Source organism: Cibotium barometz, chromosome 40 (genome assembly GCF_041138505.1).
Source record: "Cibotium barometz isolate CiBa-2024 chromosome 40, ASM4113850v1, whole genome shotgun sequence".
Lineage (NCBI taxonomy): Eukaryota > Viridiplantae > Streptophyta > Polypodiopsida > Cyatheales > Cibotiaceae > Cibotium > Cibotium barometz.
The window spans coordinates 43373102-43445190 of record NC_141085.1 but is presented as its reverse complement, the minus strand read 5'-3'; the positions used below and the strand labels follow the sequence as shown (position 1 = coordinate 43445190).

The following is a 72089-nucleotide window of genomic DNA, read 5'->3' as shown; positions in this document are numbered from 1 at the left end:
TAGTAAATGAAAATGTTAATAGTAAATGGATGGGATCCCATTGGGCTGGGGTCCGCCGCCGCCATTGCATGTGATTGCTCTTTCTCTCTCTCTCTTTTCTTTTTTTCTTTCCTTTTTCTTTTGGAAAAATTGCATGCAAGGTTACAATGTTTGTTGAGGTTTAGTGGGGATTTTATGGAGGTTAGCAATGGGGGGGAGGTAAAGGTGTAGAGGAGCATTAACAAGCAGTGTCTATGAGCACATCTTTTTAGTTTAATATGTCCCTTTGCAGATTGTTAGAGGATTTTATAGTAACTTAACTTGCTTTACTTCCCATGTGCTTTTTTTTAATCTATTAAGAATAATCAGGTGCTATTTGATCATTGGTCAAATTGATATACCATGAAGTACAAAAGGGTGAGTCCTTGAATTGTTATTGGATTTATTACAATCGAAACATTTGGAGAAGATTGAAAGGATTTGGTTGACTTGCGAGGTTGTGGAGCCATTTGTTGTAAAGAGTCATAGGCTATTTAGATGAGATCATTGGCTACTATTGCTGAGGGCTAAGCTTTAAGCAATTCAAGGTGATGGGTCATACCGTGGGTCAACCATACACCCACCATGGTCTCCCCCCATCATCCAGAGATGTATCTGGAAGGTGTCAATAATGAGGATATGATATTGTATCCACCAAGGGATGAGTTATTGTGGGTACTCATCACCAAAAGCAACTTCTGCTTTGGCTAGTGATTATGTTGGCATGCTTATATAAATCACGGTGATGATAATGCATGGATGGCTCTATGGGCATAAGGGTGATGAGAAAATGTCAGCATATCATACATTTATGCATTTGGAAGAAGATTGGTTGACATGATATTCCAATCACGGTGTGATTTTTTGGAAAATAACAGTGATGGAGATCAATGCAACACATGAAATGATTATAGAATATGCATGTGGAGTGCATTTGGCAAGCCTTGATCATGATTTGAGTGCATTTGGACATGTCCTTGAAAACCATGATTTTACAAGTAAAGCAAGGCATGATTCTTGAGGAATCATGGCAATGAAAACTTATTGAAATACAATGATATTACTTTGGTAATCATTGTGGAGATCATTGTGAGACATCTTGCACCTTTTCCTTGTTCAATGAATCCTTTTGACCGTGATTTTTGGAATCACAAGCATTAAATTTTAGAAAATCATAGTAAATGGTGTGATGTTTTTCTTTAATCTAATGATCGATTAAGCATAGGTAACATTTTTATGAAGGCAAATGATCCATTGTGATGATGTTCTTGAGGTATGATTGGGGCCATTGTGATGACGTTCTTGAGGTATGATTGGGGATCATGGCCATTATTGGCATGACTATAAAATCACAACAACCAAACTATTGAGATTATATGCTCACATTTGAGATAAGGGGCGTGCTTGTTGAGATAAGGTTTGTGTATACCAAACCCTAGCCTAGAGGCTATAAAGGGATCAACTCTCTCTTATATTGTGTGAGAGGAGAAAGGTTATCTTGTAAGCCTTGCTTTTAGCTAAAACATATTCATAATTTTTTTGGTACATTCTCTCTCTCTCTCTCTCTCTCTCCATGTTTTTTAAGTTAGTATTAGAGCCAAGTTGGTAGGTCATCCCATTTATAGTATTTTTTTGACTCTTTCTCCACAAAGCTCCAAGATGCCATCCAGATCTAGAGCTGATGGAGGATTGAATGCTCCCAGCTCAAGGCTTCATTGCTTATGAAACTTCATGGGAATCTTCCCCACCTCTGGGTGCTCCAAGGTGTTAGATTAATCTACCCGATTAGGTCACAGATGACGCGGCATTGGCTGTTTCCCCCAAAAACTCTAAGAGGGCTTAGCCAATAGCCCCCTCAACTTCTACGAGGACCAAGGCATTCAACACGGTTGTGTTTTTCACAGCCATAGCCACAAAATTATATTATCTTTTTCACAGCCATAGCCACAAAACTTATATTATCATGATTAGTGATTAAATATCACTAATTACCTAGTTTTTTTTGGCTAATTAGGTGTTCTCTCTCAACTTTATTGCTTGCTTCATCTCAATGTTAGTCTTGGCTTCTCTTTCAAGGCCCAACAAGGTTCTTAACATCTCAAGGTAGCAAACAACTCCAAGGCACCGTACTCAAGCAAGGGCTTTTGTGTCTTCATCATCAACAAGGTGAACAAGTCAACCATTATTTAGTCTTCAAAGCATCTCAAATATGAAGTTATAATCTCTGGTTTGAACTCTTAAATTGTGTTTTTTAACACCACTTAATTGAAGGCCATATTCATATGTAAGTCTTTATAGTGTTTTGCCATAAGCATTTGCCTTTGCAAATCATTCAGCTTGTTTTTTTCCTCTCTTGTGTTGGGTCACCCAGTTTGTAAAGGAGCTGGACAACACTGCTCTTCCCATTCTATAAGTCAAGTAGTAAGAGCTCTCCTACCTCCCCATTATCATCATGTATAAAGATACATATATCATTGACAATTTCGATGGAGAAGGGTTTCACACTTGGCAAGTCCAAGTATGGTATGCTCTCATGGGCAAGGGTTTGTGGCCTTTGGTGTAGAGGAAAATCTCCTTGAAGAAGATCAATAACTACATGTGAAGAATGGAGGATCTACATTGAATTCTCCTCCTACATCTCATGAGGCATAACCTTAAATGCTCTTATTGTAACAAAAAGGGGGCGATCAATGTTTTAAAAGGTATTCTCATAAGCTCAAATGTAGTAAGTGTGGAGAGCAAGGGCACACTACTTCAAGGTGTCAACAACATGCCTCTAAACAAGAGGCAGGAAACTTTGTATCCAATACCTCTAACCCTAATGAACACCTCCTATGATAAAGGAGTGTTGTAATAAGCGCACATCATAACTCACAAGCCACTTCTTATACAATCCTATGTTATAAAGGATTTTTTCCTTGTTATTGGTGTATGAGTATGTCCAATGCCTTCCCATGTCCCATGGTTCACATTGGGGGGGGTGAGATTATATGCTCATATTTGAGATAAGGTGTGTGTGTGTGTGTATATATATATATCAAACCATCTCTTGTTGAGATAAGGTTTGTGTGTACCAAAACCTAGCCTAGAGACTATAAAGGGATCAACTCTCTCTCATATTGTGTGAGAGGAGAAAGGTTATCTTGTAAGCCTTGCTTTTAGCTAAAACATTTTCATAAGTTTTTTGCTCCATTGTCTCTCTCTCTCTCTCCACGTCTTTTAAGTCAAACCTTATGGGATTGTTGCTGATGTAGAGATTCAAGCATACTCCTTCATGCTTATGGGATCCATGTTCGTGCCATACCTTAGCTTTGTACTAATCTTTGGCAAGCGTAGTTGTGCAATCATAGGTGCTTGAGATAATCATGTGAACAAAACTTTATAGAATAGATCTTATACAGGTTCTTTTTCTATTCTAAGGTTGACCCATTAGTAATCACCACTTTACTTGTTTGTACAATGAGTTTTAGTTCACGGTGGTGAAGATTTTCACTTCTTTTTATGATGATTCACTAGATTATGTTTGTGGGAGGTTCTTGTGGCCTTTGCAGTAGGTAGTGGTTCTTGTGACTCCCTAGCATTTGCAAGTAGTGGTTCTTGTGGCTCCCTGGCATTTGTTTTACCGTTATGTGAGCAACAGGTTGTTATGTCTACCTCCATTTTTAGGAGAGTGGGTTCTTGTGTCTGCCACCACTGAGCTTCTACAACCTCAATTGCTAGTTCAAAAACTAGGTTCATGTATGTGATCTATGGGGACATATCCAATTGTATCCCTTCATCAGATGAAGAGATGGGCAAGTCATCCTAGTGTAGGCAAGTGGAGTTCTCTATGGGGTGGGTTTGTGGCTGCTTTGGTCTCCACATCATAGAAGTGTTGAGAATACAAGCTTGTTGTTGGGAACTGGTGGTGGATAGCATTAGTGTGTGGACACTAGACTAACAATGTGTGTGTGGATAATAATGGTCGTGCCCAACTTGCAAAGTGTGTGGACATTAGCATTAGGTTTATTTTCAGTGTAAACTTATCATTATGTAGATGTGTTATTTTGTGAAGGAGAATGGAAGAAAGCTATGGCACTTCTCTACTTGGTGTGAGATGATGAATTGAGAGCTATGAGTGTTTAGGTGCATCTCCTGCCTTCTCTTTCAATCTTTTTACATGGTATCAAAGCTAGAAGCTCTCAATATAGGGTTTATTGAGTGAGTGAGAGGATTCCCAAACCCTAATCTTGTAGATTGTAGGTATTTGAGAAATATTGAAGCAAAAGACAAGCTACCTGAAGCATTGCAAGAGGAATGTTTTTTTAGCTCACCATTAAAGCCATGAAAGGAAGAAGTTGATGTATTAAGTAGATCTAGAAGCAATAGCAAGAACCTAGCATTGTATGGTTACATTGGACAATGAATGAGCAAGTATATGTTGTACCTGAATAAGCCTTGAAGCATTTGTTGAAGCACTGAAGCGAGGGTTGAGCAGGCAGCAAAATTACACTAGCATAGACTGTTAGAACAGCTAGCGTGAAGTTCTTGAAGCAATGGGAGCAAGGTTAATTGGTCAAATTAGCAATTATAGACACTAATTACCATGCTTGAATATTGTATTTGATGCTTGAAGGAGTGTATAATGCACAACAATTGAAAATGAGCTACTATAGCATGACTCTCTAGATTAGCACAAACATCTAGTACGCTCTGTATTATGTAGCATTATGTTCAAATTAGCTCTTGCTATGGTGTTAAACATCAAGTATAGCCATTTAGCATGTTAGAAGCCTCAACCAAGAGCTTGGAAGCTAGACCAAACTATAGCAGTAATAAAGGTCCTAGCCCACTATAGTTATAAAATCAGTGCTACAAAGAGATTTAACTCAGTGTGTTAAAGTGGAGAGAGAAAATCCTCTTGTGTTGAATTAAGCACAAGGTCAAAACTTATTAGAGTATGGACACTAAGTCAACTAAGCTATAGTGAGCTCAACAAACACATAAGAGTAGTTACGCAGTCAAAGGAGCAGGCGGTAACTTTAGAGTAAATCAGCACAGACTATCAATAGTGCTACTATGCTAGGAATAAGCTCATTTGAGCTGAGTACATTCATCTAATTTGCTAAAATACAAGCTAATTAATGTGGAGAGATAGTTCTTAGATGTCATATAACATCTATGGCTAAAATTAAGAAGGCTCCCACATGCTAACCATAGATATCATAATTCTATGCATAGAATTATGACATCTACAATTAAGCATGTGGAGCCTTCTTAATTTTAACCATGCTATGCACATATATGACATCTATGGTTAAGAATGTGGAGCCTTCTTGTTTTAATGAGGCTATTGACAAAGAAGCATGGAACAAAGCTATGGATACTTTGGTACATAATGATACATGGGATTTGATTGAGTTACCAAAAGAAAAGAATGTGGTTAAATGTGGTTTAAGGAATGGCAAGGCGAGTTGCCAAAGACTATGCACAAACTTATGGACTTGATTATGATGAAACATTTAGCCTAGTGGCTAAAATGGCTACAGTAAGATCTATGATTTCATTAGCTATGTCTAAAGGCTGGGAATTGCATCAAATGGATGTTAAGAATGCATTCTTGAACGGAAAGTTGCAAGAAGAAGTGTGTATGGAATAGCCAGAGGGTTATCTACACCCAGATTTTCCCACACATGTATGGAGATTAAAGAAAGCATTATATGCAATGAAGCAAGCACCATGAGCATGGAGTGACAAGATTAGCGGGGGTATCTCATAGGCATTGGATTTCATGTGGGAAATTCAGATTCTTCACTATATGTGAAGAAGACAGAGAGTGGTATGGTGATGATTGTTATTTATGTGGATGACTTGATTGTCACATGTGATTGTGGGAATGACATTGCCAATGTGAAGGTATCATTAAGCAACCAGTTTGACATGAAAGATTTGGGAGAGTTGAGATTCTTTCTTGGCATTGAGGTTATTAGAACATCATATGGTATTCGATTGGTGCAAAGGCCATATGTCTTTAATATGTTGGCAAAGTATGGCATGACTGGATGCAAGCCTATGGTGACACCATTGGGGCAGAACATAAAGCTAAGGGTTGATCTTGGTGATGAGTTGGATGATGTTACTATGTACAGGAAGACGGTCGGCAACGTGATTTACTTGACCATTACTAGACCGGATTTATGTTATACAATGGGACTAGTTAGTCAGTTTATTCAGAATCCCACAAAGCCACATTTGGATGTTGTCAATGAGGATCATAAGATATGTGAAGACCACTACCCATTATGGTTTATTTTATGAGCATGGAAAGGATGTGATGGCGTATGGCTACACAAATACAGATTAAGCAAGAAGTGCTTATGATAAGTGGGAGGAGAAGCTATGGCTTCATGTGAGGTGGTATGGCTGAAAAGTTATTTGGTGATTTGGGGCAGCATCATGATGCAGCTATTGTCATACACTATGACAATTTGGTGATTTAGGGCAACGTCATAATGCATCTATTGTCATACACTATGAAAATTGGCTAGTAATCCAATTCATCATCATGCGAGGGCCAAACACATAGAGGTCCATTATCATTTAATCAGGGAGAAAGTGTTGGATGGTCAAATAGATTTGACATATGTGAAGACTAAAGAAAGTGTTGGAGGGTCCATTATCAATTCATCAAGGAGAAAGTGTTGGATGTTCAGATAGATTTGATATATGTAAATACTGAAGAGCAGGTGATATCTTTACCAAACCACTTGGTAAAGAGAAGCATGAGTAATTCAGAGATAGACTTGGAGTACATGAGATGGACATGGTGAGCTTGAGGGGGGGGAGTGTTGAGAATGCAAGCTCATTGAGAATCGATGGATAGCAATAGTGTGTGGACACTAGATTAGCAGTGTGTATGTGGATAATAATGGTCATTGCCCAACTTGCCAAGTGTATGTGGATAATAATGGTCATTGCCTAACTTGCCAAGTGTGTGGACATTAGCATTAGGTTTATTTCCAGTGTGAACTTATCATTAAAATGTGTTGTTTTGTGAAGGAGAATGGAAGAAAGCTATGGTGCTTCTCTACTTGGTGTGAGATGATGAATTGAGAGCCATGAGTGTTTAGGTGTGTCTCATGCCTTCTCTTTCAATCTTTTTTTAAGAAGGATTGATCAGGGATTTGAATGTCATCACCAAGTCCACAACAATAATTGTGTACAAAGGTGCATATTGTTTACCCCTTCCCATTGGTTATGTTGATATTAGCGTCTCATCTATATGGAAACTTTTAGTTTCATATACTTTTAGCTTATTTTTGCAATAAGCCCATGACATCATTCTTCCTGTGTGTACAATACATTGAGTTCTCTCTAGTTAGCGTGTCTCAAAAATTGAGTTTCATTTAGAAAATCTGGCTTGTTTTAAAAGGGAACTTGATACTCCTTGGGGTTGGTCTCGTTCCTCTTACATAAGAATTTGAGAAGTTGATGGGGGAGGAGTCAACGAGTGACTCAGTCCACCATTCAACCTTTCCCACCATGCTCTCCCACATTTCACCCTTGAAATTATCAGTTGGAGTTAATTCTTCTTCATTTGGTTTGGAAGGGTGTGTGTACATCTAATCCCTTGTTTTTTCATGTGGTGGCATAGGACAATGTTTTGCTTTGGATTTTGTTTTGACTTGTTATTGTGTCCCTCCATGTAGAACTTACCTCCTAGTCTCTTTTGTTTGCTAGCAAAACTTGTTTTGTGCTATCAAATCAATAGTTTCACATACAAGTTTTGATGCTTCTTGTCCAACGGATGTTCTTGCATTGAGAGCTGACCTGAGTCCCTTTGGTAAGACTATTTTGATTTTCCTATCCTTATCTGAGCTTGTTTTGACCTCTACCTATTACTTATCCTTGGTTTTTTTTGGTTTCTGAGGTTCCATATTTCTTTTCTTTGATTGAGATTTTGGTTGGATCGAGGCTTGTTTGTCCTCGTTTAGTTTTTATTTCAATTTTTGGGATTCATTCTTCATCTTTAAATTCTTACTGGTCTAATAATGTCACAACATTTCTTAACCCATTTTGAAGTTTCAATATTGGCAGATTTTGTTTGGTTCGCACCTTGGCTTGCAATCATTGTTAACACATTTAATAGTACGGTAGTTAACCATTATCGTCCATTATGCACACTAAAGTTTCCTCAATTTAACCAAGTTTCTCCCTCACCGCCGACAACTTGTAACCGTTGTGGCATAGATCATTGGATTAAGGACTGCCCCAACATTGTGGTGTTACAAGTCCACAGATATGGGACCCATCGTCACAACCCTAAACATGATTAGGGTGAGTAATTAAACTCAAAGGCAGATCCTAAAAATCTAGATCACACACCTTTGAATTCTATCGCCCAGCTCTACAAGCCCAAAACCAACATGTTCTCAGCAACAATCTGTCGCATTCAGTAGCAAAGTCTAAGAAGAATAAGGGCCATAGGATAAAAAAGTTGATAAAGAGTGGAAAAATGAAGGAGACCAAAAAGATAAATCTGAGAACTCCTCAAGAGCCAGTCTTTATTAGGGACCTAGATGAGGACTCAGATTCCTTGGACATAAGGGCCGATTCTAAACTTGGCAGGGAAATACCACCCAAAACCAAGAGCACGATAAAGGAGACCCACAGGAGCTTGTAATACCTAAAATTAAATCACATGACAAAACTTGGCTCTTATCCTGACCCTCAGAAGGAGATTGAGCAAGTTCAAGAATTTAGTGATTTAGTTACAAAAACATAAGAGAAGCTTGAACCAAAGTCCAAGCATGTGAGAGTCTCAAATACTATATTCCCTAGAACCTTAACGTCTACTACTGAGACTCATAAACCCCTAAATGTGCCTAGCACCATCATGGAAGAGACTAAGGCCTCCATCACTCATAGTTTGATCCTTGATTGGTTCAAGGGACAACTACCATATGTAACCTTGAGCCCATCTCGGAGATGGATTTTCCAGTCTCACTGGCACCTTTTTATGGAAAGGAGGTTATGAGTTTGTCGCTAAACATACCAAATTTTTGGATTTTATGGCCTCACAAACAAGTACAACTATGACCACCCGATCGAGTGGAGATCCTAAATTGTTTAAAGCAATGAGAGCTCTCCTTAATTGAGAACTCAATATTGGACTACCACCATTTGTTGACATGCATAAGGCACTTCCCTAATATACAATGGAGACACCTCAAGTTGTGCCCGAATCAATAGTCCTAGTGGAAGACAAAAATACCAAATCTATGGTTGAAATTCCACTTAATAAACTAGGACAATACTTTGAAGGTGATAATTCCAACGCATTGCTACCAATAACCACCAAGGGCATCACAATAATGGGATTCATAGACAGTGGTGTAGGAGTGATCATAATCACCAGGAAATGCTAGGAGAAAATGGCCAAGCCACATCTAGAAGTATCGGGTATCTTTATCAAGATGGCTAAGAGGACTATCGCCAAGCCTATTGGGATGCTATGAGATTTAAAGATCAAGTTTCTTAAACATCGAGTTAAACATACCTTCACTGTTATGGACTTTTCTAAATAACCCAAATCGTGAGAAATGATCTTAGGATGCGTGTTCATGAGAGAGGCAAAGATTGTACACGACTAGTCTCATCTAGTAGGATTAGGCCCAGGCATAACATCAATAATCTACATTTCAAAGATGCATCTACTAGACCCAAGTATGACACCTACAATATACACAAGCTCTACATTTCATAGACACATCTAGAAAGATTAGGCATCAAAAATCTTTAGCTCCTACACTAAGCCTCAGTTGTCTAAGTACATTAAAAGTACATTCATGGATGGGGAACCATGCAGACAAAGAAAGCAATGTATTGCAATTTTCACCAAAAGGAGCTTCTACATGAGAATATCTTAGCCCATTGCTCAAGCATGGCACCTACAATATACATGGACTCTACATTTCATAGACACATCTACTAGCAAGATTTGGCATCAAAAATGTGGCTTGCACTAAGCCTCATCATCGAGACAATCATCTAGGTACGTTTATAGATGGGGGATGCAAGCTTTGCCTTCGCCCATGGTACTACACATTGCATAGATCCTCCTCAAATTAGTAAGAACCTTTTGTGGCCTCTTCCACATTAATCATTGATCAAACTAGCCTCCATCCCCAATGCTTGATAATGCCAAATTCTCGAGCAAGGGAGGCCATCCAACTCCATTACAACTTTGGGCAAAGCGGCCTTGCATCATCTCACGATCTTGACTCCCTAAGAAAAGGGATGTTAAAAGGAAAGTAACAAAGAGTTTATGAAAGCACAAAGAGAGTCAAATAAAGTAATTATTAGAGTTAGAGAAATTGGAGGAGTACACAGGGGCACACCTTTCACATCCATTACCCATGCATGTCACCTGTATATTTCACTAAGAGCATCAAAATGTTTTCTCACATCTTGCATCTCATGGCACATATGGACACATACACCCACAACTAACCTCATCAATGCCAACCCTATTACGAAATCGTCCAGGCAGTGGAGTTAGGGACTAAGGTTGCATGGGCAGAGGTTCTCTAGAACAACCTAAAGAAGGAAATAGCCAACTTGAAGAAAAGCAGTAGAGCAAAACGCATATAGGGGCTCATCTAAAAGCTCTCTTCAAAGGGACAATAGTGTCAAAGAACCAATAGATGCAACAGGAGGAAAAATAGAATATGGCCACTCCAAACCAAGAACATTAAGGACATTGGAGAGAAGGAAGCCAGATCTAGGGAGAAGAGAAGAAAGACAACCAGAAGAAAGCCAGATCTAGGGAGAAGAGAAGAAAGACAACCAGAAGAAAGCCCAACTAGAGGAGCAAGATAGCCTATAGAAAACCCAACTAGAGCCCATAATGGTGATATCTCTAGTCGCCACCACTATGGTGGGAATCCTTCCCCTACCACCCCCATAAATTCCAAGAAATATGGAGTCTACTAGATCCAAGACCTCACAAAAAAGGACATTTGACTTTGGAGACAAAAGATTGGGTTACCTAACAACAAGAAGCCACAATAGCTACTATAGCAACATTAGATATTGTGCAAGGTCTCCTGGCCCTGAGGAGGATGGGGCAAGAAGTCTAGTTTTTAAGGGCACCCCTCGTCTAGAAACAATAGCTATAGCAACATCAAATATTGTGCAAGGTCTCCTGGCCCTGGGGAGGATGGGGCAAGCCCCTCTGGTGCTGAAGAGGAGTTGTTGGATTATATCATCTCCAGAGGGTCTACATCACCTTTTTCATGCTTGTATTGGCCATTTATGAGGCCTTGCATTGACATATCTTAACATAGATTATTTAGCATTTTTTACCCTTTTTTTGGGGTATTTTAAGGCATTTTTTGTAGCATTTTATGCTACTGTCTTGCTGTCGGCAAGGACAAAATCTCAAAGAAATGGCAACACTACAAGAATGTAACCAAAGAGTTTAGCTAGCCTCAAGGTGCCTATGGTCAAGAAACATCAAGAAACCAGAATCATCAAGGAGAGCCTAGTTGATGCCACTACCAAAGCAAAATCATCAACAAAGAGGGCTTGGTTGATGCTAAAGCAAGGGAGGCCAAGCAAAGAGCAGACAACATAATGAAAGAACATCTGGAGGCGGTTTGAAGCATGTTGGAAAGAGCCAATAAGGACCAAGTCAAGCTAGCCCAAGTGGAGGCAAGATTGGTAGTTTATAAGGCAGAGACCACCCCAGTCATGTATGAGCTTAACGCTGCAAAAAAAAAAAAGGAAGAACATGCCACAAATGAGCTCAAAGTAGTGTGGGAGGAATACCTCAATAAGCTTAAAGTTGAGTTGGAAGTACCCACCCCTACATATAGAGAGCTAGTTATTTATAAGAAAGTTGAGTTGGAAGTACCCACCCCTACGTACCCACCCCTACGTATAGAGAGCTAGTTATTTATAAGAAAGATGACAAGAATCTAGGCAAGGGCCAAGGATAGGAGGACATGCCACAACATATAAATCCAGAGGTAAGGGAATGCTCTAGATAATCAAGCATTGAATCTCCAAGGAGGGTCTAATTCTAGAAATCCATATTATCTCAAAGAGCATAACAAATAGCTACAAAAGGAAGTGCAAGAATGGAAAGAAAAGTTTCAGAACCTAAAATTAGAGGCAAGAAAGCACTCATATAATAAGAAAAGACCTCCAGGAGGAAGATGGCACTTAGAATAGATAAGTAGATAGTATACCCGAGAAGGATATGAGGAAGCACATCATGGCTATTGTCAGTGGAAGAGAAGATAAATGAAGAACAAGCACTATGCATATAGAGAAGTTGTGTGGGTCACTGGGTTGATAAGGAGTTCAAAGAGTAGCAAGAAAAGGACTGAGGCAAGAAAGTAGTCATATTATAAAAAAAAGACCTCCAAGAGAGAGCTGGCACTCAGAATAGATAAGCAGATAATATATCCGAGAAGGATATGAGGGAGCACATCATGGCTATTGTCAGTGGAAGAGAAAATAAATGAAGAACAAGCACTATGCATATAGAGAAGTTGTGTGGGTCAATCAAGGAGTTCAAAGAGCAACAAGTAAAGGACACAAAGGCCATCAAAGAGAGCTAAAAAAGAAGGTGAAGGACCATTTACCTAGGCCGCTCACAGACCAATGCTTAGGAAAAGGAAGCTGCAAAGGAGTAAACTGCTAAACTCATGCATGTTTAGGTTGAGCTAGCCAAAAGAGAAGCAGAGATCCAATAGCTCAAGGATAAGCACAAAACGGAGTTAATGAGATGATGAATAAATTTCAAGATTGTTTTACCAAAGAGCATGAATTGCGGAAGAAACTCAAAGAGGATAAAAGTAGACCTCTCCTAGATTTGATTAAAAAAAGATAAAGCAAAAGAAAAATTATGAACAACATTCAAGAATTTGGCACAACATGCAATGAGAGCTAGAATGGTAGCCTCGGATGAATGGGAGGAAATCATAGAGTTTTTGGAGGAGAATGAGAGAGAACCTAGACTTAAAAAACAAGAACGGTGATGGGGTCATCCAAAGAATCGACTGGCAGCTCTAGGATAGTCTGGGGAAGCTACTTTACCTCCCAACAATTAGCCCGAGTGAGGTGGCAGAGGCTCCTCTAGAGATTAGTCCAGTGAGGTCCCCTCACCAATAGACCTTCTTGACTAACAATTGCCTTGGCCAGAATCACAAGGAGTTCCACGTACACATCTACATTGATGATGCCATCACTCATGAACCCTCGGCACCCCATACTTTCGCTCCCATACTTTCGCTGCACAAGTGGCTATGGAAACCATACACAAAGCAAGAAGCTAGTACTCAAAGGCCAAGATTGTTGAAGTGGATTTCTGGAGACCAAAGAGAAGGACTAGGGTACAACCACCTTAGAAAAAGATAAAGGGCATACGGCCCCAGATAGAGTCCAAGTAGACAAATACATTTTGTATCTACAAGCAATGATTAGGAGGACCCCAGCCACCTAGGCTGGGATAGAACATCACCAAATTTGAAAAAGCCTTCTAGCCTAGGAACAAAGAAAAGATACAAAGCAGGCTCTGTCCCTCAAGCATGCCAAGTGTTGGTGGGTGAACAAGCTCTAAGGATTCATCATCACGATGGATAAATAACAGCTCTACCAACAATGCTGTGATGTCCCATCACCACGACAAATTACCAAGTCAGCTCTAAAGGTTCATCACCGACAATACCAAATCAGCTCTACCAGTGATGTCCCATCATGATCAAGAGTTCTTGTGGGATAACAATTTTTTCTTTGTAACTATCTTAAGGGTCAATGGGTAGTATTCGTCGTTAAGTCCATGTATGAAAGTGTGTAAGTTTTGAGTCTAAATACCACAGTCTTACATTGTATTAAGCAGATAAACTTAGTTGGTTTTGAATGTAATCTAGAGACATTCCTTATCATGAGGGAGAGACAATGACTGGAAATCTAGAGAGATTGTATTAAGCAGATAAACTTAGTTGGTTTTGAATGTAATCTAGAGACATTCCTTATCATGAGGGAGAGACAATGACTGGAAATCACAAGAGAATGTGAGAGAGCATGCTTTGACACATGACACAAGTTAATTGCACAACTATATATATATTATATTATACGGTTGGTTTGAAAAACAAAAGGGGGAAGGGCTATAGCACCTGGTGGTACTGCCCCCCCTTTTTTTGAAAACTAACCATATAAGCTATGGAAAGCTTTACTTTGATACCACTGTTAGCTTAGACAAAATGGAGAGTTGGACTCACATACAAACAATGCTTAAAGACAAAAACACAAGGGTATAGAGTGTGAGAGAGATTGGCAAGCTCAAAGGAGAGAGATGAAGCTCTGAACTAATGAAGAAATTAAGAAAGTACCCCACCTTAGTGAAGGTTGTTTAGAAACCCGCAAACAAACAATTTCTATATGTAACCTGTAACACATCAATATCTTCTATGACTGCTAAGACTGCGATACTTTAGCATGGTCATGGGGTTACCCCCATATACCAACTAGCCTAATTAACCCATATTACTTGCTATGTCTCATCAAGAAAGCTAAGAGAGAGAGAGAGAGAGAGAGAGAGAGAGAGAGAGAGAGAGAGAGTCCTTGTAACAAGTCTTCAAAGATTTTTGGGACACAACAAGCACATAAGCACATCCACTAAACCAAGTTTTGTGAATTCTCATACGAGCTTACTATGTACTTAACTATCCTCTTCCTCTATTTCTCTCTCCATGTGGCACTTTTACATTCCAAAATAAGATACAAAGAGAGGGAGATATATATGTATATATGTATACACACAGTTTTGCCTTGTAGATCAAGGCAAAAATATCCAAGGCAAATCTCTGTGTATACATATATATCTCCCTCTCTTTGTATCTTATTTTAGAATGTAAAAAGTGCCACATGGTACTTTTTAAGTGAAAAGCCACATCAGAAATCAAAATCACCAAAATGATTAAGCACAATAAGGGTTACCTATGTGTTTACATGGTCTTTATCTTATAAGAAGATGTTGGCAAAATAAAAAATATGATGTATTTGGGTAATTAGGGTATAACACTTCACACTTCTAGTGAAGTTAATTGTGCATGATTTGGTCAACACAACCTTCCTTAAAGAGTGAATGACCTTGTAACTATATATGTTACCCTAACATTGTTTGACCATTTTAGCATTCTTTATTTGCAATGTAAGAAATTTAGATGAGAAATAAATCAAGGTGAAGGCATTCAAGGCTTTTTTTTCACAAAATCTATCTAAATAGAGGGTGCACCTAAGTGCCCTATCTAATCCTTTGAATAAGCAACAGTCCTTCATGCTTGTTACATATCGCTCTTAGATGCCTTATTTCTCTTATTACCTAAGGTTTGCACCACACAAAAGTAATTTTATTATATACTTTTTGTATGTCTGTATTTTTTATTATCAATTTCTTATAAAGAGAGGGAGGTTAAGGTTGAGAAATACTAGGAGTTTTGTAAACACTCGAATGAAAATTAGGCATAGTTGTGAATGAAAATTGGGCATAGTTGTGAAGGAACTTGAGCTTGCTAGATTTAATCAAAGTGTCGTAAATGGAATGAAGGGGTTGACACCTCAAGAGGTCTACTATGGTAGGAAACCTATTGTTGTCGCAATATTAGAATCTTTGGATGTGATTGTTTTTTGCATGTTCTAGACTAAGAGAGAACCTACTGGAATCTAAAAAGTTGAAGTGTATGTTTTTATTAACTCTACAATCATGAGGCAAGGAAGGGAGAGCAATGTAGTTGCATTCTTGGAGCAACTACGTTTAATGGAGGAAAGGCTTCCCTCCCCTTTATCAAGTGGTGAGGACACACTAGCCAATCAACACAACTACCACGAGCACAACAATATCTTTGTCCCTCTCTAAATCAATGAGGGCTGCGTATGCCTACTCTATAGGAGGTGGACTTTGAGGATGAAGACATGGAATGGAGCCTACACAACCACAAAGGGTTGTTGGAACAATCAAAGTCTCTGTAGTGTGAAAGGGTTATCGAGTCTTTTGGTGCGTACACATTACGTCTGAACCACCTCTATCTAAGGGTCAAAGATAAGGCCTAGGTACATATAAAAGCATGTACTTTCACACAATGAGTACCTCTCTCATACTTGAGCTCTATTGTCTCTCTCTCTCTCTCTCTCTCTCACACACACACACACACACACTCCACTATGATGATGATATTTCATCTTCTATAGTTCCATGTGTGATCCTGTGGATGCCAACATGGTATGAGAGCCTTGTTGACACATCTTTGCACCTATCGCTTTCCTCACTACCATCGTCCTGATCCCCGTCTCGGTTGTTGCTGCATGTGTTACCTTTCATCATGGCCATGTAAGGAACTTGCGTTGTCACTCTTATTTCATACTACTTGCGTTTTTTTGATGTTGCCACCAACGATAGGCGCTTACTTCTCGTACGTCCACAACACGTGCCGCCTCTCTACATCATCCAGCAGCCCAGCTCATCCATGTCGATAGCAGCATCAGCACCATCTACCACCGCCACCTCATCTACAGCCCCTCGCCAGACCTCTGCCCGCACTAGAAATGCAACCTGGCTCTTTAAAAACGATGCCTACTCTACTGGCTACCTTATCACCTGCGCTCCAACTCTCTAGTCTGGAGCAGCAGCATATTCAGCCGACCTCAACCACAGCCAGGTACACCATAGTGCCTTTGCAGCTATGGCCAATCTGGTGCTTTGCGCCTCCGCCTTGTATATCAGTTGCGCCATTGAGACGGTCGCCTGCACACTCGGCCTCTCCCATTTTTCTACACGGTAGCATTTTCTCGTCAGCCGACTTTAGATCATCGTCACCCTTTCTTAGAGGGGAGGGGATGGGCACAAAGTGGGTTTCTTTGAACAGGTTTTTTTCTTTAACAACCACTCTTTCTCTATACCCATGTCTTCTTTTTCTTCTCCTTTTCTCCCTACTCCAAACCCATCCCACCTCCTCAGCCCAGACCAACCCAACCCTTCCCCCCATCATGCTCTCTCTCCCCCTCGCAACCAACACTCTCCCTCTACACACTTTATCTCTCTCCCTCTCTTTCTCTTCCTCCTTCAACATGCACCCTCATGCTCTCTCTCCCCCTCGCAACCAACACTCTCCCTCTACACACTTTATCTCTCTCCCTCTCTTTCTCTTCCTCCTTCAACATGCACCCTCATGCTCTCTCTCCCCCTCCAACCCACTGTAATATGAAACAGATAGGAGATGGCTGCTAACACGCCCTCGCAGCTCCTGGATGTGGAACCAATCCCAGTGAGTATCTGTTGAGGTAGAGGCTTTGTGAAGAGGTCCGTCGCATTGTCCTCTGTCGAACAAAAGATCAGCAAGATGTCACCAGCTAAAATCTTCTCCCGAAGAAAGTGATATTGTATCTCTATGTGCTTGGTTTGGGCATGGAAGATCGGGTTCTAAGCAATAGCTATACAACTCTGGTAGTCACACTGGATGACCATGGGTTCCGTCTGTGGAAACCCAATCTCGCCAAGTAACCTCCATTATAGCTACACCACCTTGCAAGCAGCATCATACTTTGCAACACGCTCTCCCTCTACACACTTTATCTCTATCTCGATCTCTCTCCCTCTCTTTCGATACGTGGTTGGAGTATGACTTGAACAACCACAATAGGAAACTTATGAATTGTTCTTTTAAATGCAAGGCCAGTGGCATCAAGTGGATATGCAAAGGCCAAGTACCAATACCATGGATATTTTAGAGAAGTATAGGGCTTGACTAGGGGCGAAGGGATTCATACAAGTCCAAGGATTTGATTTTGAGGGATTGCCATTTCCATAGTTAGATTGATAATAATAAATTGCATTGTCCTTGCTTTGGTAGCATAAAAGAGAGGTGGGCAATGATAAAGATGAAAGGAACCTCAAGGACGTGGTATTTATTGAGTAGCCACCAAGGTTTATTATCTTTTCCTCGAAAGCAAAGTTTGTAAGTTGTGACAAACATATATTCAGAAAGGCTCTTGGGAGAGATCTATGCAACAACATCTTCATTAACTTGACATCACATCACAATGTAAGTTTGCCTTTGGGTGAGACCTTCTTGAACACTACATTCTTGGGATATGGGGCCCAAACATGCACTTGACATGTCTTAGTGGACCGTGAAGTTGCATCATCCTCATACATGTCTTAATGCACCATGAAGTTGAAATGGTCCATTGGGTCAAGTTGGACCCCACCTTGGGTGGGCAATCACATTTGTCCTAGACTTAGACTTGAGAAGCTTGTTATCCTCCCAAAAGCTCATGCAAAAAAAAAAATCCATTTGTTGGGTAAAGAATAAAGTGCGAGCATAGTGGCGAATCACATTTGACCTAGACTTAGACTTGAGAAGCTTGTAATCCTCCCAAAAAGAATTATTCCATTTGTTGGGTATAGAATAAATTGCAAGCTTAGTGGGGGTAAATGTGGGAGCCTCGCTCCATACAATTAATAGTTATTGAAATAATTGTGTGTGTGTGTGAGAGAGAGAGAGAGAGAGAGAGAGAGAGAGAGAGATGTTATGTACTAAAAGTTTAAGAATATAGCATCTGTAGGAACCCTTAACCTTTATAGGGGCGGAATCGGAATCACTTGAAGGATTATTAGTGTCAACTTCTGATGTATAGTGGATCAATTATTATACAACATAAATTGGAATACAAATGGAATTTACTAATATCGTTCATTCCTTTTCCTTGTCACTTACACTTCGCTTAGCTCTGTGCGACTGAGCTCATCTCCATAGCTTGGCCTGGTAAGCTCTCAGTTTGAGCTTGTATGTGCTGTGATTTTCCAAAACCAAGCATCATCATCATCATTACCATCATCATCAGCTACAGTGTGTTGAAGAAAGCTGCGAGATCACACACATTTGTTGTTTGTTTGTTTTTTGATGGTTTTGCAGGATATTCTGACGAAAGGGATGGAGACGAAAGAAGACTTGATTCTTTTCCATTCTTCTGATAGTGTCCCCCTTGCAGTCATCGCAGCAGCGGCAGTGGCAGGTTCCCCGCTCGCTTTAAACCCTTCTCTTGCAAGTGGTGCTGTGCCTTTTCTCCGTTTCTCCTCAGGGTAAGGTCCATCTACCATCCGTTTGTTTTTGTATTTAAGATCTTTCTCCATTGTGGATCAAGAAAGGGCAAGGTGGGGGTTCGGGATAGGGTAAGGATTAGTGTTTGCAGAAAATCTATGCTGGTGTATTATTGCCATGGATAGGTTAAGGTTAAGGTCAAGGCTAGGGTTGAGTTTAGGATTCTATCAAGTTAAAATTAGGCTTAGGATAAGGGTTTGCAGAAAAGATGTCACGAGAATAAGGTAAGGTTAGTTTGGTAGATGGTGCATGGCTTTTACAAGCTTTTCTTTTATTTGCTACAGGGAGAAGTTGCATGGTGCCAGCACTTTACTCAGATACTTCGGTAGAGTAGATGTGCCTGCTGGATTCTATGGCAAAGATCCAATATCTGCTGCTCAGGTTTGATCTAGTTTGCTATTTTTAAATTGCACAGGTTCTCCTGAAAACCATTTTTTGTTATGGGATGCTTGCATGTGAAGCAACTAGCACTCTATCATCAGTGGCTTGTGTTATGATCTACGTAGGTGTTGCTAGTGATAGGGCCAGGGTGCTTTTCCTGTTCATTTACAGATGGTGTAGAGGATGAATGATGATTATTGCTAAGCTTGCTAGCTACGACTATCGAGCAGGTTTTGTCTTGACTCATGGGGTTTAAGCGTGACGTTGCAGGAAACTGCTTGACACTTGCACATTCCAAGGCTAGGAAGATGGTTAATATGCTTATGTTATTGAAACATACACTAAGGGTTTGGGCTTTGTGACACGTACTCAGTATGCATAAGATGGATCCCTCAACCAGCTTTAGCTTGCAGAACTCAATGAATAGTCAGTTCAAGGAACTTTAAACCTGCTCACCACTCAGCCATAGCTGTGTACGGGAGCACCCCCAAGTGTGAGGCTAGGCCACCACTTACTCCTCAGACAAGCCACCCCAACATCCAGGTGTATGGCCTGATCTGGCCCTGATTCCTTGGGTTTCCACCCTCAGGGAGGTGGCCATGAATGTGCTTGAACCTCCCTTATATGGATGCTAGGTGACAGGTACTTATCTGTACACAAGTGGATTAGTCTAATCTCTGTTGAAGACTTGGAGGGATAGGGTTAGGCATAGCTAAACAGGCTCAAAGATATCCAAGGTGTCGGGGTGTGTGCAGAAAGAAAGAGAGAGAGAGAGAGAGAGAGAGAGAGAGAGAGAAGAGAGAGAGAGAGTGATAGAGAGAGAAACACAAGCTGTATAGAGATGATACTGCATGACTCAATAATATTTGATTGATTCATAAGCACCAAGTACAATGCCTTTTTGTAGGTTTACAACCTTTTCTTTCGACTCATGCCAAACACACACACAAATAGACACAAGACACATGGCACGCTTGCCTTATCCAGATATAAGGGGTGTTCACACCTAGGCGGGTACACATATGCATCTCCGGAGGTTTGATAGAAACTCAGGTACGAAGGGCTTTGTGTGAATATATGCTCTTGTGTGTGTGTGTGTGTGTGTGTGTGTGTGTGTAGGTGGGTGTGGAGTGCGTGTGTGAGAGCATATCTTGATACAGAGTTCTACACCCACCATTGGGCACCGATGACGTTAGTGGGGATGTCGTAGTATCTAGTCTATACTATGCATAATGGAGTTGATAGTTATATAGTCTTGTGGGTTGACTACCATGAGTATATTACATGCACGTTCCTAAAAGGTGAATTTGGGCATGTTCTTGGATTCATCTAGGTATATATATATATACATGAATAATGTTACACACACACACACACACACACACACACACACATACATTTAACCCTTTGGGGGCATCACACATACGGACATAAGTGGATACACATATGAGATAGTCACATACACGTGATTATACACACGAGAGCTCTGAAACCCCAACAAACCCCCCTTCGGAGCGAAGGTGGTGAGACCCGAATGCAAAAGAAATATACTACCTTCTGACCTTGTGTTAGAGTCGACTCATCATGCACACCTCCCATGTCATGATAGCCCTTCAATCACATAGTGCAACCGAGGTAGCAAGGCCAACACTTTAGTCACCCCTTAACTCCTAACTGGGATAATGGAAACACAAAGCTTTTTATAAAACAAGGCACACAAATTGAACATTTATCACATATCTTTTTTGGGGAACATTCCGGGCAGAGGACCCATGACTACACACACATACAAACATAATATTTAGAGAAAAAAGATGAATCTCCCAAGTTGGGAGATGCTCCTCGTATAATTGTTGCACACATGTGTGTACACTCTTGCTCTTTTGTTGATGTTGTTGAGGAAGCCTTTGGCAAGAATGTTGTCGATGTATCCCGTGGGAACAGCTGCTTAGAGCGTTTAGCCTATGACTCTCAAAACTACAGGGCTAGAGCTCTTAATTTCGACTAAAAAAGGTCAAATTGGCAAAGAAATCCCAATTTGTGGGCTATAGATGCTTCAAATTGAAGCTAATGGTTCAATTTTACAAAAAGTCTCTAATATTATGGATTATAGGAGCTTCAATTTGATAAATTTTTCCCAATTTCTAAAAACCCCCAACTTATGAGTGTTGGAGAGGCTTCAATTAGTCAATTTTTGACTAAAAATAAAAAACTCCCAAATTATTGCTCTTGCAACGGCTTCAATTTAGGCTTATTGAAATATTGGGAAAGCCCTAATTTTTGATAAATGCAGAGACTCTAATTTGATGATTTTATCATTCTCTGGCTTTTGCAGGTGATGAAATGGGCCTACAGATGTGGACGAGGTTATTGGTCAACTGATGGTGGTTTGTTGCTGATGATGCCATGGAGGCAATGGAGGGTCATCGGCAGTAGTTGTCACCGAAATCGGGGGACCCGGAACGCTAAACTAACATTTCAAATATACTAGCTAGAGCTTTGAAAACACAACGGAAGAAACACACATAAAATAATGACACCACGATGAGCCGGAACGACTGCCCTTCGGTAGGAACTTCTTTATTCATATAGAAGCTTTTACAGCACCGGATTTTCCACAAAGCAACAACAAATCTCTTTCCTAGATATCTATCTAGTGCCAAGATGAAAACATGACCAAAAGCCATCTGAAAACTGTCTCAAAACAGTCTATGAATCAACCCCAAATCTCTGTCAAAAGCCAAGATACAAACAACACCATAAACTGCCCAAAATAGTCTCAATGCAGTCCCAATATCAGCCTTCAAATACACCACCTGCTGCACGGCCAGATAAGAGCACTGGCTGAAAACCACACGTGTGGGCACTATAGGACTGTATTGATCCTGTACGGAAGCTGCTGAAAACGAGCAGTGTTGTATGGAGATGGCTATAAGAAGCTGTACAAGGCTGGCAACTAGCGGTATGGAGATGGCTATCAGAAGTTGTACAAGGCTGGCAACCAACAGCCCAAAAGTGGAGAGAGAGAAGTTGCTGTACAACCTGTGTATTACCAGTCTAGGGAGAGGATCAACCCGTTTTCACCTTGGTTTAGTTCTATGTGTGGGCTTGCCCTAAAACACTGATGAAAGCTGGTGAAGGGACCAAATGGTGACATCCCCTCCGTCTTGTAAAGCCGTTGTCCGCAATTGTATAAGTCTGATACCACTGAAATATCCTTCAAATATAGCAGATCCATTGCCAATCAGTAGTATTTCATAATTCCGGCATTAAAGCCATAAATCCAAATCCACGATCCGAAGTCAGATACGGGCACAAGAGCCAACTGTATCAAGAAAGAAACTTTATTCATATCATGAGTTAACAACTCTAATAATAACTAAACACATGCACAAGAGCCAACTTTGTCCCAAATGTTCATAAATCCATAAGTAGCTTAAGTACCTGCAAAAATAAAATAAGCAGAATACATAGCCACGAAACATCTTGCCATGCCATTGGATTGTAGAAGAGCAACACTCCTGTGACCCATACGCATGGCCAAGCTAAACATGCTTCACATGTCCCTATGGTTCAACAGGGCAGCTTGTCAAGTTGCACCACATGCGAATAGAACACCTTCCACTGCAGTCCACGCTGTAAAAACAGGAAAAACAGCTCTTTCACTGCGATCAAATGCTGTAAAACAGCACCAAGAAGCTTGCTGATGACACTTGGTATGAAGCAGCAGCAGCAAGGCAGCCCGGGGTAGTGAAAACGCAGATGAAAAAGAGGACCGAGAGCAAAAAAACGCAGCTGTGTTCAGAAAACGCAGCTACTTTTTCGATCTCCAGAAAACATAGCATTGGAAGGATAAGAAATAGTCGCCTTGAGGAACCAGCAGCCAGCAGATGAAGAAAATGGAGTCTTTCATGAGCTAGAAACGTAGCCAGCAGATGAAGAAAACACAATCGCCTTGTAGAATTCTGATGACAGACCTGGAAGGAGAGGTGGGCTCAAGTGTAGAACATAAGATAAGAACGAGTCATAGGCATAAATATCCTGGCGCTTCATAAACATTTTTGCTGCATATAGTTTTACAAGAATTACGGTTGCCAATAGTTTTACAGGCATTTCAACTGCCAGTAGGAATCCATAGAAAAATCCTCAATCCATAAGATATCCAAAAATCCACTACATCAAAAAGCTTATGCTTTGATACCATTGTCACCGAAATCGGGAGACCCGGAACGATAAACCAACACTTATTTGAAAACATAGCGGAAGAAACACAAATAAAATAATGACACCACATTGAGTCGGAATGGCTGGCTCCCCGTAGGAACTTCTTTATTCAGATAGATTCTTTTTACAAGAAACCAAGGTGCGGGTGCATAGAGTACCGGATTTTCCACAAAGCAACAAATCTCTTGCCTAGATATCTATCTAGTGCCAAGATAAAAACAGCACCAAAAGCCATCCGAAAACTGTCTCAAAACAGTCCATGAATCAACCCCAAATCTCTGTCAAAAGCCAAGATACAAACAGCACCATAAACTGCCCAAAACAGTCTCAAAACAGTCCCAAAATCAGCCTTCAAATACACTGCCTGTTGCATGGCCAGATAAGAGCACTGGCTGAAAACCGTATGTGTGGGTACTGTAGGACTGTACTGATGCTGTACCGAAGCTGCTGAAAACAAGCACTGTTGTATGGAGATGGATATAAGAAGCTGTACAAGGCTGGCAATCAGCAGCCCAAAAGTGGACAGAGAGAAGGTGCTGTACAGCATGTGTATAGCCGGTAGAGGGAGAGGATCAATTGCTGTCGGTAGTACAGCCAGCGCCCAGAAGAAAATGGACAGCTGTCTGCTGGCGGCTGCTGTGTACGACCAGCACAAGAACCATCGACTGCACCTGCTGTATGGACAGCGCTGAGGGGAAAGAGAGAGTGAGCAGCCTGCAGTCGATCCCTGCATTAATAAAATCGACCAGGTCTATGCCTTGTGCTTTTCCTTTTTTTGCATTTCCCAAACTTGTTGCCCCAGCTTGTATGTCTGTTTTAGCCCTTAGCCGTAGGCGCCTTCTTCTGTCCAGGGATCCATGCCCAGACACTCAATGTCCGGCCAAGCTTTTTAATGAAGTCTGAACACATTTGATTCATAAACCTTACAAGTGAGATGAATGATTAAAAATCCGTGACACATGTTTTATGACCCATCTTTTAGGCCTATCCATGTGTTGCAAGCGCGGAAGCCTTGCTGTACTAATCCACAGCCCTAAGCATGATTAAGAACATTGATGCTAATATTAACTTAAGATTAAGATAGAGAGGAGAGAGAAGAAGAGAGAGATTAGGTGTTTGCTTTTCTTTATTCACATGGTACAAAAATGGAACTTAAGGCTTGTACATGATGTAGGGCTTTGGTCAGCCCCAAGGGGTTGACCCTTAGCCCTTCTACATATATTCTATTAATGCTAGAGATGGATGAGATGCTGAATTATGACTTGACTTCTGCTGAAAATGACATGATGCTTATATATGTATATGGGATGCCAGTCGGCCAGCTGATATTCTATCGGCCTGATGCTTGGACAAAACCTAGCTTAAATACTGAATTAAATGCTGATTATATCTTCTGGTTTCTGCCCACACATGCTGCCCTTCCTGTAGCCCATGGCCGACTGCTTTATGGAGCATTGGCTGCCAGCCGACAACACCTTGTGAACTCCCATGAGATGTGTGATGATGCATATGATGATGTACTGCTTATGATGATGATGGTGCTGTACTGCTTATGATGATGATGTTGTAGACCATGCTGAGGGTTATACTGCTGATGATGATCATGTTGATGTGCCGTTGATGCTACGGAAGATGATGAAGATGATGCTTATACTACTGCTAATGATTCTTATGAAGATACTGTTGACTGCTAATTGATCAGGGATTAAGACTGTTCCTGCATAGGGTTAGCCATGGCATAGGCGTGCACATGACACCATGTCCGTGAATGCCTCAGCTTCCTTCCGTGGAAAATCCACGTTCTCACCTTGGTTTTGTTCTGTGCGTGGCCTTGCCCCGAAACACTAATCAAAGTTTGTGAAGGGACCAAATGGTGACAGTTGTTGCTAGCGGTAGCAAGGAGTTGTAGGTGTACGTGGGCGGCAGCTGAACGGTTCGTATAGGTGAGCGATGAAGCAGCACATAAGCAGCATTTTTAAGCCTTTAAGGTTATTGAAATGTTATGGTAAGTGAACACGTGGCAACAGTGGAGTAGAGGGTCGGCGTGAAGGTATTGGTGCATAGAGCATAGGCGGAGAGGAGTGTGGGCGAGCCTTTGGAGAGATGACGGGCTGAGATCACAGGTGAAGAGGGAGGACAACAGACTCCAGGTGGCGTTGATCATAGTGACGTTGATGCAGAACAACTATCCTTGGAGTGCTCAAATAGTTCGATATCTGAAATTGAACCAATGGTGGGTAGTCACTGCTTGGAAGGGAGCATGATAGCGGCGATAGGTTGAAGTGATGAAGAACGAAGGTATAGTTTTGATATCATGTTGAAGACCAGTAGGGTTAGGGTTAGGGTTAGCCATAGCTATGGAGGCTCAAAGATGGCCATGGTGTTGGTGTGTGTGCACAGAGAGAGAGAGAGAGAGAGAGAGAGAGAGAGAGAGAGAGAGAGAGAAATGAAATGAAATGATATATTAACGTCTCTAAGAGGCCAAAGTGGCCTATGAGACCAAAACTGAGAATACATCTGAAGTTGGTGTCTCATCAAAGAGAACAACTAAATGAGACTAAAAAGTACAATAAACTGATTGTCCTACAGTTATAAGAACAGAATTGTAAGACTCCGAGATGATACTGAGTAGAAAATGCTGGAAAATATTGCACTACTCAATAATATTTGATTGATTCATAATCACCAAGTACAATGCCTTTTTGTAGGTTTACAACCTTATCTTTTGACTCACACAAATCACACACACAAATAAACACATGACACATGGCACACTTACCTTATCCAGATATAAGGGGTGTTCACACCGAGGCAGGTGTTCACATACATATATGCGTGAATAATGTTACACACACATAGGGTGGATACTCACATACATTTAACCCTTTTGGGGCGAATTCTGGACTTGTTGACCTACCTCAGATTGGTCTATAGAGGATTTATAGCTCTGTAGGCTGGATGGTTTTTGGATAGCTTGAAGAGTGTCGGTTTTGTGAATTGAGTCATTTTTGGCATGCTACACCTTCCAAAAGTCTGGTGCTCAAAGAAACGATAGTCTTGGTTTGTCAATCACATAGCTTAGATTAGCTATGGATGAATGTCAGCGTTTAGCTTAGCTCCATTTTGTATTAACTTCCATTGTTCAATTTTTCTATGTGATTTTTGTTCAATTTCTTGTTTGTTTTGTGCTTTTGGGCAGCCTAAATCTTGTAGCTCCTGGAGCAGTATCTTCTTTTTCTTTTGAAGACCAATTGCTTCGGAAAGGTTATTTTTTTAAATGTTTGGGCAGGTGGATGAATGGGTCGATTACTCCCCAGTCCTTTCAGTTGGAGCAACTTTTGAGAAGGCGTGTGCATATGTTGACACTTTTTTGATGTCACACACTTTTCTGGTTGGCAACAGCCTCAGCGTTGCAGACATTGCCATTTTGGCATGCCTTGCAGGTACTTGGCCAACACACCTTTTCCTCGTGGGTTGATTAGAATAGTGAGCCTGTAAGCGCATATATTCGTGTGAAGGGGTTTTTGAGATCAATTGTAGGAATTGTGCCTTATGAATGTGATGTGTGTAAGTAGCACGGGTTTGTTTTTGCCTTGAATCTAATATACTGCTTTGGAGGAACATGCAGGCATTGACCTTGTATGCGCATATATTCGTGTGAAGGGGTTTTGCGATTAATTGTGCCAAATGAATGTGCAAGCGTATGGGCTTGTATCTAATATGCCAGTTCGGAGGAACATGCAGCCTTTATTTTGAGAGAGAGAAATGAAATGATATATTAACGTCTTCAAAAGGCCAAAATGACCTATGAGACCAAAAAGGTTACAACAATTGGTGGATCTGATACAATGTCTGTGTAAGCAAAGCTAAAAACAACTAAACAACTAACTGAAACTGAAACAACTATGAGGAAAAGTACGGTACTAGGAGCTCCTAATGGATAACATCTGGGAGGAAAACTCCAGCAACAAAGGTAAGCATCATACACATCACTATCCAAAGATGTCTCTCATCGGTCGATGGCGGATATCCTCAATGTCCTCCATGGTGAGTACTCTGACTGGACGTCTCCCATGCCGTGCTAGTATGGTCCTGATCCTCTGTTGTAGTCTCCGCCGGTGTCGAGATGGGCCTCTCATCTTGGGGCGCCTGGACCGCCCCAGCTCTATAGCCCGATCAATCAGTGTACCTTTGGTGCGGCTGTACTCTGGGGCTACCTGCAATGCCTGCTGACCTGACTGCTCAATCTTTGGTCGAAAGGAGTCTGTAATCTGCCTCTGTAGGTGTCTCTCCCTCTCTGATCCCCTCCCTCTCAGGAGACCCTCTCTATGTCTACGCAGCTCCAGCAAGTACAATCCGAGGCATCTCTGATCCTGGTATCTCATGACTCTAGAAAGTGGTCCAAAGCCCTCTCTGAACAGGCAGTGAAAACGGCCTCGTATCTCATAATATACTGGACAGTGACATATGTAATGTAACTCTGTCTCTGGCTCCATCTGGCACAGCTGACAAATCCTGGCCTCAGCTGGTACTCCTCTGAATCTGCCAGTCTCAATCTCTAGCTGGTGTGAGGATGTGCGCATCTGACTAATAGCACACGGTACCCCATGAGAAAGATGAGTATCCATGTAGCTGGGTCTAATCACAAACCCATCCTCTGTGAGCTGGAGAAGATGATCTCTATAGAAAGCCATCTTCGTACCAAGCTCGTGTGTCGGCTGTATCCATGTCCTCCTAGTGTCCAGCTGAGTCAAGTCTTGCCTGATAAGTCTGGTAATCTCTGCCCCTGTGAGAGAGAGGGAGGGTGCATCCAGGGAGTACTGAAATGGAGGTAGCCTGTCCATACTAAAGCCATGGAGTTGGAACCAAGCTGTCATCTGTGCATACCAACATGATCCGTCTCCCTGTGATGCCAACTGTCGTGAAGACTCCAGGGCTAAGCGAGCATATCTGTCTCTAGGGAGAGACCAAGTGCTATGTATAAAGGAGACTGATCGAGTGAGTGCCTCTACTACCAATGGGGGGCAGCCATCTCTGCACGGATAATATCATGTGGTACGGAGGCCTTGGCCCTAATCATCCGGGAAATCATAGAAACCAAGGACCTCTCCATACGTCTCCATCCATCAGTGCTACCAGCTCGGCTGTGGTGATCCACTGAGGGTCCCCATATCTCCACTCCATACAGCATGGCTGAAGTGACCAAAGTGTCAAAGAGCCAGAGCTTTGTTCGAGGTTCCTGAAACTGAACCTGCGAACACATCCTCTCTAGTCTCCCCAATGCTGCATAAGCTCTGGTCAATCTGGTCTCCGCTGCTCTCCTCAAGGAAAATAGTGGGCCACTAAAAACCACACCAAGGTAAGTATATGCATCTGTATACTCCACTGTCTCTCCTGACCATATGTAAAGGTGGGCATTGACCTCCTAACCCACTGTGCTGTGGTGTTAAACACCATCACCTTGGTTTTACCAAGGTTAACAGACAATCCACTGTCCTCTGCAAACATGTGCAATGCATCCAAATGACGCTGCATCCCCTCTGGAGAATCTGAGATCAGCACAATATCATCAGCATACAATAACAGCGGAATCCATGTCCTTGCTAGTTGTGCTCCTCTGTCACCCTCGCGCTCTACATAGTCCGAAACCTCATCCACATACATCCCAAATAAGGTGGGGGAAAGGGGGCAGCCCTGTTTCACCCCAATAGTGGATTGAACCATCTCAGATATACCCTGGGTAGTACGTACCTGTCCCACAACTGTCCTGTATAAAGCCATGATTCCCCAAATCAGCTCTGTGGGCACTCCCATCTCCTGTAGTCTGCGCATCAGTCTGGCTCTCGGTACTGTGTCAAAAGCTTTGCGGAAATCCACAAAGCAACAATAAATCCTCCTGCCATATAATCTGCCCTCCTCAATAATAGCTCTGAGTGTCAAGATATGGTCAAGAGTGGAGAAACCTCTCCTGAACCCTGCCTGTCGCCCTGATGCACGTATGCCCTCTCTCTCTACCCATCTACTCAACTCCTGCTCAAGAATAGATGCATATAATCTAGCCAATGTGTGACCAATCATGATGGTACGATAATTCCCAGGAAGCATGGGATCCCCTGACTTGAAGATAGGCACAATCGTGGACATATTCTAAGTCTCGGGAAAACCCTCACACATGGCTCGGTTAAACATCATAGCAATAAGCTCTGCAAGCATATCTCTGGCATGAATAAAGTGCTCTGCTACCAAACCATCATGATCATATGCTCTCCCAGTCCTCATCCTGTCAATAGCTTTCCTTACCATCTCAGCAGTAAAGAAAGCACACGTCTCTGGGCAAGAGAGAGAGAGAGAGAGAGAGAGAGAGAGAGAGAGAGAGAGAGAGCGTCTACCAAAGACCCAATGGGCCTACGAGACCAAAGTGATACAATAATGTCCATGGCATATCTTATAATGGAATGGAAAATAAAACAGAAACAAAACATAAACATAGCTATCTCACTGGGGTGATACAAAACTGTCCATGGAAACTCATCATGGATGATGGAATACTAGGAACATAGAAACATGAGAGCAGCTTCAGCCCACAGTAGATGGTATGCCACTCTCCAAAATATCAAGCATGGGGCTAATGAGTATGGCCGAGAGGTCTCCCTCAGCTATGTCACGTGGAAAGGTAGCTCGATGGCGATGGAGCATGTCTTGGATCTGGAGTTGGTTAGGGGATCGTGGCATAGAGAGAGTAATATGAACGTTTACAAAAGACCCCAAGGGTCTATGAGACCATGAGTGATACAATGATACCATGGGTTTACTGGTCCATGAAAGACAACTAACACTAGTGTATATACATGAAAGACAACTAATTGAAAGAAAATGAAAGACAACTAACACTAGTGTATATACATGTGATATCAGCATACGACCTGTGTATGAGGTAAACTAGCCATGATCAACTAATGATAATACCCACCTCTCAGCCAATATTGACATGATGGCCAAGAGAATATTGGGCTTATGATGCAAGCATGTCATGGTGTCGAAAAGTCACCTTGATCTGAATGTTGGGTAGAGGGGTATGATGCCCTGAATCAGGGGTGTCTGTCCCACAAAATAGATCGAGCTTTATCATTGAGGACCCCTTTGAGGTGCGGGGCTGTACCGCTAGTCATTACATCCTCGGGCATCTGTGATCGTCATATTGCATCACCTGTGCAAGTGCACCAAACCCCAAACCTCAAACATGAGGTGCCCATTGATTAGTGCCCGGGGACCGAGGCCAGGTGTGGCCAACCCTTTTGGGAAGGCACACCCTTTGTGGCCATTGGTGTGGGGGGACACCTTTGGTAAGTGAGGGGTGGCCTCTCCCATGTGGCACCAGGTAGGTGCGTGTGCCACCCATCTCTCCAGCCTTGGAAACCAACGCAAACTCTGTAGGGAAAAACTCCCATCATTTTGCTTCCTATAGGCATCTACAAGCTACCATTTGCAAATCTGAGAATACCTGGGTGATGAACGTCCTTCTCTTGCTGATGAGACGCTCCTTTGCTGTGGCGCCCCCGCCCCCAACCTCTTGTACGGAGACCTAAACTCCGCCTGTACGGATTCCGTATTACGAACCTGCACAGGCTTGTACGAATTTGTGGTATGACCCGTCAGAAAACCTAATCTGCTGACAAAAACCCTAAAATGTTGTAAAAAACCCTAAAATCTAGTTTTTGAGCGATTCCGATGCTCGAAAACTTGTAAAACAGCTTGAAATTTGAATACAGTTCCTTATCTGCAGGCCTTATCTGCAGGCCGGCCTGCCTCTGTGCTGGTTGCTAACTTCTAGTGTTGGCGGGGAAACCTAGGAGAGGTCAAGGGCTGAAATATGGGGGGAGGTGGGCTTCATACATGTGGTCTAGATAGTGATGAAAATGAATATGGGTGAAGGTAGAAACCTGGGGGACTGGTGTAGGGGTAAGGTAGGGCATGCGAGGTAAGTGTGGTTGGCTTTTATAGGTGGGGGGTGGATGGTGAAGTCCTGGACGTGGGAGACCCCGTAAGATAGTCCATTGTACTAGAACCTCCTACAAGTGGGAAGCAAGTAAGGTGGTCAGACATAGGCCAATGAGACATCCCATTGTATATAATCAGCTGGAGCATGTGTAATTCTTCCAAGTGCCCTGCAACAATCGCTTGTTGGAACACCGCAAAAAGCACATGCAATTGAAATGGAACTTGCCCGGGGGACTAGGGCCTTTGAAACACTTTAATACCGTCATTGCATAATAAACATGAAACCTTGGCCACAACGAATTAACCATATTCACAAAGCAGAAACATGAGAAAATATCCACAATGCTGAAAATGAAACATATGCGCAGGGGACACCACACTTTATTACCAAGGAATATTTCAAATGTACAAGCTTTGGGGGCTTCCTAGATTTGGGCAAGCCAGATTACCCACATACAAATGCCAACAACCCACTCCGGGCAACCATAAATTCAGCCATGTGCTTGCCAAGTTATACTTATCCAAAGCTATTACAACCCCATGGATCTCCTAAACGCAAAACATAAGTGATTAGTACAAACCCCCTAAGAGGGGTGTAGGCTAGCTCACCTCCGATCCGCAGGTTCTATACTTCAAGCCACCGAACCATGCCAGTCAGTGTAGGTATACCACCAATGCTTGCCTACTGAGGCCTTTGGCATGACCGTCCATGATACATCGAATCCAATCATGTGCTCGACGGTAATCTTGGTTCATCACAGACGAGAGAGTGAATAACTCTTTGTGACAATAATAAGTCTCACTTATATAGTGACTAGTGCTGCTATAAATAACTGTCTGGTCATAAATAGCCAATATACTTGGTATTATTAACCATGAGCCTTTGCCGCTTGTATCAGCTTGCTTCCTCTAATCACAGGGCTCTCCTAACCCTATTGGATTAGACCACTAATCCTAAAGATTAGCACCAGGTACATAACAATAGCCGTCACATAGGGCAGCCATAACTTGTAGTCAAATCAGGCCCAAATCTCCATAAAATGGGTTTCCGAAAATATAAACGCCAATATATACCAATATTTAGCCAATAATTTTCATACCATGGATATTGATTCTTCCCCAAAATGACATACCAATATTTATGCAAAATAAATGTATCTTTGCATTGATATAACCATGAGAAAAATACCAAAAACCAGTAGCCTTCATTAGTTGTCTGCACCCAAAGGTGTCACGTGCATCCGTTAATCTTGATGCTCATGGACATGCTTATCCTCATCAGCAGATATATGAGCAAGATAAGAGGCATAATATGGTCCGATTTTAGAGGTTTTGGTAGCCCAAACAATGTCCAAAGGTACCCAAGACATAACTCAATGGTTGGGGCACAAGTTGGACACATTATGAACACAAAATACGACTTTTTTGGACAAAATTTTGTGGGCTGAAAAGGCCAAACCGACTCAGTTACGAATTGCTATCTTTTTCCTATAAATAGGATCATTAGGCATTCATTAGGATCATCATTCAAAGATCAAGAGGATCCATTTGTCATAGTCTGCAAGGCAGCAAGGACACAGTGGTGGATCAATAGGAGCTTCTCTTGTTCGATTGCAAGTAGAGGGCTATAGGGATCTTTGGTATGCATCATGAAGCTGTGAATCAACAAGATCATTTGCATGAAATTGTGAATCAACAGGATCATTGTATATATAGCATGTTTTGGTAATATACAGGAGATTAGATCTATCTCTCCTTCTCTTCTGTATCTTTGCTCAACATAGGATTAGCGTTAATCTTCTTTGCTTCATGTTACAGTGCTATGCTAAGTGCTGTTGGTGTCCCAAAAGAAGTACACAGGTTCAAGGAGAGAAACGCAACATGTGTTGAGACCCGCAGAAGTTGGTTGGTGTCAGGCAAACCGAAGGAGAGAGTTTCATGAGAGTTGGTAGCCAGTTGGGGCTGCCCGAGAGGCTTTTATGGAGCACTCCAAGGGATGAAGTTCATCCAAGGGGTGGAGCCAAGGATGCCCGGACCAGTTTTCAAGAAGAAGGATTCATGTGTGTGTTTAGGGAAAGGGCAAGAAGGTAGGGGACAAAGTGGAACTGATGCGAAGATCTCTACATCAGATTTGGAGTGGATTCAGAGACCTAAGGCAAGGTTTTCAGTGAAAAGGTTGCCAAGAAGGGAAGGATGTCAGGCATGGGAGACCATATGTGGAGATAGGGGATGATGATGGTCATCCAGGGTCATGTGCATGCACATGGGCATGGCTAATCCTTGATTTGCAGCAGATAAAACATAATGCTTTGGAGTAGTAGCAGTTGTCACAAGCATGGAAGGCATGGTGAGTGGACCGGGCCCTTGTCAGCCAGTAGATTGAGCATCTATCTGATGGTGTCGGTGATAGAGTGTGCTCAGAGTGGAAGCACTAGATTGTCCTGAATTGAGAGTGCAAGAAAGAGAGATATATGAAGCCAAAAGGCTGAATATACTGTAATGAATACAATCCTGAGAAAGAGACCTTGTAGGCTCATAAGTGAAGGATACAAAAGGAGACAGGTGTGTCAACACATGAACCACACACAACAACTAATGAACATATGAATGAGAGAGGACAGCCCATCTATATTTAGGTATGGGACTGGCCGATTGGAGCCGGCCGACAAGTCATGAAGGACCTGACGTGAGAAAATGCCAGAAAAATAGGGGTGGCCAGCCCACAATCAAGGGCCATGAAAAGGGAACAAATATGGGCAGTATACAGGGATGAATCAGAGAAGTACCTCTTTGTCACGTGCATCCCGCACTTGGATGCCACGTGGACATATTTGAAAAGATATGTCGAGAAGAAGGTGCAGGACTTGGGGTAGAAATTGGTCCCATGTGAGCCCATTGGTCCCATGTGAGCCCCAGTTCGAGACGAGTCAGCTAGGGTTCCACCCTAAGCGTCCAAGTCAGGTGTACAAGTCCCGTACATGGTCTTGGTCAGGTGTGCATTGTCTTGCACATGAAGTAGTGCCAATCCGTACTGTGAGTCTCCCTTTGGAATGATGTCTGGTGTCCTGAGTGTTTGGTTTGCAACTAGATGCCAGGCATCTATCTAGAAGCATGTAGGTTGCATGTAGAAGGGGGCGAGCCTTTAGGGCTACCCCAGAAAAGGGATGAAATCCCTTGCACTTGGGCATGGGGTAGGCCTTAGGTCACCCAAGAAGGGCCAAGATGGCCCATGGCCTTGCCCACCAGCCTTAGAAGGCTGTGGCCCTGTCGGCCAGCCCATGAAAGGGCTTGGCAGGCTGTTGGAGCCCAGTAGGGCTTGGTCCAGCCAGTCGACATGCTTAGTGGCCAGCCCAGCCAGTCGGCTAGCCCATGGGGCAGGCAATACTGAAGGCAGCCAGGGCATAGGGGCTGCCCAGCAGCCAGTGCTGGCCTGGACAGCATGTGTAGTTGGCCAACAGCACAGCACAGTATGAAAGCACACTGTTTAAAGGCATTAAGATGCATGAACCTGGCCGTGGGGAATTTTTCAGCAGGCCGACCCCTGTAAGAGCCAGCTGACCAGCATCTTTTAGGGCTATAAATAGCCAAAGCCTGAATTCAGTCATTCATCTCATAATTCACAAAGGGGTTGTGTGTTCCAAGGAGGAGGATAGCCAAGGGGAGGTCTCAGCCAAGGTTAAGAGTGCAGGTCAAGAACCAGATTTTTATTTGCAGAATTTGCATGATTCTAATAAAGCAAATACACCATTCGTGGTGGGGGCCCTACATAGGGTATTCGAGACCCAATAGTGTGTCCGACTCTCTCTCTCTCTCTCTCTCTCTCTCTCTCTCTCTCTCGTGGTCAGGCAGGTTTTCGGCGAGCCTTCTCTACTATTGATCACATTTTCACACTGAGATGCCTGATTGACCAAACTCGGGCACGGCGACAAAGACTATTGCTGTTTTGTGGACTTCCGCAAAGCCTTCGACACAGTCCCGAGAGAGCGCCTCTTCCACCGCTTACAGACACTGGGCATACCCCCCGACATGATGTGGGGGATTTACAGATTATATGAGCAAGTGTTTGGACGAGTTAGATGCCCACGGGGACTATTAGATATGATTGCCAGCACCATTGGTGTGAAGCAGGGCTGCCCTCTCTCCCCGACACTCTTTAGCTTATACATCGACGAGGTAGCAGGCTACATCATACACGGAGGAGGCTCTGGGATTAACATCTCAGTGTACACATTCTATTATATGCTGATGATATCATTCTTGTGTCGGATACTCGGACAGGGCTACAAAGGCATCTACAGGCCCTGGATACTTTCTGTGCGGAGCGAAGACTCACAGTGAACCTTGGGAAAACCAAGGTTATGGTCTTTCATACATCAGCAGCAGTCAGATGCCAGACTATCCTTACACTAGCCCGGGGACAGGTAGAGGTGGTGGGCTCATATGTATACCTTGGGGTCACATTTACCAGCTCATCAGGGAGATTCTCTACGGCACAGGCAGCCGAGACAGAGTGACACGAGGGTACGCAGCACTAGCAATTTTGGAACGCCAGTGTCACTAGGCACACTTCCAGGAGCCCTGTACTAAGGGGTGGCTATTTGATACACTAGTTACTCCAGCATTGATGTATGCAGCAGCAGTATGGGCACCAGGTTTGGGTACATCCTCATGGACACAGATAGAGCGCCCTCAGATTTTGATGCTCTCAGGGATGATCCGCAGCAAACCTTCAGCACCACATGATATCATTGGAGTGGAGTTTGCTGTACCACCTATGTTAGTAGAGGCCATGTTCCAGACTATATCTTTTATACACAGGATGCGGGAGCTCCCACTAAATCGGGTATCTCGGGTTGCTTTTGAGGCATCTAGACAGCTTGCTGAGGAGGGACATACCTGGTCATGGTACTCCCAGGTGGTACAGTGGATATCATCACACAGGATTGATATTGACAGATTACCACCCTTACAGTATGACCTAGCTGCACCACACAGACGCCTCTCTCAGACAGAGAGGAAGAGAGTCATGAGACATGACATTTGGCAGGGCCACATACAGGAGACTTGGCTATCTCCTCCCAGTCAGCCACTCCCGACGAAGATGCTCTACTACAGAGAGCACTTCTTGAGCACCTCCACAGACGGCTTCATCCAGCGACCACGATACTTGGAGGTCCACTTATCACATGGAGCCAGAGTAGCCATTGGGCGACTAAGGGTCTCATCACACCAACTAGAGATCGAGACTGGGAGAGCAGCACGCATCCCTCGAGCAGAGCGCATTTGCAGATTATGCCAGACGGGGGTAGAGACAGAGGAGCATTTTGTTTGCCAGTGTGGTGCTTTGCAGGAGATCAGGGCATGCTATCCTGAGGTTTTTAGAGGGACCACATCACTTAGACAGATCTGGGAGAGATCGGACTAGAGACAGCTAGGCAGACTACTACTAGCACTACAGAGACACAGGGAGATCTTACTTCAGACACCCGCACATCATAGCGGAGGAACACAGTCCCAGTTGACTGACTTCTTCCAGAGATTGGCACCAGTAGCCCAGCCACACACATTGGGAGTGACATCTCAGCGAGCGGAGGAGATTCGAGCTAGGTGACGACCCAGACTAGCCGGCTACCAGACACCACGGCTACACCACAGAGAGATCGCAGCCATCCGGTCTCGACACCAGCAGGAGGTCCAGGAGCAGCTGGCACATTTTCGCTCTGATCCAAGACGCATGTTCCTGACATTTACGGCATCCTCAGATCGGATGTATGACATATTGTACCCAGACTATGGGACTGGATGGAGTTACGAGTAGATAACATATCATACTTGTATCACCCCTTCAGCATATAGAGATACATTAGTAGCCCTAGTACTCCATCCACACCCTCTCGTTTGTACACCACCATTAAGTCCCCTATGGTCGTGTTGTCATACTTGTACATTTTATTCTCACTCCACATTTTCCTCTTGATGACTGGAGGAACATCATTGTACTACTTGTTTGTCTCATAGGCCAATTTTGGCCTTTTGCAGACGTTAATATATCTTTCTTTCTTTCTCTCTCTCTCTCTCTCTCTCTCTCTCTCTCTCTCTCTCTCTCTCTCTCTCTCTATTTCTGCACATCTCTCTGCGAAAGATTGCTGAATTCTGAACATTGAAGTTACCGATTCTATCCACCGAGCTTCTGCATGTTACACTCTTGTCGTCGGAGGAGCGGAAGATGGGAATGGTAGTGATGGGAGAAGAATTAGGATTTCATGTGGGAGACATACACAGAGAAGAAGAGAGAGAGAGAGAGAGAGAGAGAGAGATATGTGGGGATAAGTCAACTCATCAAGTATGAGTGTGTGACTCCCCTATCACACATGTATATTTGCACTAGTACACATAGTGCACTTAGTACATTAAAAGTACTAAGTGTACTATGTACTATAAAACTCATGGGCTAGTACACACTATAAGGGTGGGCATAATGCCTTTACCCCAACAACCTCCCACTTAAAGGCAAAGTGCCCTTAAATGAAGGAAAAGAAAAATCAGCTGTACATGATAATATACAAGGCCATATCAAGGCTGAAACTGGCCTCATCCAATGCCCATCAAGTGTCTGCAATGAGCAAATCGCTCTGGAGGCAAACTCTTTGTCAACATATCAGCCGGGTTGTCATCCGTATGAATCTTGACAAGCTGAATTTGCTTGTTCTCTATCACCTCTCTGATGAAGTGATACTTCACATCCACATGCTTCGTCTTTGCATGAAAGACAGGGTTCTTTGCCAACTCGATGGCACTCTGACTGTCACAATGCAACAATGGAATATCCCCTGTATAACCCAAATCAACCACTAACCGAGATAGCCATAATGCCTCCTTGCAAGCCTCTGTGGCTGCAATATACTCGGCCTCTGTAGTAGATAAGGCAGTGCACTTCTGCATCCTGGATATCCATGACACAGCACCTCCTGTGAATGTAAACACATAACCGGTAGTAGACTCCCGGTTATCTGGATGACCGGCATAATCCGAATCCGTGTAACCATGCACTAATGCATCCTGTTTGCCAAAGCATATGCACATATCCTGTGTGCCCTTCAGGTATCTCATGACACCTTTCACTGCTTCCCAATGCTTCTTGCCAGGTTTGCATGTATCTAGAAACCACTCCCACTGCAAATGCAATGTCCGGCCTAGTAGCAACCATGGCATACATGAGACTGCCACAAGCTGAAGCATACGGAATCTTGGCCATATCAGCCCTGTCACTATCCGACTGTGGGCTGTCCATAGCACTGAGTTTCACATATGGAGGCAAAGGAGTACTAGTCTTCTTCCCCCCGTCCATATTGAACCTCTGCAAAACTTTGCCAATGTATTCCTTCTGAGACAAATACAACACATGCTGATTTCTGTCCCGAAGTATCCGCATACCCAAAATGTGATTTGCATCACCCAAATCCTTCATATCAAAGGTCTGATGCAGCCTCTTCTTCAAGGCATCCATCTCCTTACGAGATTTCCCGGTAATCAACATATCATCAACATACAAGATGAGGATCAATAGACTGCCATCCAACGCTTTCTTGGTGTATAAGCAGTGATCTATGTCACTTCTCCTGAAATCCTGGGATTTCATGAATGTATCAAATTTATGATACCATTCCCTTGGTGCCTGTTTGAGCCCATAAAGACTCTTTTTCAGCTTGCATACAAGCTTCTCCTTTCCATTCACTGCATAACCCTCTGGCTGTTGCATATATATCTCCTCATGGAGATCACCGTGAAGAAAAGCAGTCTTTACATCCATCTGAATCAAGTCCAGATCATCATGAGCAACCAAAGCTAATACAGCTCTAAGTGTGGTCATTTTGACCACTGGAGAGAAGATCTCATCAAAGTCCACACCATATTCCTGCTTGAAGCCCTTAGCCACTAACCTGGCTTTGTATCTTGGCTTTGCATCAGGTGCAACTTTGAGCCTGTAAACCCACTTGCATGGCAAAACCTTCTTGCTTGTAGGCAAATGCACCAACTTCCATGTTCCATTTTTGTGCAGAGAATCCATCTTTGACTTCATAGCACGCTCCCAAAGAGCCTTGTCTGCCCTCTGTAAAGCCTCCTTATAACATGAGGGCTCCCCACAGTCAGTGAGCATCAAGTAGTCAACCCCTGGAACAAACCTGTCAGGGGCTCTGCAGGGTCTTGTGGACCTCCGTACCCAATGACCAGCATTTGCAGGTTGCTGTCCAGCCTGCATATCACCTATTGGTGGCTCTTGTTCCATGCCATAAGGTTGAAAAATCATGCCCGGTATCTCCTCTAACTGTGGGATATCCATAGGGATATCTTCTGCCATCTCTGGCTGTCCATTTGGACCATTTTCAGCACCATTTAAGGGCTGATTTTGTTGCTGTAATGGCTGATTTACAGCCCTTGGTTGTTGTCCATGATGTCCATCATCATCAAAGATGACTCTGCCAGGCTCCTATTGCCTTGCAGGCTCCTTATACATGCATGTTTCATAAAAAATGACATCATTGCTGCGTATTATCTTTCTATTCACTGGATCCCAAAGTCTATACCCCATTTCACCTCTGTCACCATATCCTAGGAATATGCATTTGTGAGACTTAGGATCAAGTTTGGTGCGCATTTCCCTGCGTATGTGCACGTACGCAACGCAACCAAACACTCTCAAGTGCTTGTATGACGGAGGCTTCCCTGTCCATACTTCCTTTGGCACTTTCCCACCAAGCCTCGTGTTAGGTGACCTGTTTATAAGATGAACGGCTGTCATAACAGCTTCAGCCTAAAAACCATGAGGTCTGTATGCACAAGCTCTAACTGAGCATCTTTCTGTCCAAGAGCTTTCTTGTGGGGGCACTGGAGTTGCCTGCCATATATACAATGCTCACAAAATTGAAAACTTGAAAACTTTAGAGAAGGCAAGTAACCAAAACGAGACAATTGCTCCATTCCTTTGACACTCATGTGTCCCAACCGGCTATGCCACATAGAGATTTCCGGCAGCTCGGTTGCATTTACATTAACATGGTGACAAACACCAGCATGCATGAAGTAAAGAGTGTCCACCTTAGAGCCTCTGGCAACAACCAGTGAGCCCTTACTAATTTTCCACTTTCCACGACCAAATGTGGTAACATAATCAGCATCATCAAGCTGTCTAGTAGAAAGCAGGTTCTTCTTGATCTCAGGCACATGCCTAACATCATGGAGCACAAGTTGTGAGCCATCTGAAAACACAAGCCTCACATCACCTCTGCCAAGAATCTTGCATGCATGGTTGTCACCCAAATAAACTACTCCTTCATTGCCAGCAGTATACCTGACAAACAAGTCTCTGCAACCTGTGACATGAAAGGAGGCACCTGAATCAATGATCCATGAGTGCATACCATGACCATCTCCTGCAAGAAGTGAATGGGCATCAAGTGAAGACGTGAATAGAACTTCATCCTCACTGTCACCTGCATGTGACACATTGACTTCTTCAATCTTGACTCCACTTTTGCCCTTTGGCTTTACATCTTTGGCTTCATCTTTCTCTTTGTCTTTTCCTTTGCCCTTTTCCTTTTGATCATTCTTCCATTTGTAGCATTGCTTTTTGATGTGTCCCTTCTTGCCACAATAATGGCATTCCAAGTCCTTTTTGGAGCGGGACTTGCTCCTTCTCCGTTCTTGGCTTTTACCCCTTTGCTGGGATCTCCCACGCGCATTCATTGCATTGGACTTTCCAACAGAATTGTTCTTCTTGTTCATCTCTTCTTGAAGAAGAGCACCCTCCACATCTGCATATGACAGCATAGCATTTGAATTGCTAGTGGCTGTCCTGAATGTGTCCCAACTCTCTGGCAAAGTGCATAAGAGAAAGGTGGCTTTGAACTCATCGTCCATTGCCAACTTTTGATTTATAACCTGGCTGACAACACCATTAAACTCATTTAGATGGGCTGTGATAGTAGACGCCCCTTCCTTCATTTGAAGACCTATGAGTTTCTTCAACCAATACACTTTGCTTGAGGCACTTTGCTGGGCATACAAGTCCTGCAATCTTTGCCACATTCCCCAAGCTGTTTTCTCTTCACGAATGCTGAAAAGTAAAGAGTCTGACACAGACAACATGATGGTAGATCTTGCCAGCTCATCCATATCTTCCGACTCTTCAGCAGTAAGAGAAGCGGGCATTGCACCCCTTTCTTTGATGGGCTTGTGCTGCTTCTTCTGGAGCAACACATTATAGCACTGGGTTTGCCAAATGTCATAATTATTTGAGCCTTCAAGCTTCTTGATGTGAAGCAATGAAGAGCTCTCACCTGTGGTTGCCATAGCAATATGCAACCTGTCACAGTCAATGCCTGACTCCCTGCAAGATGTGCAAACTCTGCACCAAAGGCACACAAAGTGCTCACAGTTGTTCTCCCAAAGTTTATCTCCCACTGCGGAAGCACAAATGCAACTCTACTCCCACTGAATGTGATAAAATCACCAAAATCTGGCTGCTGTAGATTTAGGACAGCACCTTAAATGTGCTTTGTTCCCCTTCCAAAGTACTGTACAACAATACTAAGTGCTCACCAATGATGTACCAAACCTGTACCGGCAAGTACAACAGCTGAAAATGAGCCTTTTCCTCACTCAAATCAATGTACAGCCATGCCAAAACTTGTACAAAGTTGTACCAAATCTGTACCAGCAAGTACAGTAGCAATAAATGCTCTCCTGGCTGTCCAAATGAGTGAAAATCAGACTTTTACAGTCCCCACCACTGCATACAACAGTCCCGAACAGAAATTGGGCCCCTTGACTGCAAGTGGATTTCTGAGGATTCAAGGCATAAAAGTCTTGCTTGCTGCTTTGCCAAGCTCAACAAGCATAAAATCTTGAAAAGCCCCTTGATTCAAGATCAATTTCTGATCATACATGGTACATTAGCGCACATGAAGGCATCCAGAGTCTTCGCAATGCTTCCCTCTGGCCACATATACATCCAATACATAAAAGCCCTTTGATTTACAGGCACATTGAGTGCTTGACAGGCATCAACACATTGCCCAAAGCATCAATTGCTAGTGCCTGCATGCAAATCAATCCAATTGGCACAAAAGCCCTTTGATTTGCACTCCAATTTCTTGCAATTTTGGCCCAAATGTGAGATTGCTCACATCATACAGCATGTATGAATGCCCAATGGCACAATTACATCAAAAGCCCCAAATTTTGACATCCAATTTCTTGCAAATTGACTCTGATTGTGACCAATGTCACCCAATTTTGCCAATTTTGCTCAAAATTTGAGCAATTTGGCACCTGTATCTGCTCAATTAATGATTGTACCTGCTCAATTGCAAATCCCAAAAAAAATTGAAGCAAATACCTCTGAAATTTCTGCTGCAGGAAAGAGAGGGGGTCGTGCTGATGCTGCTGCAGTCTGAAATACTGATTGGCCTTTGAAGGTCGTAGGGGAGGGGCACACACTGGTTCAACGCAGGGACACACAGTGTTGCCCAACGCTTCTTCTCCAGGTTGAACAGGTGTGCAACGCAGTAGACGGCGGGAAGCTGTGAAATGTCCCTTCGGTCCAGTTGTGACATGCGCACCTCCCTGCAATCCGACTCTGAGGGGCAAGCGAACTAATCGACGTGAGCGTGGTGAATACACGGCAGGTGACTTTTTCGAAGCTTCGTGGGGGACTGAGTTGTGCTATCGAGTCGGCGTCTCACGGTTGTTGACGCTGCCCCACGGCTGTTCCGGCTGCTACTCCCGGCTGATGGTCGACGGCGATGACTTTTGTGCCGGCTGCGTTGGAGTCAAACCTGTAAGCGCACACACGCGCACGATTTCCAGCTCATGCGCTTTCAAGCGCTTCACAGCTCTGCCGGCTTGTGTGACGTAAAACCCTTCGCTTCACCCACAGCTGTACGACAGCAAGCTCTCCCAGGTTGTCCGGCCCACTGTGCAGCGACATGCAACATTTCACAAGAAAACACAAGCAAGTCCGTCCAGAGCAGCTTTCGAAGGTGAACACAGGTCCATCCACAGTAGCTCGAAGGCGGGCAGGTCCAGGCAGTCTAGCAGGCTCTGATACCAGTTGATGGGAGAAGAATTAGGGTTTCATGTGGGAGACATACACAGAGAAGAAGAGAGAGAGAGACATATGTGGGGATAAGTCAACTCATCAAGTATGAGTGTGTGACTCCCCTATCACACGTGTATTTGCACTAGTACACATAGTGCACTTAGTACATTAAAAGTACTAAGTGTACTATGTACTATAAAACTCATGGGCTAGTACACATTGTAAGGGTGGGCATAATGCCTTTACCCCAACAGGTAGTGTGGCCATGAACTGGCATGGAAGAAGGATCACCCAAGGTAATAGTGCCTGACATGATAGTAAAGTCCTCGAACCAATCCTGATAAGGTGTCATGTGAGTAATAGCACTACTATCCACAATCCAATACCGTCCTCAGAAGCCACAAGTACCAGTGCACGAGAAGTACCGGCTAATAGGATAATACCATCATCCTTCTTGGTCTGGGACACCGCTGTAGAGGTAGAGTCCTTTCCTTCTTCATCCCGCTTCTTCTTGTACCATTGGGGCTGTTTATGACCCTTCTTGCCACTCTACATTCTTGTTTTTAGAAGATTTGTCTTTGTCATTGTCATTGTCCTTGGAGTTCTTTCAGAGCCCCCTTTCCCTTTCTTCTATTGATTTCAACTCTTCAAGCAGCCAAAGCTCCAATAGAACCACGAGAGGTGCCGGTCTGCTCAAAGCGTGACTCAATTTGCATAATGGAGGGAAGCACTTCCTCCCAAGTAACTGGAACAGGCCGAGGAGAAGAAACAAGAGACTAAAAATAAACATCAAAAACCTCTTTGGAAGCTTGGAGAAAAGCCGGCTAGCCATATCCCGAGTAGAGATATTCTTGCCACATACAACAAGCTTGTCCTAGAGATCTTTCATCTTCGTGATGGAAGCAGATAATGAAGGAAAGGCAGCCACCGAAAGGTTCATAAGTTGCTTATCCAAAGCCAAAATCCGTCCCGCTCTTGTAGAGATCTGCAAGGGCATTCCAAACTTCATGTGCCGCATGTGTTGTATGCACATGGGAGAGTACAAAATCCTGACAATTCAGCATTAGAAAGGAGAAAACACGATGACCATTTGCCTCCCAAGCATCAACTTGTGACTGAGTCACACCAATTGTAGAGAGGGGGGGATGTAATTGGCAGTTGTGACTAGCCATTCCCAGAGATCCACTCCATGCAAGGTCGACTTCATCTTCACCTTCCACAAGGTATAATCAATTGTCTAAATGAGCAGCGGAAATGAGACAAAGTATTGAAAGCAGAAAGTAGAGAAATGCAAGAGAGGAGAAGGCTGTATAAACTCTGCTATATACACCTGAATCTGGTACAAAATTGGTGTGGGGGGATGAGGAGCTATATATACACGTAGGAGCAACCAGTCAGCCAGTAGGAATTGGGCCGACAGCCCTTGGCCCATGACTGGATAATATCGAGTCGGCTAGCATAAAAGCCATTCGACTGGCGCAAGTTGAGTCAGCCAGCAGAGGAAAACAAGTCGGCCATCAGATAACCAGTCGGCCAACTCATATAGACCCCCCCCCCCCCCCCCAATGATTAGCAAAAATAGACAATGGGGAAAAATGGAGAAACTCCTACATGGGCAACAAAGGTCCTCACTCCCTACTGAGTAATATGGTACAAACAGGAGATGACTGTTAACACCCCCTCTCAGCTCTTGGATGTGGAACCAACCCCAGTGCGCATCTGCTGAGGTAGAGGCTTCGTGATGAAGAGGCCCGCCGCATTGTCCTCCGTCGAACAAAAGATAAGCAAGATGTCACGAGCCAAAATCTTCTCACGAACAAAGTGATATTGTATCTCTATGTGCTTGGTCTGGGCATGGAAGACCAGGTTCCGAGCAATAGCTATATAGCTCTGGTGGTCGCACTGGATGACCGTGGGTTCCATTTGTGGAAACCCAATCTTGCCAATTAACCTCGGCAGCCACACCACCTCGCAAGCAGCACCACAAGCAGCCCCATACTCTACCTTAGTAGAAGACAAGGCAATAGTTGGCTGCCTCTTGTTGCTCCAAGAAATAGCTCTTGAGCCAAGGGTAAAGCCGTATCCTGATGTAGATCTCCTCGTGTTTGGATCTCCTCCCCAATCAGAGTCACTCCAACCTTGGAGACTGACTTAGTCCTTCGTTCCCCCTCGAGAGTTATAAAAGAGTCCAAGATCCTTCGTACCCTACAGATACCGCAAGATCTGTAATCCCACGTCCCAATGAGTCTTCAAAGGTGTTTGCATAAATGAGCTCAACAGTCCCACTGGAAAACTCAAGTCCAATCTGGTGTTCAGCAACCAAATCAATGAACCAACAAGCTTCCGATATACAAGGAGGCATCAACCTGCTCGTGAGGATCATGTACTGTAAGTTTGGTATTCGAGTCCATTGGAGATGAAATAGGTTGGCAGTTCTCCATTCCAAAGGCCTCCAACAACTCATGAACATACCGCTGCTGAGAAACAAAGAACCCCCTCTGGGTCTGCCAAATCTCCAATCCCAAAAAGAAATGAAGTAACCCTAAATCCATCATCTCAAACACCTTTGACAAGGCAGCCATCGTCACAGCTATGTGCTCCACATGACCGTCAGTGAGAATAAAATCATCCACATAGAGGATAATCAAGGTGACCATACCACGATCCCAAAAGAGATAGAAGTTTGGATTTGCAACTGATCTCTGGAAACCCTTTCTAAGAAAGAAAGAATCAATCTTCTGGTTCCAAAGCCCTGGGAGCTTGTAGAGTCGTGAGCGTGAGTTGAGAGCCTCCCCGTGGCCTGTGCCTGCCCGCCTTCGCCCTTCCCCTCCCCCCTCCCCCCTCCCTAGCTCGCCTTAGCCCTCCTTCCCCCTGTTGCCATTGCCTTCCCTCTTCCCTTGCTTGCATTCGCCCCTCCTCTCCCAACTCTCCTCCGCCCCCTCCTCCCTCTGTTTCGCCCTCACCCCCTCTTCCCCTGCCCGCCCTCCCCTTACACCTTCCCCCTTCCCCTTCCCCTTCCCCTTCGCCTTCGCCTTCGCTCCCTCCCTCCCTCTGTTTCGCCTTTGCCCCCTCCCCGACTTCAGCCCCCCTCTTAACCGCCCCTGCCCGCTTGTGTTATCTTCTTATCCGCTTGTCTGTATCCCCATGTTCACCTTTTTTTTTTCCCCTTTTCTTATCTTTTATTTTTTATTTTATTTTGCCCCCCCCTTTTTTTTCTTTCTTTTCTTTTCTTTTCTTCTTTTTTTTTTCCTTATCTTTTTCCTTATTATTTTATTTTGCCCCCCTTCTTCTTTTCTTCTTTTCTCTTTCCCCCCCCTTCTTTTTTGTCTTTTTGCGCCCGCCGCACCTTCCTTTCCTTTCTTTTCTTTGCCGCTTTCTCTAGCACATCCTTGTTCCTCCGGCAGCGCCCTCAGGTTGTGGGCATTTCTTCATCATCTCGGCAAGTTTCGGCCTCTTCTGGTCTTCGCCCCCAAGAGGACTCCATGGTAGCCGCTCCGTCTCCCCGGACCGAGGCCGCCCTTACCTCCCTTTTTTTTTGGTTGTTTCTCCCCCCCGCCCAACATGCAGGTGTTTGGCAACTAGGCTCATGCCAGCGATGGGAGATTTGCAGTAGCATAGCAGCTTGGCACATCTGGCGTGCTAGATGTAGCGAGGCCATCGAGGGTACCCACACTTCGCCGGTTGAGACCATCGGGAGCATATGGCTCGACATCATTCACACCCTCCACGGTCAGTGGGGGAAGCTGCAGGGAGGTTCTGACAGCATACGGAAGCGGCAGGAAGCCTTCTTGAGACTGTGGGTGACCTCATTTGGCATTATAGACCACCTGTGTGGTTGTTTCCCTCCCCCCTCCCCCTGTATGAGATAGCCTTCTCTTCATAGAGCGGCCAGGCGGAGGAGAAGCATCTCTCTCCCTTATGAACACTTGTTTTCCTGCCCTTATATGAGGCGAGTTTGTATTTAGCCCTTCGTGGTTGTACTTAACCCTTTGTGGCTGTTTTTTCTTTAACTTATTGAAAGATCTTTTTCTTGGAAAAAAAGAAGAAGCCCTGGGAGCTTGTTTAAGACCATACAAGGCCTTCCGTAACCTGTAAACCATACCTTTTGATCCCGGAACCTCAAAGCTTGGAGGTTGCTCAACATACACCTCCTCCTGCAAGTCACCATTCAGGAACGTAGATTTCACATTCATCTGATACAGCGGCCACTGTTGAGAAGAGGCAATAGCAAGAAGTGTCCGAATCGTGGGCATCCTAGCTGTCGGTGCAAAATAATCTTCATAGTCGATGCTAGGCCGCTGAGCATAGCCCTTAGCCACAAGTCCGGCCTTGTGCTTGTCCACCGACCCATCGAATGTATACTTGGTCTTGTAGATCCACTTGACACCAATGACTGACCGTTTTGACGGCCTTGAAATCAACTCCCAAGTTCTATTCTTCTCTATGGCTTCAAGTTCCACTAGCATGGCTTTCCTCCAAGTCTCCTGGGAAAGAGTTTCCTTAACTGAAGTAGGCTCTTTGTCTCGAATGATACAAGACATCAATGCATAGTTCACCTGTAAAAGCTTCTCTGACTGACTATTATCATGGGCTCTGTGCGATCTTCGAGGTCCATCCTCCATGGTCCACTTGGAGGGATACTTCGCAACACCCGACTCCCGAATGGTATCCAACAACCACTTTGGTACTCGAACAGAACGCGGAGCCTCCTTCTGTTGCTGTGGCACATCTCCAACTTTGGGCTCAACCTCTACAACTGACAGAGGCTGGCTAGTTGGAACAATAGCTTGGGAATCATCCTCATACTCATCTGGTTCTCCAAGAAGTGGTGGCTCCTCATCAACAGTGGAAGCTAGAACATGCTCATCAAACTTTCAAAGACAACATCTTTGTTGACAACAACCGCATTCGCTCTGGGTCATATAACCTGTAGCCTTTGGAAAGAGAGTTATATCCCACAAAAACAAGCTTCTGGGACTTTGAGTCAAGCTTCCCCCTTTGCTTCTTTGGTATGTGAACATAGGCATCACTCCCAAAAACATGGAAATGGGAGACATTTGGTTTCTTACCAAAATAAGCCTCAAATGGAGTCATCTTAGGCAGTGAAGTCGTCGGAGATCGGTTAAGGATAGGGACAGCCGTAGCCATAGCCTCTCCCCAAAGTGAACGAGGAAGATCACGATGCTCCAACATTGTCCTCGTCATCTCCACCACAGTTCTGGTCTTACGCTCAACCACTCGATTCTCTGAAGGCGATCTTGTATTGGCTAGCTCCCTCTTGATGTCATGCTCCGCACAAAACTGCAGAAAGCTCCCTTCCTTTGTTAGCCCGAACAGTCTTCACTTGCAGTCTAGACTCCTTTTCCACCATAACATACCAATCCTTGAACCAAGCAAAGGCTTGGTCCTTCTGTGAAAGAAAATACACCCATGTGAACTTGCTACAATCATCCACAAGCAGCATGAAATACAAAGAACCTCCCAAAGATGGGGTCTGCATATGAACTCCAGTGGTTTCGAAGCCCGCCTGGTAGCCTGCTTTGGAAAAGACTCCCTATGCTGCTTCCCACAAATGCAAGAATTGCAACGTCCTTGCTTGCTGTCAACATCTGGCAAGCCATCCACCATCTGGTCTCGGAAAGCCCGCCGCAACGCATCCACATTCAAGTTGCCAAAACGGAAATGCCACAAATCACCGAGTTGAGTACTTGTAAGACAAGAGTGCTGAGAGTCTGTAAATCCCATTCTCCGCTTCCCAAACAACATGGCCTGTTGCTTTGTCCCGGATAGCAACAAAATGCTCATCAAACTCCACCTGCATGGCAGTCTTATAAAACTCATGCACTGACAAAAGCTTAAAGGCAAGAGATGGAACATAAAGAACGCGGGAGGAATGCTTCCTCCCTTGCCATCGAGAACGATCTCCCTTGCCCTCAATGTGAATCGGGATAGTGGATTTTTCACCAATAAAGATGTGACCTGTTTGCCTTCAAAGATCCTGTAACAACTCTCGAGACGGAGTCATGTGCCTGGAGGCACCAGTGTCTAGAATCCACTCTCGAGTGTTCCCAACGGTGAGACCAACTGCTTCCTTGCTCGAAGAAGATGAAGCTCCGGTGTCCATAATCTCCAAGTGCACAAAAGCTATAATCTTTGCGGTTGCAGTTGAGGAATCAGCACCTTTCTCGGTGTTGCACTGAGGACATTTCCTCCAGTAGTGACCCTTTTGACCACAATGGTTACAGGTCTGCTCGGCCTTCAAAGCATCACGCTCTAAGTCGGGCTTCTTCTCAAAAGACTTCGTCTGTGAAGACTTCCCTTTGCCCTTGTTGTTGTTGCGGCCTTTCAACCGGTGGCCAGTTAAAGCCTCAGAACCTCCGCCTTGTGGAGGGTTCAAAAACTGCTCTTCTTGGTCCAATACCATCAGCACAAGCTCCTCCCATGTAATGGTGCTGAGCCTCCCACTGGTGATCAAAGAAGAATAGAAAGCTGAGTACTGAGGGGATAGATGAGACAACAAGGTGATGGCCATGTCCTCTAATGATATCTCCTTCCCAACCTGAAGAACCTCTTGTTGAAGAGCCTAGAGTTTGTTGATGTGCTCTCGCATTGTCGAAAACTTTGCAAGATTCATCACTCGCGTCTGCACTTCCAATGAAATTCTCTTCATGGGCGATACCCTATTGTACAAAGAAGCCAAGTGCTGCCAAATCCCTGGAGCTAGCGTCATGTGTTTGATGTGGTTGATCACTTGGGGTGTGCAATTAAGGAAGATGAAAGAACGCACACGGGCATTGACACAATCCCACAACTGTGCTTGAGCCTTCTGCTCTTTCCTAGTGGATAATGAAGGTTCCTCCTCCTCCAACTCTAGCCTTGGAACTCCAACTACGATGAAATCAGCCAAATCATATGACTCCAATATAGACTCTATCATTACCTTCCAGATGCCATAGTTGTTCCCGTCCAACTGTCGGTCCACCAAAGAAACATGTGAAGATCCCCACCCTCCCGACGTTCCCGCCATCTTGAGCAAATCTACCATCTCGGGAGTTCATGTGGTCTTGTGAAGGGAGGGTGGGTGGGAAAAAAATAATGAAGAAGAGGCTGCAAATAAATGCAAGGTGCCTTCTACCTTCTTCTCCACGTCCCGTATAGCCTAGAAATACTCCAATCAGCATCAACGTAGCAGTCCTGAATGCTCTCATTGTCTCTGAATCTTCAAGCCATCTGAGACTGCCAAAAATGGCAACTCTCCTAAATTCTAGGAGTTGCCCAAGAAGGCTTCATTGTAAAGATTCACCTCTTCATGGTTTGTTCAAATGATTTGAGCATCTGGTTTGCCTTAGAAACCACTCATCACTCATTTGGGTGTTTTGGTCAATTTGACCACTTTAGTGCTAAGCCAGTCATCTGGGCATGTGGTCTGACCACCCGACTCAAAACTTTGGGCGTTTTGGCCAATGGCCACCCGTAAATAGAAATAAGCATTCTAGCTTAATTAGCTACGCAAAAGATATACAAATCACAATTCATGGTCCATGAGCTCTGGTTGAGCAAGACAATGATCAGCTTGAAGAACAACGTAGGAGGCTGGTTACATCCCTCGCTCTTAGAATCTGTCTTGGCCTCAAGACAATGAACGAAGTTCTTCGAGTCCGATAGCTATTTTATAAGCTATGAGTATTTTGGGATAATCCTTGAAATTATCCATTTAGTGTCCATGTTAAAATAATTTTGGAACTTCAAGAGGAATTTTCTGGTGATGTTCCTTTCTTCCTTCCTAACCATGTGGAAGATAATTTTGGTTGCAATATCTCTTCTTGTTCATTCACTTCCGGTTAACATGGAAGGCATTATGAACCCTCCAATGATGTGGAAGTTGCAACCTATAACAAACATCACTAATCTTTTTGTTGACTTGAAAAGGTCTATAGTTTCTAGCGGCTAATTTAGGAATTTGGTGTTCTTTTTCTTTGGATTTCTTGAGTCTTGTTTTATCAAACATTAACCAAACCCAATCTCCTTCTTCAAAAGTAAGAGTTCTTCTATGCTTATCATTTGCTTTCTTCTGTTTGGCTTGAGACCTTTGTATTGCTGTGTTGACCTGAGCAAAAGCTGTATCCATACCTCGCACGAACTCATCGGCGTGGAAAATTTCTTCTTTGGTTCGAAGTACTAGTAGCAAGAGTGGCTTGCCATAAATGATCTCAAATGGAGCTTTACTTGTAGAAGTGTGTACGATGTTATTGTAAGCATATTCTACCAATGGTAGGTACTTCTCCCATTGTACTTTGGCTTCATAGCAATAGCACTTCAACATATCCAAGATGGTGAGATTTTCTCTCACCTTGTCCATTTGTTTGGGGATGATAAGAAGAAGAAAAAGTCAGCTTCGTACCCATGTTATGAAAGAGAACCCTCCAAAAAAGACTGGTAGGTCTCGGATCTCTGTCTCCCACAATGGATTGTGGCAATCCATGATGCTTAAAGATTTGCTAGATGAATAGCTTAGCCATATGCTCTCCCTTGATAGTTTTCTTCACTAGAATAAAATGGGCCTGCTTGTTGAACTTGTCAATGATGGTCCATATCCTATCATTTCCATTGGCTGACTTTGGCAGACCAAAAATGAAATCCATAGCAGTACTTCCCAAGGCTGGTTGGGAATTGGCAGTGGCTGCAGAAGTCTAGGTGGTTTCCGTCGATCAAATTTGACCCTTTGGCAGATCAAGCATTTCCTAATATATTGTTCAATATCTCTTCTCATACTTGGCCAAAAGAAATACATCTCCAAGGCATGAGTTGTGGCTAAAATACGACGATGAGCCATGTAAGGAGGAGCATGACATTCCTCCATCACTTTAGACCTGAAATCCTTTGTCACACATAATTGGGGTCTTCTTGACAAAGCATCAGCTGCCTTATTTTCTTTCCCAAGTGTGTGCACTGTGCATTATCTGAAAATGAAATTGTGCCGAATAGTTGGCCCATCTAAGATGCTTTTCAAAGATCTTAGGTTGAGATAGGAAATACATGAGGCTTTGATGGTTTGTTTTGATGATAAACTCACCACCCAAGAGGTAATGCTTCCAAATCTTCAAAGCATGGATGACTGCCATTAATTCCTTTTCATAGGTGGGAGCATTCTTTTTCGAATTTTGTAATTTTTTGCTTTCATAAGCAACTGCATGCTCTTCTTGGTTTACGACTGCCCAAAGGTAGTCATGAACGCTTTTTGTTGCACATTCTTTGGAGCAATCCTTATTTGATGATAGCCACTCTTCAAGTCTATCTTGCTGAACACTTTGGATCGATCCAACCTGGCTAGGATATCATCAATCCTAGGTATGGGGAACCTGTTCTTTATAGTAATCTTGTTGAGGGCTCTATAATCCACGCACATGCGCAGAACTAGGCCTCTAATCAAACCCTTTTCCAATAACTCATTTGCCTGCTTCATAATCTCCTCCTGCTGGGTTAGGCTTATGTGGTAAGGTGGTCAGTTTGGAGGCCAGGAATGAGGTCGATCTGATGATCTTATGGCCTCTTACCTTTGAAAGGGAACCTAAACTTGCTTCGGTCCCTATCAATGGCTAGATTAACTCTTCTATGCCAAGGCATACCAAGTACAACATCATAATGGCTTAGATTTCCCATTACAAAATTCTCATGATCTACATGCTTCCCTATTTGAATCCGAAGTTTCCCAAGGATTGGGGTGATGTGAGATTGTATCCCTTCAAAGGCAACGCCTTATGATTCCGGAGTGCCAAATCACTCCTTAGGCAGTATGAGAGCTTTAATGATCCGAGGATGGATATAATGGTGAGTGGCACCAGTATCAAAGTGGATAAGAGTAGGCTAATTGGTAACCTTGCCCCCCAAGAGAGCATTCACCTGAGGTGATTTTTACGGTTGATTCTCCTTCTTTGGCTTACTGGGGCACTGTCTAGCCATATGTCCTTTTTCTCCACAGTTGAAGCATTTTCCTTCCTTGGTATACTCTACCAGGCTCCAGCTATTGATATGCCAGCTTCCTTCTGGATGGCAGAGGTGGTTTACCACCATCCTTCGGCTTCTACTTTTGTTGTTCTAACTTCTTTTGGTCAAACACCTTGGCCTTCTTCTTTTGGGACTCTTCTTTGTAAGACTTCCCAATTGTCCAAGGCATATGCAATCCTTCTGCTTCTATGGCTGTATCTTGAGCTGCTTCCAAGGTGTCCGGTTTTGTCATCTTGACTGCTTGTTGAAGCGTTGGATGTAAGCCATGGATAAAATTCCTCGTCTCCATATTTAAGGGAATTTTATTGAGAGAAGTTGGAGCAAGCTTATTGATATAAGTTTCAACATTCTCCCCTTGCTTTTGCTTCAATTCATCCCATTCGTGCTGCACATCAGCTTCAAAGGATGAAGGTAAAAACTTCTTATTGAACATCTCCTTGAAGTCCTTCCATGTCTTCGGTTCTTTCTCTTCATGGACAATCTTGAGCCACCAATCTAAGGCAGCATCCTTCAAGTGTATTCTAGCATCCTTCAAGTGTATTCTTGCGATCTTGATCTTGGATTTTTCTGAATAATCTTCACCAACACAAACAGCATTGAATTGCCTAATGAAAGAAATTGCTTTTTGAGAATCTCTCTTACCATAAAAAGCATCAAACTTGATGCTCTTTCTTCGGGCTTGAACGCCCGCTTGTCAACTACTCATGAAGTTACTTCATGAATTGCTACTCCTTTCGCCATAACACCCTTCGGTGAATCAGACACCATGGACATTTGTGGTTCTTTGGCTTTCTCCTTGTCCTTATGAGGATTTTCAGGACAAGATGAGGTTGCTTGGGTATGGTGGGACTTTGAGGTTACAGCTTGACTATCTCCTCTGATGATGCTGGGCTAGTAAATTTCATGGTCTTCGACTTTTTTGAAGTAGAGACTCCTTTCATGTTGAGGTAGGCTTTCGTTACAGCAATACCATCAATTGCAGCAGCCTTCTCAGGAAGAAAGTCTTCAAAGACTTTAGCTTCAGCCTAGTTTTAGCTTTTCTCTCCATCAAAGCTTGAATCTCTGGATTTGCTTCGAGCTCTTTGTACCTTTGAATCTTCTCATAGTCTGAAAAGGACACCATCAAAGAATGTCGAGAACCTTTAGATTGTTGATGAATACTCTTCTCTCCTTCTCTTGACATGGTGAATGTAATGTGTGGGTTGGCCAAAAATTCTGTCACCTCGGGAAAGTTCTCATAAGAGAAGACTTATCTTTGATACCATGTAACATAGGGTCACGTGAAAGTGACAAAATTGATGAACTACTTGTAACAAACCCACTTAATCAACAATCACAAATAATGAAAGAAAGTAGGATTCAAAGAAAAGAGAAACGAGACCTCGCTGAGAGGGAAACGGGCCCCTTCTCCTTTGCAGGAATTTATTGAATCAAACCACGAGCACAAAGTGCTTGAATCTTTACAATAGATGAGAAGTGTGTTATACAAATGAAGAGGGGGTGCTCCAATTTATAGGTTTGAGGCTTCAATGCTCTAGAATGGAAAGAGTAAGCTCCAAATGACAAGTGGCTACTTTAATTGACAAGTGTTAAGCTAAATTGACAAGTGTAAGGTGAACAGACAAGTGTAGGGACACTTGTCTCATTCTAGATGCCACATGTCTTAATTTAAAAGGTGACTCTTCCATAATGTTGTATGCTAAAAATATCTCAACTCGTAAAGAATTTGACAAAGGTGCTTTAGTAACTCTTGATCCTTGCGAAAATCCAGAGATTTTGAGAGGAATGGAATTTCCATCAGACTCTGCCAGAAATAGAAACTCTCCTAGATTCTAGGAGTTGCATGTTTTAGGTTGAAGAAGACTTCATTGTAAAGATTCACATGTTCATGGTTTGTTCAAATGATTTGAGCATCTGGTTTTGCCTTCTAAACCACTCATCATTCATCTAGGCGTTTTGGTCAATTTGACCATCTGAGTGCTAAGCGTGTCATTTGTGCATTTGGTCTATGATCACCCGATTGAAAACTTTGGGGTTCTGGCCAATGACCACCCCTAAATAGAAATAAGCATTCTAGCTTAATTAGCTACTCAAAAGATATACAAATCACAATTCATGCTCTATGAGCTCTGGTAATTACCAACTCACATATGGAACAATTTTGAGCAAGACAATGATCAACTTGAAGAACAAAGTAGGAGGTCAGTTACACAAGCCATAGTTACGAATATAGGAAATTTTCTATGAGAGAGTCATCATTGTTGCCGTTTGCACTTCGTGGAGAATCTTTGGCTTTAGTGGCAGTTGCTTCGGTTTTTGGGGTCGTTCAGGACTATTCTCACGTGCCATTTGCATTGGGTGGAGCATCTTTACTGTCTGATGGTACAAAAATACTCATGTGTGGGGATAGGCCACACGCACGAGGGGGGAAGATTGCACTCCAAATAGGGTTTTGGTTTTTAGGGTTTCAACCCATTTTTGCATGTAGCATAGGTTGCATGTACGGTAGAATCTGTAAAAGACTTAGCCTAGGTCTAACCTAGGTAGAAAAAGGCTTCTTTTGGGACACACTCTCAGTTCGATCCACGATGGAAAGTCTTGAAGACATGGGCAAGGAGGAGAGGCTTTGTTGGAGAAGATTCGACACGAAGAAGCAGCATGGCTTCTTGCAAGGCTTAAAGAAAAACAACTTCAATTAGAAGCGCGGCAAGCACAGATTCAAAAAGAGCTTTTTAAGGTCTTTAAATCAATGGAAACGTCTATGGCAGCATTGCCAAAGACAAAGGTAGAATCACCTAGGGTTGTGAAGCAGTCCAAGACTGAGAGTGTTGACCCAAGGAAGGGAGAGGTCCCAAGACACGAGTTCTGAGGAGACGTGATCACACAAGGAGGTGTCATCACCCAGGATGCACGTGCCAGATCCAGATCCAGATCCGAAACCGGAGCCGGCGGAGCTGGAGCTGGAGCCGCAAATCGAGCAAGTAGATCGTTCTAAATCATATTTGCAGGAGGATGAGGTCAGGCATATAGTTCCCAAGGAGGTGGATCTCTCCAAATCCTATTTGGAGGAGGATGAGGTCGCCCGGACAAGTTGTCATGTGCATGCACATTGACATGCTTAATCCCAGGCTAATCTCTAATAAACATTAGGTTTATGGCACTAGCCAGACTCAGATAGACTCAAGAAAAGCTCAGGTTGGACACAAGTGACATCGACCAAACATGGCAAAGGTGAATCTCAGGTTGGTAAGATTTATGTAATTTATTTGTCCATGGGAGCTAGCCGAAAACAATCGGCCACGTGATTTGGCTGCCCACGAAACGTTAGATTTGGGCTTCATGCAAACAAGCACTAGCCATACCATACACAACATGCCTATTATAAATGCCTATCACAACATGCCTATTTCTGAAGGGGATGTGAGTGTGAGAATATATCACAACATGCCTATTTCTGAAGGGGATGTGAGTGTGATGGTGACACGAGAATCTCCATCTAGGTAATTGTCGAATCAATTTCTCAAACATATGATTTAATGGACCATTCAATGTAGAGCAGTTGCAACAAATTCAACATAAAAACCAAGCTTAAAGATAACACATTAAAATCCTTAGCTCTGTATGACACTTATCAATGTTGGTTTTTCCACTTTCCACATTGAATCTAGGGCTGAAAACATTGTTGCTAGGGCTAAACTCATGCAAAATATGAAAGCCTTAATTTTTGCTTGCAAGCCCTAAAACACAAACCTAATTTCAGAAACCTAATTCAGCGTGCACAAAATATAAGCTAAGGGTTGTCGTAGGACGACGTAAGCCTTGATACCAATGTGACATGCGTTGTTACATGTGTGGAAGCTGTGTCTTCTTTCAGCCCTAAACACCTTTCCTTGGAACATCTTGCAGCCATGTGGAAGCAATGTAGAGAAGAGAGAGAAAAACGCAGAGTTTTCACCTAAATCTACGCTGCGGGCGAGTCAAACTCAACCTAGTACCGCACCCCGAAGGATGAATATCAGTAATCTTTCCCGGCTTGCCAAGGAGGCTAGCTTGTAAAAGATCCCTGAGCTGTCCCTGGGCCGGGTGGGTACCAACAATCTTGCACACCAAAGTGGAGGCCTCTAAGGATGCAACCGTCGAGGCGAGGAGCTGGAGGTCCGCTTCTGAAAAGGAAAGACAAGGGATGGCGGCCTCGGTCGAGGATGACGAAGCGGCTAGTCCTCCTGGGGGTTCAAGAAACTTGCCACGGATATAAAGCCTTGCGAGCGATAAACACCTGGATGGGGAGACTAGAGAGAGGATACGCAAGATGAGGACAGCACAAGGGGAGGCGGGGGTAAATAGCAAAAAGAGGAAGGTGATGGAGGCTATGGAGAGGAGGGCGGAGAGGTGCAAAGGAGTGCTCGGTGCCCAGGAAGGTGGAGAGGGGTGGGGGAGGCGAGGAGGAGGCGGGGTTAGGTGGGTGGCGAAGAGGAAGACTGAGGTGGATGAGGGTGGCGCATGAAGTCAGGTTGAGCAGGGGTGAAGGGAGAAGGCATGGCGGGGTGGCAGGAGGTGCGAGGGAATGAGAAGGCGGAGGGGGAGAGGTCACGCACGAGGAACGCGCCGGGAAAAGAGGGGGGGGGGCATGGTTGACGGCAAAGGGGGGCAGGTGCAGGCGTGCACACGGGGGGAGATGCAGCTCTTACAGACAACTCATTGCTCTTTTTGAGAGAACAATTTTAACGTCTATGAATGGCCAAAAAGCGGCTATGGGACCTGTACAAGCAGATGCATGCATTCATAACATCAGTTAAGGACTGAGAGTCCTTTGGGCTAAGAATAAACAAACAGAAACATAAACCTACTTGTGGACAGGAGAAGGAGACCCTGTTGATTTTGGAGTGTGAAACATCTGAATGATAGCCCTTCCTTTGCATAGGACTGCCCATTTTCCTGCTGTGTGTGCTACCCTCATCTTCTCTAATTCTGCTTCCTTGTGCTTGAGCTGCGCTTGTGTGAGTTCTTTTGCTATCCATAGCGCCATGATCATTGCATGGCCACGTGCGTGCATGCATGCTTGAATATAGCAACTTGCAAGCTCAAATGATGATTTCATGTAATTCTAATGCTTTTGCTACATGTGATAGGCTTTACTCTTGAGTGCTAGCTGGATAAGTCTGTCAGTACTTAGTATGGTGGTTTATCCATTAGATGTTCTCAGTACTTAGTATGGTGGTTTATCCATTAGATGTCTGCCAAGGTTGATATATGTTTATACATAAATGTGCACATTATGGGGTGAGGGGGACGTCTATTTATTACGTAGTGTTTCTCGTCCGCTTGCTGTGTGCCCATTGGATTTGTGCCGAAGGTGGTCTTCAGTAACTAGGATGGAGTCGTTGTGGCCAGCCATGTAACATAGCTTAAACCAGGGTACAGATCCAACATTCTACAATGAGGATCTGTAACCAACATTTTAGGAGGCGATGAAGTGATTGAGTGCGGTTGTCTTGGAAATTGGTAGTGAGTACTACGTTGAAAAATGTTTCTCTGTTGCATAAAGGTGTTACATTACGTTGTTCCTTGCTGCATGTTACTCTTGATAGTGCTTATATTTTGTATTTTGCAAGTGTTGGATTCAATTGTCTGATTGCTTCTATTGACAGGCTCTGGGCAGAGATGGGACAGTTTACGGAAGTCCACAAAATTTCCACATCTTGCGCGATGGTATAATTCGATATCAAACGAGTATAGAGCTATCTTTGATGTCTTTTCCAGACATGTCCCAAAGAAAGGCTCTGGTAGAGTTGATGGAAGTACGAACAAGGACCTGGAAAAATCTCCAGTCAAGGGTGAGAAGGAGAAACTGGAAGGATCTTTTGAAATTGACCTGCCAGATGCTGAAATGGGAAAAGTATGCACTAGATTTCCACCAGAGCCAAGCGGTTACCTGCATATAGGGCATGCCAAGGCTGCCCTGCTGAACCAGTACTTTGCTCAGAAATACCATGGGCGGCTTATTGTCCGGTTTGATGACACTAATCCCACCAAAGAGAATAATGAGTTTGTTGGGAGTATTGTTACAGACCTTGAGACCTTAGGAGTCAAGGGTGATGCGGTCACATACACTTCCGACCACTTCCCAGAATTGATGAAAATGGCAGAGAAATTGATTCGAGAAGGCAAGGCCTATGTGGATGACACTCCACGGGAGCAGATGCGGAAAGAGAGAATGGATGGTATTGAATCCAAGTGCAGGAACCAGACAGTAGAAGAAAATATAGCTCTGTGGAGGGAAATGATTGCTGGAACTGAAAGGGGAACGCAGTGTTGCCTTCGAGGAAAGCTTGATATGCAAGCTGTAAATAAATCTCTGCGTGATCCCGTGTATTACAGATGCAATCCTGTCACCCATCACAGAGTAGGCGAGAAGTACAAGGTGTACCCTACATATGATTTTGCATGCCCATACGTAGATAGTATTGAGGGAGTTACCCATGCCCTTCGATCAAGTGAATATCATGATCGCCAGGAGCAGTACTATAGAGTGCTAGAGGATATGGGATTGCGCAAGGTCCATGTATGGGATTTCAGCAGGTTGAATATGACTTACACTCTGTTAAGCAAAAGGAAGCTGCAATGGTTTGTAGACAATGGAAAGGTGGACGGTTGGGATGACCCTAGGTTTCCTACAGTGCGGGGTATCCTGAGAAGAGGTTTGACAGTTGAAGCATTGAGGCAATTTATTTTGTCACAGGTAAGCTCTTTCGTGCATGTATTCAATGTATATTTACATGTTTGAAATTGCTTTCCATGTCTGATAATCCTAGGCATGGGATAACTGTCTGATGTAGGGAGCTTCCAAGAATCTGAATCTGATGGAGTGGGACAAGCTTTGGACCATAAATAAGAAGATTATTGACCCTGTTTGCCCCCGACACACAGCTGTTGTGAAAGATGGACGGGTGCTCTTTTTGCTGAAAAATACTCCTGATCAACCTTTTGTGCGCATAATTCCAAGGCATAAGAAGTTCGAAGGAGCAGGCAAAAAGGCAACAACGTTTACCAAACAGATTTGGCTGGAAGCTGCAGATGCAGCAGCTATGACGGAAGGAGAGGAGGTGACTCTCATGGACTGGGGCAATGCCATAGTAGAAATGGTGCAAAAAGATGCCAATGGAAGTGTGGTTGGTTTGGAGGGAAGACTCCATTTGGAAGGATCTGTAAAGACCACAAAGTTAAAGCTTACGTGGTTGCCTGACTTCCCTGAGCTTATGAATCTCTCTTTGATTGAACTGGACTACCTTATTACGAAGAAAAAGGTAGCATATGTTGCTTACTGATTTCTGGCTTTCAATGCTGCTAGATTGCTTGCAGCTAATTGTGCTGAGTGGGAGTTTTGCAGTTGGAGGAAGAGGATGATTTCGTCTCAGTTCTGAACCTGACAACTAGATGGGAGATCCAAGCCTTGGGTGACGCAAACATGCGGAACCTCAAGCGAGGTGAGATCATTCAGCTAGAGAGGAAAGGCTACTACGTATGTGACACACCCTATATACGGCCATCAGTGCCAATCTGCCTTCTTGCAATTCCTGATGGGAGGCAACGGCCACCTCCTGGAGAGCTAACTCCAAAATGATATCTGCAATGCATTCCACACCAAGGGCTGTAGGTAAATAGAGGATTCTAATTGATATTTTGTTTCAAAAGAGCAATACTAGGTGAATTTTGTTGCCACATTTGGTAGCCATGGACCTGCAGCGAGGTTGGATGCCTCAAAATGTTGATGGCACACTTCTCTAACACATGTTTTGTATGAATTGTACGAGAGCCCAACAACAAGGCTGATGCTTTCATGATTCACTCACCACTTCAGATATGACATTTGGAAGGCAATCATAAGCCTTATATATCCTTGACAATCAGAGATCGATTTCTTTTCAGGCTGATAAGTTTTCAGATAACTCTGAATTTGCAGCTTGAAGGGGTTGCTTGAAATATAGAGTGGTTTTCAAGTTGGGTTGAGAGAAACAGGCACACCAGTGGTCTGTCAGGAGTGCTGGGAGCTATTAATATAATTTAACGTCATCAAGGTTGAGATCCAACCATAATGTACAAAACCTGCAATATTAATATGTACTATATTAATGAGAACTCTCCAATATTTTGGAACACCCTTGAGCCTATGGACGGATCGTATACTCTTGCCCAACTCCCCTTTAACAATGAGGTGGATACCAAATGCCACAAATGCCACTAGTGTGCATGGTGTAGCCCATAGTCTAGTCGTTAAGTATTCAGGTCCTTTTGCATTGAAAGTCCCAAGGTGTTAACCACTCTGCACGTTAACATGGTTTCACTCACCCAATCTACTGTAACACGTTTTACCATCTTACTTGCTCCAACGGGCACTTCTCTTTTGTAAGCTGACGTTGGAACATATAAAGTGGTTTTACCTTGTGCTCAATGTCACATAGGGAAAGTCTAGGTTAATATGGTTTCACTTGCCCAATCTACTGTAACACGTTTTACCATTTTATCCATTGGAACGAGCACTTCTTTTGTAAGAAGGCGTTAGAATATATGAAACGGCTTTATCTTGTGCTTAATGTTAAATAGGGAAAGTCTAAGGATATATGTACGTACTTGAGACTAATAATAAGGAACATACCATTCTTGAGTTTCACTAGCTCTAATGTACAAAACTTGTGATATTTGACGTGTACTATATTGAGAAGCCATAGCTCCAATATTTTGGAAATCCCATAGTAAGGTGGAAACCAAATGCCACACGTCACTAGGTATGGTGTAGTTCATAGTTTAGTTAAGCATTCAGGAATCTTAGGAGCCATTAATATAATTTAGCGTCACCAAGGTTGAGATCCAACCAGTCCTAATGTACAAAACTTGCAATATTAATATGTACCACATTGGTATGCCATAATTCCAATATTTCGGAACACCCTTGAGCCTATGGATAGATCTTATACTCATGCTCAACTTCTCTTAAACATACTAGGGTGGATACCAAATGCCACAAATGCCACAAGTGTGCATGGTGTAGCCCATATTCTAGTCACCACTCTGCAAGTTAACATGGTTTCACTCGCTCAATCTATGGTAACACGTTTTACCATCTTAGTCGCTTGAATGGACACTTTTCTTTTGTAACCTTGATGGACCTAGCTATGGCCCTCATCTGTTGAGTTGGGAAGAAATTAAGCAAGGTGCCTCTACTAGAGCATCTTCAGATGGTGGAGCAAGAGAGGTTGAGACATGGATTCACCATACTCTCTTGACATGGTATGGTGGATTGTATTCATGCTATGGTGAAGCAAGAGGTTGAGACATGGAATTACCATGACCAAAACTTACTTATAAATTATGACCAATCCTGTGTTCGCACACACTCATGTCTTGAGGTGGACAAAACTTAATACCCACCACCCAGACCTTATCCCCTTTGTACAAAGAGAGCAACTAGCCATGCGTCCATCCTAGCTTGCACAAGTCACTTGTTCTCCTTGTTGCCTGACACCCTAGGGTGGACATCTCATCATCTCTCTCTTCCCTCTTTCTCTAGAAGTAGGCACTCTCCTTCATGAGCCTCTTTGGCTGTATTTTTTGCACTTTCTCCTTCCCAACCCCATATCCAATCTTGCTAGTGTGACAAGGATTGGGACGAGAAATGCATGGGGTCCTACCTTAAGCAAGATGGAGACACCATCGATAAGACAGGCCGATCCCACATATGTAGTGACACCTGTCTCCACCATAGACTAACCTCTAGTTTTCATTCCTTAAGGTTACGTGGGAATCCAAGGACTTGCACAAGCATGAGCTTCATGTTTCTAGACCATAAAGATGTCCCCACACAAGATACTGCTACCACCATTCCGGATCCTGTGTGGTGTTGAGTACTACACCACTCATAACAACACCTATGACTAATCCCACAACGTTACCTATTGGTCTCATGCTCTCGATCACAACTGCGGCAACAACCACCGTCACTTTAACACCCGCACTAACTACTGCTCTCCAAGCCTCCTTAACATATCCATATCACCTGCTAGGGCCATCGGAGGAGCCTTCACCACATATCCTCCATTTGCTACATCTCCCTCTACTCTATCATTGCCACAAATGCACTCAAGGGAAAGGGGGATATCTTTGGCAAACAATTAGACCATTGGCACCACTAGCCCATATTTCATCAGCACCCATTGGAGCTTCTATACAACCCTCCACTTATCACACTCATGTTACTTCATCGGGATTCATGCCATTATGCCCACAAGCATCACCTTTTATACCACATGCTACACCTACTATACAAATTTCTCTAGCAACTGCACTACCAAACTGATCCAGTAGCTTTTGCACAAGCATTCAAGAGAGCATTAGACAACAGTATAGCACCTGTCTCATGAGAGATAATGGACGTAGTAGCTCTGGAAAGGCCGCACAGATTGCGAAGCTCATGCATAAGTTTAACAGAGAGGGAAATCCTAGAAGACCACTCAAATTTTTTGATCAAGTTTGTGAAGCCCTCGGTGAGAGAAATGAGCTTGCAACAAGGACCAACACCTTTCGCCTTACACTAGATGGCAAGGTTGTGGTGATTGGTATCGAAACCTGATATTTGTGGAGTATTTAAACTTTATGGGTTTCAAATGGTTATTCCTAAAGCAGTTTGTGCGTAAAGGAGCCTTGTGGAGTGTGGCTTCACAGCTACACAAAGTTGAGAAAGAAGAAGTTGTTAATGAGAGATTTTATCAGTTGACTTAAGCATTTGAACTCTTGTTTTACGCTACAAGAATGTTTCTCAAATATTCAATCCATGGGCTTAAAAATGAGGATATCTATAATGGCTTGGTTATTAAAGGTATCACCACATGGGATAAAGTCATAACTAATGCCATCTAGCTAGAGGATAATTTGGTGATAAAGGGAGTTATAGATTTAGATTCTAAGTCTGTTGCCAAGAACAAGTTGTAGCATATCACAATTGTAAAACCTATAGCTAAAGGTATTACTTTAGGCGAAAATGACTTGGACTAACTTCTCAAAAGGCTCTGCAAGAGGAAATGAAGACCAACAAAGCTCCTGCTCCTAACAATGTACACATGTACCCAAGTAGAGAGCTTCACTAGTGTTCAATCTGCCGTTAAGGGTATACCACAAGCGAATGTTCAATTCTAAGAGCTAACTGTGGCTTCTATGGGGCGCTATGGCCACAAAGCCCGATATTGAAAAATCCGGCTATTGCTAACATAGCTAGACCACAACTGGCCTTGCTAGCACCACCACAAACATTAGCCCTAGTACTTGCCACCATAACAGATCAGGCCATTGTTGAGCATCCTACATAAAAACTTGTATCCAAGAGCCTAAACAATGCGTTCACCACCACACCATTACCTCCACTAGTTTTAGGACCTTAGTCCCAACCATCAACCATCAAGTGATAAACCACTTAATCAAGTAAGCTATGAAGAGCCTATTGACTATCAAGAGTACGAGGTTGACATCGAACCTAGCACACACTTCTTTGAGGACTCCACGGAACCTTACCCTGACTATTATATAGCTGATGGGAGGGGAGGAGTCAAGCTAGTTTACCAGCTTGTTGCTATAGGAAGGGGCCGTGACATAAATACTATAGGGAAAAGGATTCCTCTTTAGTGCTACCACTGCCAAGGTTCTCATCGAGTCTCAGAGTGCGTTGTAAAGTTTCCTCAACTTAACCAGGTTGCATCCTTAAACATGCCACGTGCCACTTGTAATTGTTGTGGCATAGGTCATTCGATTAAGGACTTCCCCAACAAACTTTGTGGTAACAAATCCGCAAATGAGACCCATCATTACACCACTAAACATGATTGGAGTGAGTGATCAAACGCAAAGGCAAATCCTACACCCTTGAACGCTATCACATGACTACAAGCTCAGAACTAACATGTACTTGAACAACGATCCATTGCCTCGGTGTAGTAGTAGGGTCTAAAGAGAATAAGGGCCATAGGATAAAGAAGTCGGTTAAGAGTGCGAAAGTAAGAGAAACAGAAAAGGAAAACTTGGAAACATCATAAGAACTAGTCTTCATAAGAGACCTAGATGAGAAATCGGATTCCCTAGATACATGAGTTGATTCTGAACACAGTAGGGACATACAAACCAAAACCAAGGAAATAAAAAATGAGACATTGAAGGAAACTAGAGATCTTGAAACTAAATCATGATGCAAAGCAAAACTGGGTTCTTATCCTGACCTTGAGAAGGAGATTGAGCAAGTCCAAGGCGCTTGGTGATTTAGTTTTAAACACACAGGAGGAATTAGAAGCAAAACCCAAACAAGTGTGAGTCTCAGAAACCATGCACCCTATCACCTTAATACTTGCCGAGATTCACAAATCTTTAGAAGTATCAAGTGTCATTATAGAAGTGACTGAGGCATATTGCTCCTAGTTTGATTTCTGATTGGTTCAAGGGATAATTAGAGCACAATAATCGAGCTTATCTTAGAGATGGATATTTGAGTTTCTTCAACACCTTCCTAGTATGGAAAGGGGGTGGTAGATTTGCATCTAAACATCCCTAAAATGTTTGACTTCATGGCGTCACAGACAAGCACAACTATAACCGCCTGATTGAGTGCACCTGATTGAGTGGAGATTCCAAGTTGTTTGTAGCAATGAGAGCTCTTCTTAATGGAGAACTCAACATAGGATTCTTACCATTTGCGAACATGCATAATGCATGCCGCCATTATGCGATGGCAAATCATGCTCAAATCAAAATGCATGCTGCCATTATACGATGGAAACACCTGGAGTCATGCTCGAAACAAAACCCCCAATGGAAAGAAAACGCTATGTTTGTGGTTAAAACTCCAATCAATAAACTAAGCCAATATTTTGAAGGCGATGAGTCTAATGCATTGCTCTACCAGTCACTACCAAGGGCATCAGAGTAATGGGAGTCCTAGATGGGGGCGAGGGAGTAAGCATGATTACGAACAAATAATGTTGGAAAAAGATGGCCAAGATGGTTGATAGAACAATCGCCAAACCGATTGGTTTTGGCGAGATCTTAAGATCAAGATGCTTAATCATCGAGTTAAACGAAATTTCATTGTTATGGACTTTTCCAAAAAACTTGAATCGTATGAAATGATCTTAGGACATCCTTTCATGAGAGAATCCATAATGATATACGATTGGTCTACTTCCAATTTGATGATTTAATTATCAGGGTTGATCTTGTCATTTTCGCCCGCATACATCCTATGGGTAATGGAGGATTATTTAAAAATCATTCAGACACCACCATCCATTCAGTCCCCTTGAAATATTGTGATACTTGCGAAGGGATTAAAATAGGGAAGGACCCACCCTACCCTATCAGGATGCTAGAAAACAAGCCATAGAACCTGAAGATGATCTAAATTAGATACAAATGATGGCCACAATTGATAGTTGGGATACAAGAGGGTCTACATGGGTTACCCTCCTTGAGGGTGAAGAACTCCCAAAACTTGTATCATTACAAATGATTCGCGCTCTACACTTTGATATTAAAGGTATTAGATATAGTGAGCTTGAATCCACACATGGGATGACTTACACAAGCACCGATGGTGATGAGTCTGAAATGGAAACCAAAAGTGACACTAACTCTATAGAAACCACAAGAAAAACACAACCAATAATATCAAAAGAAACCTTGGGTAGTGAAAGTGAAATAGAGACTAGTAGCTATGAAACCGACATTGAGTCTAAAAATATAAAGAAAGGAACAAGCATTCTCAAAAAACCAAGGAATATCTCAAAGAATGGCAGAGATGAAAGCATTATGTGATCAATCATCATAAAAGGCTACAATAAAGGATGACTACTACCCAATGGTTGTAGTATGTTGGTGTATTTGATGCACATCACAAGTTTATTAACAATTGGGGAGAGGAATTCAAAAGGTTATGTATTGCCACCCTTGTCTCCCACTAAGTCAATAATGAAAATGGATATAATTGATTAACCAAAGGTTAGTCATTTAGCCAGACAAAAGAAAAATAGAGAGCTAGTTAAAATTTAAAGGAGAAGAAAGTAGAACATGCAGCTATAGCAGCCAAAAAAGATCATGAGCCAACACCTGACTTGCACCTTGCACCAGAGCACTATAAATATTTTACAATTGGATATTGCAAGTTACTGTTTAATAATGCCACACAAAAATTGACAAGTGAGGTAGGAGAGTCTACCATGGCCTCTGACTGAAGTAAAAGAAGTAGACTTGGCTAAACCTTAGGAAGACTCTAAACTAGTCTTTATGGCAAAATACCTCCCCCAAAGTCAGGAAGCAGAACTTATTACTGCCCTCAAGGAATATAAGGGTTTCTTTGCATAGACTTACCATGATGTGAAGGGAGTATCATTGGAGGTTGTGTAATACACAATGTGCATGGTACCATATGTGCTAACCTGCCCAACAACGACCCTATCTTATGAATCCCAAGTACACTAAAATTGTTAAGGTAACCTTATTGAATGTGGATTCATCTATGAGATTGAGCACTCAGACATGGTTTCACTAATTGTGGTTGTACTAAAAAAGTATGGAAAATTGAGAGAATGTGTTGATCTCAAAAGAAGGTAAATGCAGTTATGAGAAGAAACCATTACCCCACTGCCATATTCAGAACACATTCTTGAATGTGTAATTGGCAGGAAGCATACAACTTCTTAGATGGATACTCAAATAAAGGAGGATTACCAAAAATCGAGCGAGGCTGATAAAGCGAGCAAAGAAAAAGAGCGAACACCCCCACAATCCGAGTGCATGGGAGACTAATATATTCAATAACAATGGAATGGCAAAATGATACAAGTGCAGGACAACACATAAAATATGCATAAAATGGCAAGGCACTATCCACATCCATTCTAGGCATCTCTGTCATGTTGTTAGCAAGGACAAACCGATTGAGCAAGGTTCAGGTATTCAAGTTGTGAGGGTTTCAGAAGTTGAACATCATAATGTAAAGCATGAAAACCCTTCTTCCTACACAAGGAAGACATGCTTAGGTGATGATGAGGAGGTGAGCAGCCAGGTTGCTGATATTGACATGCAAATGGATTATAATTGTGTAGTTTCTTGACTACTAAACTTTATCAATTTTAGTATGAATGAACATGCAATTGTGAAGCCTTGCCTACGGGATATTTTATGGAGCTGCAATAATATTTGCAAGTGTGATTGCCAAATTTATGAGCACCTTGCCTCTCTTGAACATGTCAAGGTTGTACAATACATTAGAGCAAAGGATGCCACTAAAGGAATACCCTTTGACAAGGGGGTTTCTTGCATGGCTTATATTTTAGGTGGAATTTACATTAGTTCATAAAGTACTGGGATTCAATTCTCTTTTGTTGGTTGTTGCAATTGTTGTATGTGATTGTGGATGATTGTTCATTTTGGTGTCTAAGATTTTATGTGCTTACCTCCTTAGGTTGAGTACACAACATAATTGAAGAAAGCTAAAGAGTCAGTGCATGACATTGCAACACTTGAGGCTTTGGAGGAGGCCATGCGGAAGGAAAAGACCAAGATTCACAAGAGACTTTCAGATCGTTTGGGCATGGCACGAATGCTCTCCTTTACTACTTTCTTGTTGCCTGGGCATGATTATTGAGTGTGTCTCCTATCATTCCATGCTATGTTGCAAACTACAATGTAAGTTGTTTACAAGTGATTCAATCCTATGAAGGTGTTTTGCTTTGATAAACTAGGTGGTTGGTCTGAGAGTGCTTTCGACGAGAAAGTGGAATTCGAGGCAATTAGCAATTGGAAGAGCTACAAGGTATATGTATTTTGGATGGTTAGTGTTATGGGTACCATTAGCAGGTGTTCCATCTCACTAAGCTTCTTGTTTTGTTTCCCTTATAAAAAATTATTCGACTAATCTACTAACTATTTGTTTTGCTGCTTTAGGAAAAGCGGTAACTTGGTTGGAGTGCTACTTGCATGTTCAGGGACTTGAGGTGGGCGTCACATCTTCGTCCACCATGACAAATTGCCACATGGATATGATTTCCAAGCTGGCATCGAATTGGTGGTAAGATTCTTTGCATTGCTCCAGTGAAGTAAATTTGATCATTGTCACGTGATTTATAGGCCTCTTTCATGCAAATGAGGTCATTGCATGACAAGTCGGTTGCTGGTCTCTAGTGTATTTAGAGGAGAGGCAGTCTTTCTTTAGGAGGTTGCAGCTTCAACAAGGTAGTGATTGTTGGGACACACTACCTCTTGGAGACATGTAAGATGGTCAGACCGATATTTGGTATGGTGCTGTGGAGTGATCCACAAGTTTTGTTTCTTGCATTATAGACCTTCTATGTCTGGTGTACGACATCTGGTGGTACGACCTATGGTATAGATTGCTAATGCTAAGAAGGTGTGCTTGGAGTTTTATGCAGAGAACTTCTTCTTGTTATCATGTTTTTTGTAGCATCCTACCATGCTATGCTGCTGAGGACATGGAACAAGAGATGGCTCAGAGCAAGCAATTTGATGGTGCTACAAGACAAAAGAAACTCGTGCCTTGCTTCTATGTGGACGATGAGTGCTCAGACACTTGATGTTGATGTTATGTTTTATTATGAGCTATGTTACCTATTGTTGTTAGGTAAACATGATGTCCTTGTATGTGGATGATGAATTCTCGAAGGCCTGACCTCATGTGGTGTTTTGTTGTGAGATGTGTTAGATATTGTTAGATACGTAGCATTGTCAATATTACAATGTTTGTCGATGAGTGCAACAAAGGGTAATGTATTATGTGTTGGGAGAGGAGCTTGGGAATGTAAATGAACTAATCATGATGTCGATCAATAATAACATGTGGTTGTCATGTATGCATATGGTTATACCTTGGAAAATGGCTCCTAGTTTGTTATCCAAATTGTGTATGTGAGAGAGAAATATTTTGGAACTACACTTTCGCTATGGATAGATTTCACCACCCACGATAGTGGAAATTTTTTATAGTTCACTTGGTTTTTCCTACTCGCTTTTCAACCTCGCTTGGTTTTCTTTGCTCGAAAACGTATGAAAAATTGAGAGTATGTGTCGATCTCAAGAAGGTAAATGTAGTCATGGGAAGATACCATTACCCCAGTGCCATATTCAGAAAATCTCGAATGCATAGTTGGCATGGAATCATACAACTTAGATGGATACTCAGGATATAATCGATTTCCATTGCTCTTGAGGATCAATCTAAGACTATTTTTTTAAAATAAAACATTGTGTATTTGTTTATAGAGTTATGCCATTTGGTATCACAAATGCACCAACCACATTCCAATGACTTATGAATACTGCTTTTAAGGATTTTCTAAGGGAGTTTCTCAAAGGGTTTTTAGATGATTTACGCATTTATTCATCATGAAAGGAGCACCTTGCTTACATAAGGTATTTGAACTATGCAAACTTTGTTGCATATCCTTAAACCCTTTCAAATTCCAATTTCAAGTAAAACATGGAGTCATCTTAGAGAATATAGTGTCGTAGGCGATCGGTAACATGGCCTAGGAGCTTGCTTAGCTCCTCATTGTTCCGCACAGCCAGTTGGATATGGCGGGGCACGATGCGGTTCTCCTTATTGTCGCGCGCAGCATTGCCAGCTAGCTCAAGCACCTATAAACACACACACACACACAAATTAGACCCTTAATCATCTCCAACTTACTTAATTTGAAGCCTCATGTGTAATGCTTAAAAGAATCTTCTTAATCATCCCCCCGCTTAATTAAGACCCATTAATCATCCTGAACCTGTTCAATTTGATGCCTAAAGCGTAACGCTTAAAAGAAGGTTTATGGGATATGTAGGTTACTATAAACAATTTATACTCTTATATGCTGAGTTTTCTTATCTATTATACAAGCTTCTCATTATATTTAAGTGGATGAAAGAGTGCCAACATACATACGATACATTAAAGCAAGATCTGGCTAGCTCTCCAATCTTGTGAGTGCCAAACTAGGATATTATATTCCATGTACATATAGATGCTTCTAACTTTACTATTGGATGCATACTAGCTCAGCCATGTGATCACAAACTAGACTACCCTATAATTTTTACTAGCTGATGTGTACCTAATTATGAAGCACCAGTTGAAGTAGATGATGATCTACGTGATTCTACACTGTTCAAGGTTGAAG

At 43.1% G+C, this 72089-nt stretch overlaps 1 protein-coding gene across 2 annotated transcripts; it reads left to right on the top strand.

The window, feature by feature from the left end:
- Positions 1 to 18766: 18766 nt before the first annotated feature.
- Positions 18767 to 62031, top strand: LOC147615534 (glutamate--tRNA ligase, cytoplasmic-like). Of its 2 annotated transcripts, XM_086779631.1 has the most exons (7): positions 18767 to 18833; positions 18984 to 19150; positions 19454 to 19550; positions 27064 to 27217; positions 59526 to 60616; positions 60714 to 61181; positions 61265 to 62031. In XM_086779631.1, exons 2-7 carry the CDS (start codon positions 19002 to 19004, stop codon positions 61496 to 61498), a joined length of 2193 nt encoding a protein of 730 aa, XP_086635757.1. In that variant the 5' UTR covers positions 18767 to 18833; positions 18984 to 19001; the 3' UTR covers positions 61499 to 62031. The 2 variants fall into 2 exon arrangements, with proteins under 2 accessions (XP_086635757.1, XP_086635758.1); XM_086779632.1 differs by lacking the exon at positions 19454 to 19550 and having other exon boundaries at positions 18768 to 18833.
- Positions 62032 to 72089: the final 10058 nt, after the last annotated feature.

What these genes read in the sequence shown, in the direction of transcription:
- LOC147615534 (XM_086779631.1), top strand. Translation starts at nt 19,002, where the DNA reads ATGGAGACGAAAGAAGACTTGATTCTTTTCCATTCTTCTGATAGTGTC. An exon ending in ATCCAATATCTGCTGCTCAG is followed by an intron (nt 19,551 to 27,063) that starts GTTTGATCTAGT and finishes ATGTTTGGGCAG; the next exon opens with GTGGATGAATGGGTCGATTA. An exon ending in ACCTTATTACGAAGAAAAAG is followed by an intron (nt 61,182 to 61,264) that starts GTAGCATATGTT and finishes GGAGTTTTGCAG; the next exon opens with TTGGAGGAAGAGGATGATTT.